Source organism: Malaya genurostris, chromosome 3 (assembly GCF_030247185.1).
Source record: "Malaya genurostris strain Urasoe2022 chromosome 3, Malgen_1.1, whole genome shotgun sequence".
Classification (NCBI taxonomy): Eukaryota; Metazoa; Arthropoda; class Insecta; order Diptera; family Culicidae; genus Malaya; species Malaya genurostris.
The window spans coordinates 9562031-9634119 of NC_080572.1; the positions used below are offsets into that span (position 1 = coordinate 9562031).

At 36.4% G+C, this 72089-nt stretch overlaps 4 protein-coding genes across 6 annotated transcripts; 2 read left to right on the forward strand and 2 right to left on the reverse strand.

The window, feature by feature from the left end:
* Positions 1-9705: 9705 nt before the first annotated feature.
* LOC131435869 (N-acetylgalactosaminyltransferase 6-like) lies at positions 9706-13774 on the forward strand. The gene is made up of 3 exons (XM_058604119.1): positions 9706-10042; positions 10143-10454; positions 11381-13774. The coding sequence occupies exon 3, from the start codon at positions 11434-11436 to the stop codon at positions 13261-13263; it is 1830 nt and encodes a 609-aa protein (XP_058460102.1). The 5' UTR covers positions 9706-10042; positions 10143-10454; positions 11381-11433; the 3' UTR covers positions 13264-13774.
* Positions 13761-14861, reverse strand: LOC131435870 (mpv17-like protein 2). Its single transcript, XM_058604120.1, has 2 exons — positions 14338-14861; positions 13761-14280 (listed from the first exon to the last, which is right to left on the reverse strand). Exons 1-2 carry the CDS (start codon positions 14594-14596, stop codon positions 13871-13873), a joined length of 669 nt encoding a protein of 222 aa, XP_058460103.1. The 5' UTR covers positions 14597-14861; the 3' UTR covers positions 13761-13870.
* A 3116-nt stretch (positions 14862-17977) lies between these two features.
* LOC131437450 (N-acetylgalactosaminyltransferase 6-like) lies at positions 17978-32093 on the reverse strand. 2 transcript variants are annotated; one of them, XM_058606816.1, is made up of 5 exons: positions 31860-32093; positions 21196-21581; positions 20765-21123; positions 19830-20710; positions 17978-19769 (listed from the first exon to the last, which is right to left on the reverse strand). In XM_058606816.1, the coding sequence occupies exons 1-5, from the start codon at positions 31908-31910 to the stop codon at positions 19590-19592; spliced, it is 1857 nt and encodes a 618-aa protein (XP_058462799.1). In that variant the 5' UTR covers positions 31911-32093; the 3' UTR covers positions 17978-19589. The 2 variants fall into 2 exon arrangements, with proteins under 2 accessions (XP_058462799.1, XP_058462800.1); XM_058606817.1 differs by lacking the exon at positions 31860-32093 and adding an exon at positions 21863-22874.
* Positions 32094-35426: 3333 nt separating this feature from the next.
* LOC131438208 (ATP-dependent (S)-NAD(P)H-hydrate dehydratase) lies at positions 35427-36714 on the forward strand. 2 transcript variants are annotated; one of them, XM_058608074.1, is made up of 2 exons: positions 35427-35806; positions 35990-36714. In XM_058608074.1, the coding sequence occupies exons 1-2, from the start codon at positions 35447-35449 to the stop codon at positions 36479-36481; spliced, it is 852 nt and encodes a 283-aa protein (XP_058464057.1). In that variant the 5' UTR covers positions 35427-35446; the 3' UTR covers positions 36482-36714. The 2 variants fall into 2 exon arrangements, with proteins under 2 accessions (XP_058464057.1, XP_058464056.1); XM_058608073.1 differs by having other exon boundaries at positions 35427-36714.
* Positions 36715-72089: the final 35375 nt, after the last annotated feature.

Here is a 72089-nt window from a genome sequence, read left to right on the forward strand (position 1 = left end):
GATATCGAGCTCGCGTAACGTTTCCAATCAATGTTTCGTGTGAAATCGTACGAAACATTGATTGTTTCCGATGGTCTTCCACGGTTGGTGATAGAAACTATGATCGGCAAGTGATCGCTACCGTGAGGATCACAGATTACCTTCCACTTGCAATCTAACTGTAGCGAAGTCGAGCAAAGGGATAAATCCAGCGCACTTGGTTGTGCTGGAGGTCTAGGGTTCCGTGTCATTTCTCCCGTGTTTAGAATTGTCAAATTGAAGTTGTCACACAGATCTTGGATTAACGAAGAACGATTATCATCATATAAGCAGCCCCATCCTGTACCATGCGAGTTAAAGTCCCCTAAAACCAGCCGCGGTGAAGGAAGAAGTTCTATGATGTCTGCAAGCCGACGATGCCCTATCGAGACTCTGGGAGGAATGTAGATAGAAGCTATACATAGATCTTTGCCTTTAATATTAATTTGGCAAGCAACAACTTCAATTCCCGGTGTCGAGGGGAGGTTAATACGATAAAATGAATAGCACTTTCTAATCCCTAAAAGTACCCCTCCATAAGAGTCTTCTCGGTCCAGGCGGATTATGTTAAAATTATGGAAGTCGAGGTTGATGTTAGAAGTAAGCCAAGTTTCACTCAAGGAGAATACATCGCAATTATGAGTATGTATTAAGTGTTTGAAAGAATCAAGTTTTGGGATGATACTTCTGCAATTCCACTGAAGCACAATGATCATATCTTCGATTCTCAGTGGTAAATTATCCATCAAAAGATACGATCGCTGCAAGGAGGGGCCATTGTTCAGTCAACTGTTTTAAAAATGTCCTTACTGTTGGCAGTAGAGCAGTTAGGAAGCTTTTCAGAGGATCAGTAATATTGAAGGCTGTTAATATCCAGTCCACGATATCAGAAAATTTCAATAATCCAGCGTTTGTTGGATTTTCTGGTTGTGCTTTGGGGTCATTCGGGTTTTTTGATGCCCCAGGAAGTGCTGGGTACTCCTTATCATCCCTAAGTTTTTTGAACCCAGGAGGTGTTTGCTTCGGTTTTGAGTCAGCACTTTTTGTTTCCGTTTGGTTCTTTTGTGACGAAGAGGACAGTCTGAGGCCTTTACGAGGAAGCTTGGGAGAAGCCAGATTTTGTCTTTTCCTGCTTCCTTCAACCTGTGTGTAGGAAGGTCCTTCGCCTGGGTCGTCAGAGGTATCCTCTTCAACTGGCAAGATTGCAAACGGGTTCTCAGGGGTCGATGGAGTGGTTCTTTTTAAGATTTCCGCATAAGAACGTTTGGAACGTTCTTTCACGGATCGCTTCAATTTCTCCGCACGCTGTATGTACGTAGGGCACACCGAAAGATCATGAGGATTCTCCCCGCAGTAGCAACACTTTTCCACTGCTCTTCTGCAGAGATCGTCCTCATGGGCCTCTCCGCATTTGCCGCATCGCAGTTTGTTGCAACAATAGGTTGCCGTATGACCTAACTGTTTGCAGCTTGTACAATGCATTACCCGCGGTACATACAGCCGAACAGGTAGACGAACTCCACTCACTACCAAGTAATTTGGAAGTGCAGATCCGGCAAAAGTCACGCGAAATGAGTCCGATTGGTAAAATTTACCATCTATCGATTTGGAGTGCAATTGCTTGCACTCCAAAATTTTCACTGGATGAAGGTCGGGGTTTTTGAAACGGCCTACCCCGTCCTTCATCAGATCTTCGATTGTCAGACTTTCGTCACGGACCACACCGTCGATCTCCACCACATGAGACGGGACGTACACGCGGTACTCCTTCGTGAACAACTCGCTGGTAGCAATCGCGTTTGCTTGCTTCAGGTCGGACACAACAACGCGTAACTTGTTTGGCGAAACCTTATCTATTGTTTTTATTGCCGAGTAATGTTTTTCCAGGTCCCGAGCAATATTTAAAACTCTGAGAGACTTTAATTTGGGCCGGAAGTATACCACCCACGGACCCCCCGAGCCATCGTCTTGGTAAACTTTTTGGCGGGCAGGCAATATCTTAGAGGGAGATGGAGGCATCGGAGAGGGAGATGGCATCGGAGAGGGAGATGGTATCGGAGGGGGAGATGGTATAGGAGGGGTAGATGGCATCTCGGAAGCAAACTCAGCCTCTAAATGTTCTTCGTTCATTCGTTCAGCTTCGCCCTCCTCCGAGACACCCCCACTGTCATCAATATTCATATTTAAAGTGCGGGAGTAAAGAAGTCTCCCGCACTTGAAATGAGAAAGAAAGAAATAAAATGAAAAGAAAATATATGAATAGTAAAAGTTGAAAGAAAAAGTTTGAGAAAATACTTAACAGTATGTCACGGTAAGCTGTTAGGTGAGTTGCTCCTTCACTCCTTCGTTGTGCTTCAGCGTGACCTTGACTCAGGTTTTGGCTGCTGCGATGCGGGTAGCAAACAATAGAAATAACTGCTGCCCGAGGATAGCACAATAGCGTCTACTGTTGATACCGATACAAAACCGGTGCACAGACAGAACTCACTTGCGGGGATGCTACTTTTTATCACTTTTATTTAATGCCTATACTACAGCCTCTGCTGTGATAGGCACCTTCGTCTTACCGATGTCGATTGTTAAAAAAACGCGTGTGCTCACTTCGAACATTCGGTTACGAATGATATTTGTAGATTCGTGGGTGTTTGTGTTCATTTTTCATCTTTTGTGCTAGTGCCGGTGATATTTAGACTGATTGTTGCAGTTTAATACAGGAACGGTAAACATAAACAAACAAGTTTGTTTTGCACCGTAGCAACTAGCATAACGCGTTGCCAGAAACGATCTCCTTCCACATTTTCAAACTATCGCAATGGAAGGGAGTAATTTGCTAGGCTTACTTGTTCAGGCTGTGAACCAAACATTGGCGGTTCGTTTGTATGGGACTTAGGGGTATTATTATTTGTATTTGGTATTATACCATGTTCACATTAGCGCGTATATCACTTGATATACCGAGATGATATGCACATCACGTGGGAGTGTTCACATATGATCGGAATGATATCGTTAGACAATCAAATTGACATATTGAATGTTTCCGTTATACTATGTTCACACTGGCCGAAAATAACATGTTTTAACGATAGTAATATAAAGTTAAAACTGCACTGTTCACACTAAGAAAAATGGTTGTACCTATCTGCGTTGCCAGGTAATTTTTCCAAAAATATGTAGTCGACGCAAAAATCTATCTGTATCATATCGGTATCAATATCTCTTCTACATAAGTAGTAGAAAAGGTGAGCGAAAAAAAAGATCCCACGACAACCTTTTCTCATGTCTATTCAAGCTAAAAATCAAAATCGGTACTTATCTGTGTGATCCGTTAATTATCGGTATTTTGGGAGAACATATCTGTATTGTGATATAGAGGTCAAAAATCTGTATAAATACCGATAAATCGGTATACCTAGCAACGTTGGTACCAGTTTTCAGTTTTGTTTTATTATGATTACATGGCTACTTTGATGGAAAACTGCTGTTGTTGAACAGCTTGTCAATTGACATAGTCGAAAAGTGAAGGAAAATGCTAGCAGGGTTGTGCTGTACTGACAATTATATCATGTTATTTCGGGAAAACATGTTTTAATGTGACGTTTATGAATATGAAATAACGCAAAAGTAAAACATGTTATTTCGCTTAAAACATAAAATCGGAGTTATAACATGTTTTAACTCATAGTGTGAACATAGTATTAGGAGAAAGATCAATAATCTTGCTTTTCTCTCCTACAATTCAATCAATAATTGAAGTCTTGCAATTAATGGTCTCCGAACGCCAGTATTCGTTGAAAAATTTGAAATTAGAATGATTGTTTATTGTCACTCTCAAAGTGACCTTCATAAATGAGTGCGTTCAATGTTATCATCCGTGTTGCTAGTTCGCAACTTTGACAACTCGACATGATATCGTACATGATACCCCGGATATCATGCCAAAATGGTGATACGCGTTGACATCGAATTGTATGGGATATCAAGTGATATCGCACATGATATCATCGGATATCAAGTATATCCGTATATCACTTGATATCAGCGCTAATGTGAACATACTATTACACGTGACAATATTATTGTCAATCCAAAGTATTATCAATACCGTCAATCCAATTGGCTTGGTAACTTGAGTCCGCGTTTTTCGAAAAAATCAAGCGTTTGGACGACGACACGACCAGACACTCCGAAGAAAAATTGAAATAAAAAGTGTCTGTGAGTGATTTACCGCCAATTACCAAAAATATAGCAGCCCCTTGAAAACTATAAAAATAACCTTCTCAAGCAACACTGGTTAAGTTGCTACGAACTATAGTAACCAAGGAGCCAGAATAAATAAACAAACTATTCGAGGCAGTTGTGGAACAGTTCTAATAATTCGAATTTCGTGCCCTCAGTTCCATTTCCTAACAGCAGATAAGGAAAGTGGAACGTTCAAACGGACATCATGCACTAATAAAGGTGAGTGCCTAAATCTTATTTTAGAGATAATAGTTTCTATTCTTCCTAGTTCGCCGTCTCCAGAAAAGCTCCTATATTTGGACATGAATGACCAACAAGGGCTGTATACTAGGAGATCATTTGCCATAATTTATTCCCAAGTATAACTTTTTCCAGAACCGATCCACAACCAGAAAAACATCTATTGGAACAAACCAATAAATGTTCCACATGAACATGGGAATGAAAGAGGTGGGTACGGTGAATAGTACTACTACTAATCCGAAAATTTCGAAGGATGGTAATTACCCACCTGAAATTTAGAGCGGAAACAATAGTAATATTAGAAATATAAATTATGATAAGATTATTTTTTTCTATCCAGGAATAATAAATGAAATCGTTTAAAAACTGTTATGTCGTATTGAAATAGTAAATAGTAGGTAGTCATCAGTGCGTAAAATTACTCACCTAGGCTTAACATATTTCGGTCAAGTTCCTCCCATAAAAGTTCTAAGTGGCTTAGCGATTCTGATGGTCATTCCATGAGTTTGAAAGTGTTACTTATCTTAAATCATGCAGCTGGTTTTTTTTTTCAAAATATGACTGCTGCAAAATATATCTTGCTGCAACACAACCTCAATCGGTAGCTATTCGCTGAAGTATCCGGAGAAGTCATCAGTTAACGTTCGTGTACGGTTCGGTTCACGAACGTTAACTTGTAACATTGTACAATGTATATCGAAACAATGAATAAAAGGGAATTGAAAGAAAACGTTTATTTCATGCAAATACATACATAAAACTATCTGGGGGAGAACGATTTATATAGTGACCAATCAGAACAAAACGATTTTGCAGGGCAGTATATTCGATCATTTCTAGATCAGTTGTTTTTTGTTTGTCCTTTTCCTACAAATAGACTTCATCAATATATCTTCATTAATCGTTAGTACTTGCAACTTACTGCACAAAAGAGATCTTCCACTAGATACATTTCAATTTTTCGATATGAAATACTCGTTTTGCCATTTGTTTTGTTTACATTAGTCTTCACTAAGCAGTCACCAAGGTTATGGTAACTGTTATTTAAAATCAATATTCTATCAACTTGTGTTGCCAGTTTCAAAATTGTTCCCACCAATTTCATTTTGACATTACCAGTTACTGAGGGGTAGCTAAATTTGCGATACAGTTTTGATAGACGAGTGGCAGGTCGTGTCGTCGGTTTGGAGCTTTAAATATAGCAACTGAATATTGTAAAATTGAGAGAAAAGGTCATTGTACATATTTAACTGTTTCCTCTCTGGAGAGAAAGTATTGTAGGATTGATGAGCAGTTTTGATTTTTTGACAATATTTTCGTCAATCCAATAGCAGCCCTTACACGATCATTAAAAGTGTCATTACTAAAAAGTAATGACACTTTTAATGATCGTGTAAGGTCTGCGAGCTCAGTAATGACACGAGTAATGATGGAATTCCGGATTTTCCATCATTACCAACATTATTTCTTCTTCTTATTTTTGTGGAAGTGCTAAATATCGTCAGTTGTATTAGATGAGAAAATTTGACAACCATGAAGTGAACATACTCTTCAGAACTGTACGTGAAAAAAATTCTAGAAATGACAAAACTCAACGTTTCAGTGGCAAATAAAATTTATTTTCAGCTAAACGAAAATAAAGAATGTTGCTAATATTCTTTAATTGCTTACAAAAAGTAATGATGTACAGTAATGCAGTAATGACGGGCGTTTGAGCAGAAGTGTCATTGCTTAGTAATGACACTTTTAATGATCGTGTAAGGGCCGCTAATGAATTCCACTACACGATCAAAAGTATTGTCAATACTCCTCGTATTAACAATAATATTGTCTCGCGTAAGGGCAGCTTATCAGAATCTCATCAACATAAGTACCAGGAAAATGTCACCATAGCTCGTTTTGGCGAGCAAAAAAAGGTCCCAAAGCAACCTTTTCTCCTGTCTATTCAAGCTAAAAACGAAAATCGGTATTTATCTGTACGATATGTGAATTATCGGTATTTTGGGAGTACATATCTGTATTGCGGTATAGAGGTCAAATATCTGTATGAATACCGAGAAATCGGTATACCTGGCAACGTTGACAATGACACAAACTAAAAAGTCACTTCCGGTAAAGTTCTCAACGTGCACGTTGACCAGCATCGGAGAGCTTATGCGTTGTAGCGTGTTTTAATATCTGTTTACCATAGTCGGTTTGCTTTAAAAGAACGTGCAGATGGGATGGTGACAAATCTGTAAGCTTAGTTTTTGTGGTTCCTACTCTGTGCTCTATCTTCTGAAAGAATACATTAGAATGCTGTTTTTAGAAAAGAACAGTGAAAGATTTGAATATTAGTAATTAGATTTCAAAACTGTGTCATTCTTTAGAAATCATAATACATATGTATAATCGAAATGAATTCATTGCATTCTAATTACCTCTATATCAGTATCAATAGAAACAATGACCTCTCCAGTTCCAAACGATATATTTAAGTCGTGTTGAGACGAGTCTGGATCAACAGGAGCCTCCAATTTTTTAATGTTATTTTACTCAACGAAAGCAATATTTTCTAATTACTGCGTAATGCATAAATAAGGAATTACCAAATACAAATTATAATACGGAATACTTGGACAAATTTTCAAGGACACATTTTGCATCGTGCGGTACACTGTCATGATACACTGTCAGAGTGACAATGTACTTTAACGAGTTTTCTATAAAACTAGCAACACTGAAGGGTAAGAACAAGTTCACCATAGTTACTGTTTATTATAGTGAAAAATAAATAAACAAACAGTTTTTATCTGATAATCAAGATCACAAGCGAAATGTAAGTTAAACAATAATCTAGAATGGTTAAACCACCATGAATAACAGATCGGCTGAAAAGTTCGTATCGTTTCTATGAGAGGGCGCCACTAGAATTAAATCCATACCATTTTCAGTTAGTACCAACCTTCAAAAGATACGCGTATAAATTTGACAGCTGTCTGATTATTAGTTTGTGAGATATTGCATTTTGAGTGAAGCTACTTTTGTTATTGTGAAAAAAAATGGAAAAAAAGGAATTTCGTGTGTTGATGAAACACTACTTTTTGATGAAAAAAAGTGCCGCCGATACCAAAAAATGGCTTGATGAGTGTTATCCAGACTCTGCACCGGGCGAAGCAACAATTCGTAAGTGGTTTGCAAAATTTCGTACTGGTCATATGAGTACCGAAGACGATGAACGCAGTGGACGTCCAAAAGAGGCTGTTACCGATGAAAACGTGAAAAAATCCACAAAATGATTTTTAATGACCGTAAAGTGAAGTTGATCGAGATAGCTGACACCTAAAGATATCAAAGGAACGTGTTGGACATATTATTCACGAATATTTGGATATGAGAAAGCTTTGTGCAAAATGGGTGCCGCGTGAGCTCACAATCGATCAAAAACAACAACGAATTGATGATTCTGAGCAGTGTTTGGAGCTGTTATATCGAATTAAACCGATTTTTTTCGTCGATGTATAACAATGGACGAAACATGGCTCCAACACTTCACTCCGGAGTCCAATCGACAGTCAGCTGAGTGGACTGCACGCGATAAACCGAACCCAAAGCGTGGAAAGACTCAACAATCGGCCGTTAAGGTTATGGCGTCTGTATTTTGGGATTCGCATGGTATAATTTCCATCGACTACCTTGAAAAGGGAAAAACCATCAACAGTGACTATTATATAGCGTTATTAGAGCGTTTGAAGGACGAAATTAAAAAAAAAAACGGTTTGTTTCATCAAGACAATGTACCGTGTCACAAGTCGATGAAAACCATGCTGAAATTGAACGAATTGGGCTTCGAATTGCTCCCTCATTCACCGTATTCTCCAGATTTGGCCCCCAGTGACTTTTTCCTGTGCTCAGACGTCAAGAGAATGCTCGCTGGTAAAAAATTTAGAAGCAATGAAGAGGTAATCGCTGAAACTGAGGCCTATTTTGAGGCAAAGGACAAATCGTACTACAAAAATGGTATCGGAAAGTTAGAAGATCGCTATAATCGCTGTATCGCCTCTGATGGCAATTATGTTGAATAATAAAAACGAATTTTTGCAAATAGATGTGTGTTTCTATTAAACGATACGAACTTTTCAGACGAACTGTTATACTACTAGCTGTATTGATATTTGTAGATTCGTGGATGTTTGTGTTCATTTTTCATCTTTTGTGCTAGTGCCAGTGATATTTAGACTGATTATTGCAGTTTAATACAGCAACGATAAACATAAACAAACAAGTTTGTTCTGCACCGTAGCAACTAGCATAAAGCGTTGCCAGAAACGATCCCCTTCCACATTTTCAAACTATCGCAATGAAAGGGAGTAATTTGCTAGGCTTACTTGTTCAGGCTGTGAACCAAACATTGGCGTTACTATCGTGAAATAAAATAATGAATGAAGACTTACTTTTTTTTTTCTCCATTCCTCAATCCAATTCCAAACAATTTGTAGAAAAACGGAATATTTTGAAGCCAACGAATCTATTTCTTTATCTCCGCAGGCGATCAACTTTATCAATTGTAATTTTGAATTTTTAAAAAGTGTTTTGCATGCTTCAGATGGTGCGCTTTCCACAATGTCAAAAGCATTGCAGTGCGCTTTCCACAATGTCAAGCAAAATGTGCTCGTTTAAAACAACGGTGTCTTCGTTTTCCATGTTTACGACTTGATTGCTTTTATAAGGAATAATTATGATATTTTCACAAAGTAGACTGTTATAAAAATCATAATTTGTGTTTGTGGAATGCATATGCCATTGATATGAATTTCATAAGTCATGCTTATGAAGTTCATATGTGTGCTTACTGAATGCATAAGTTTTCAATGAAATAAAAGTTTTGCTTATTCATAAGTCACAACTTATGAAATTATTAAGTTTTTTTTCTTCGGTGTTTGTTATACGATAGCACGGATAGCACTGACTAGAGCGCCAGAGTTGCCATTTTAAAATCTGTGTACGATCAGTGTTGCATATTTTCGATCATAATCAGTGAAAAACTTTTCGAAAATCTGCCATTTGTATGAAATAATCATAAAAATCTGTAGAAATCTGAGAATTTGGATAAAATCTGTGCTCTGTGACACAGAGTCTGTGTGGTAAAATAGGCAAAAATATCTATGGTTTTACAGAAAAATCTGTGAATATGGTAACTCTGTAGAGCGCCTTATTGTAGACAACGGGTTGAATTGAACTGGACGCGGTCGTTTGTGTAGGTACGATATTGGTGAAAGGTGAGCCAGAACATGATGACACTGCAAACGTCACACCATCAACCGGACAGTTTTCTGTAAATATCAGACATAAATTCTTATACCTCCAGCATCTGTACTTGAGGAAGCTTAAACGCAGTAAAGACAATTCGTCCACCTGACGTGGTTGCCTTGTGCTTTTACAAAAAGCACCGTTCTTCCTTTCACCAAGTGAATGATGCTTTCAGTGTCAGCTCTAAAGTAAACTTGTTTGCGAGAGTAATCGTTTCGTTCTGGATGCCACTATAAATTAGTTTCAATTGGTGAGTATGCGATCGTGACAATAATCGTAGCTTATTATGCGGGACGCATTTTGTTTTTACCTTATAAATAAATGTATTGATATGAATTTTAAATTTGCAGAATTCTCACCCTTTGTTTGGTTAACAGCTAGTGCTTTGAAACCCTATATTTTCATTGAAATGTCACATAACTGCTGAAAGACATCGTTGTACAGAAAGTGTAAAGATTGACAAATGAACCCTCGTAACTGTAGCAGAAAACAAGTGGGGAAGATGATGTATTTATGAGAGCAAAGGACATTTGATATAACCAATCCAGTATTAAATTTAAACTTGCTGATTTTTACTGCATAACGTGCCACCTCATCGAAGTCTGATAAAGTCAGCCATCCATTACGATAAATTGATAAGGAAGAGAGCGTTGGAGGTGTAGGTAAGTTGAAGTGAAGCTAATGTTAAAATGACACTGTACCTGCCTTATCTCCAATGGCTATTTCAGCATAGGCTTCATTATTTTGTGGGTACTCCAGCTTGAAGTGAATGGTATTGCGTTGATATCGCCAAATTTTCGACACTTGGGTGTTCCGTTACATGGCATGTAATAGCAATTATTGCCAGTATTCCTCTTCCCACGCGAATAACTTGTTCTTTTTAATAAATGAATTAGTCGAATACAGAACTTGATTGTTAGATTTGATTAAAGCAGAACGTCTAAGTCTCTCTGACAAGATAAATAATGTTTTAGATTTCGTGGAAGTGTTTTTGCTACATACTTGACATCTACATATTACAGCTCGCTAAACAACGACCCAGTGTTTATAACAATGCTTCAATTTTACTATAAAGTACAGCTTCATAAATATTTAAGTTATGTACTCTGTTCAGTTTTATAGTTAAATATATGCAATGAATTGTTCAAAAACACGGAAATTTGTAAACACTCAGATGGCATTGCAAATGCATAAATAAAAGCAAAGCCAAGTACAAATGCTACTGCGTTGATTTTTTTCGTGTTGGGGCACAGTTAGTACATGTTTATCAAAATATTCAGCACTTCTTTGTGTTTAGTGAAGAAAGAGTTTGTATACATTGTACAATGTGAAATAAACGTGCTGAAACATCCCTCTGATGGTGTGCATACTAATTCCAGAACTGTGCAAAGATTTTTTTGCCTATGAATAATCAAAAAGTTCTTAGAACAATCTTTACATATATTGAAAGTTCGTGGTTTATATGAGAAGTGCAAATTTACCAGAAACATTCGGATCGTCATTGTATTGAATCATCATTCACATCACGCATAATCCAGAATTATGTTCGATTGATTTGGTATATGCTAACCTATTTTAACCGTTACAGTCATCACCGTACCTTCATCTACTTGACGGAACCACACTAGTATTCCCAGCAAAATGCGCCGTAACTTGCGAGTATTATTGAAGTACGCCCTAGTCGGAGGTTTCATTCTTTTGTTTCTAACACTGATCATCCGCTCATTCAATCTGGTAGACAAGCAGAATGACCTTCTAGACAACAGTGCTGGTTCACAGGAAGCTTTGGTTCAGCATCAGAAACAAGGTTCTTTTTTTAATGGACCAAAAAAAAATGTTCATCAGAAGCGCATAGATTGGCACGATTATTCGTTGATTGACGCCGAACAGAAACGCATGGGTGTTGGCGAGCACGGCATTGCTGCGCATTTGGATAAAAAGGACGAAATAATGAAGGACAAGCTGTTTAAGAAAAATGGGTTCAATGCGGTTTTAAGTGATTTGATTTCCTTGAACCGTTCGTTGCCAGATATTAGACATAAGGGTTGTAAGAAGAAAAAATATTTGAGTGAATTACCGACGGTGAGCGTTGTGGTACCATTTTATAATGAGCACTGGAGTACTCTGTTAAGGACCGCTTCCAGTGTGCTTCTGAGGTCGCCTCCCGAACTAATCAGTGAAATTATTCTGGTAGACGATTGCAGTACTAAAGAGTTTCTAAAAGATCAACTAGATAGGTACGTAGCGGAAAATATGCCCAAAGTGAAGGTGGTACACTTACCTGAACGATCTGGATTGATCACAGCGAGATTGGCTGGCGCAAAGGTGGCGACCGCTGATGTGCTAATATTCCTGGATTCTCATACCGAGGCTAATGTGAACTGGTTGCCACCGTTACTAGAGCCCATCGCCGAGGATTACAAAACTTGTGTTTGTCCATTTATCGATGTAGTTGATTGGGACACTTTCGAGTATCGAGCACAGGATGAAGGAGCGCGTGGTGCTTTTGATTGGAAGTTTTTCTACAAGAGGTTACCTCTGCTGAAGAAAGATTTGGAGAATCCAACGGAACCATTCGAAAGCCCCGTAATGGCGGGAGGTTTGTTTGCTATTAGCACACGATTCTTCTGGGAGGTGGGAGGTTATGACGAAGGACTGGATATTTGGGGCGGTGAGCAGTATGAGTTAAGCTTTAAAATCTGGCAGTGTGGCGGCCGAATGTTTGACGCGCCATGCTCTCGTGTTGGACACATTTATCGAGGATATGCTCCGTTTGGCAATCCCAGGAAAAAGGATTTCCTTTCACGGAATTATAAACGAGTGGCAGAGGTTTGGATGGATGAGTATAAAGAGTTCTTGTATATGAGAGATCGTAAGAAATATGATAATACAGATGCTGGGGATCTCACTAAACAAAGAGCAATTCGCGATAAGCTACAATGTAAACCATTCAAGTGGTTCATGGAAAATGTGGCGTTTGATTTGATGGAAAAATATCCACCAGTGGAGCCACCCGATTTTGCCAACGGTGCCATTCAATCTGTTTCCAGCCCATCACTATGCGTTGACACACTGAGCCACGGGGAAAAGGAAACGATCGGTCTGTTTTCATGCGCTGCTGATAAAGTCCAACCTCAAGCCAATCAATTCTTCCAATTGTCATGGCATCGTGACTTGCGTATTAAGTTTGGCGAACTCTGTTGGGACGTTTCGGAGAGCGTACCAAATGCAAAGATTCTACTGTTCCACTGTCATGGTGGTCAGGGAAATCAGATGTGGCGATACGATATTGATAGCCAGATGGTAAAACAGGGTAGGAACAATCGATGTCTCGATATGGATGCGAGCAAGCGGGCCGTTTTCGTGAATCAATGCAACGTGGATAATCAAAATCAGAAGTGGAACTGGGGATATGTTAATGCGACAGCTATTAGAAATTGGGAAAGTTATGGTGCAAAACTAATTGACTGAAGAGGGCTATTTTTTTGCTCTAATTGCTAATATTCATTTAGAGGATTAGACTTGAAAAGCTTCACGTGATGTTGCAGAAGACAACATTGACCAAGATTGAAAGATCGACATGATTCATCTGTTATCAATAAAGAATGTGTGTGATAAATACAACATCTTTCGTGGTTTCAAATCACGATTTCGATATCAAAATAAAAAAAAGGTTCAAATAATTTCAACATAGATGCAACCTTGCCATGTAAATCATTCTTTATATAACTTGGCAGTTACTGGTTTAATATGATGTTCACGATACATATCTAGTCTGTAAGATTTTGTTGGTAAAAACTACAAGATAAAAGAGTCAACAGGAGTGCATTTAAATTATTCAGAATGGCCATTTCCCACAAACACCAACGATAGAAACTCATGTGATGAGTGAAAGAACGTAACATTAACGATAATCGAAGATTTCTAAATTATCAATGCAAATGTAGGAGAAAAATAATAAACGAATATTTTCAAAAGAAAACGTAACAAATAGTCGTGTATTTACTTGTGTCAATTGCAATATATACAACATACATACCTAAACAACTGTGAATTAAACGAATGAATTGTTTCGGTTTTATGTGTCTTTAGTTTGTGCAAACTTAAACAGAACAATATCATTGTGCTTGATATAGCAAAGAAATACATTGTATAGCATGGTAATTGCGTTAATGTACAAAACTCGATATTTTGGGTTGAGCCACAAAAAGTTAATAAATTGCATCGGTGGCCACACTATCCAGTCAGCAGCGTAGATTGTCCAATACTTTGCAGAACACTCGTCCGTGCATTTCCGTATGCTATTTCCTTCCAGTAGTCCAGCGGTATACAAATAACTAACAATAAAAATCGGTGACATAATAAACTGATCCAGACCAATCTTCAGAAATACTGTTTGAATATCCATTTTCGGAAGAATTCGATCCATCCACTGATACAGATAATGGTGCATGGGACCCTGAGAAATCCCTACCAGTGTCATACAACCTGTCACACATGGAATATTTAAGAAAAAGAGGCTGATTTGTCTTGTTTAAAACTTACCTATACGATGCCAGTCATATTTTCTTGGCTGAATATCGTCGCAGCGTAGCTCAATTTCCTGAGCGGCGATATCACCTAGCATCATAAGCAAACCGGAACTGATTGTGTTTGTCAGCAAGAGATACCGACCAAAGAGAAGCTTCCATATTCGTCTATCCTTCGGATCATGTTTTTTATTCTGCTGAGCAGAGGACAAGTGACCTCGACTAATTAAGCGAGGACTTAGCCGCAAAGAAACGAAACGAATTAAATTATGCATGTGAATAGATGGACCGAATTGCCGATATAAATTTGATCACCGATAATGTTAACAGTGAGCACAATTCGATCTTGCAATGAGCGCGTGACACATACTGATACGAAATGAACCCGATCGAGACACTAGCCGTTCACATGAATGAAGAATTTTGAATGGATTATATCGAGAAATGAGTTACGTCAGATAGGTAGGACAATAATTTCATTCTTAGTTTTGTTTTGACTACAAGTGCCAATGCGGCCAATGCCAATGCCAATGTTTATTAGCAGCTGACATCAATCCATTGACGGATACTGTAGATGGGGGTTAAAACTTGTAATGACTTTATCCTATGAACATTTGAAGTGAAGTTGAATGCAAGAACATCGCATATTGTGTGCAGGTTTAAGTGTCGCGTTTTTTTTCTTAAAACGGACAAAAAACCACCAGTCAACATTTACTTTGATGAGGATTCTAAAGAATTCAGTACTCACTGAGAGATAGTCATAACAGTAAACGAAACAAAAATGTGTTTTCCTTCGTCTGGTATTAATTGTTTTACTCTATTTGTAGTGAAAATTTGATTGTTGACGGTTGTCGTATTGGTCGTCACCCAGTTATGTGAAATGGAAATCGAAACAGCTGAGATCAATTTAGAAGAATTTTGCCTTCTTTGCAACGTCGCTTTATACGACGACTAGGAATTTCAAACACTCATCATCTTGTTATTCCGCAACCGTAAGTCTGATCCGAACAAAATCCAGAAATTCCATAAAGGATAGGCCTTTTCATTTGACTTTAGATTTGAGAAAATCGGTTTGTTTCGTTTTGTAGATTTGACCGCTATTTCCGAAACCAAATTCCTGGGACAGGTATATCCGATGTGAGTTTGTGTGGTCAACTTGCCAGATCTGAGAATTTACCTACTTAAAAAATTAGCTCATCTTCACATATTCTCTTTTAAAAGCATACTTTTGAATTTGCAATTTTTTAGTTGTAATTCCGGAACCGGAAGTTTGGTCCATATGAAACTATCATTTGAGCCTAAGTTTGTTGAAATCGGATCAGCTGGACTGATTCGAATGGTTTGTGTATCGCATAGCCTTTCTTTATGAGAAAGGCAAAATCGTGACAAATCTAATGTCATTTTCGTTTGAAAAAACTAAAACTGCCCCAGGGTAGTTTCAACAAACAAACACTTTTTACGACAGTGTGTTGGGTTCGCACTTAGCAACGACAATTAGGTTTTGCACGAAAATCCGCATACGCATGGCTGCCAGACGGCTGACTAAACGCTGCCAGCGGGCAAAATATGGCTGGCAGCCATTCTGGTGATCGACTGCCTCACCGCTGTGTTATGCCAAATTGGATTTGACAACCGTCACTGAATCAATTTTGGTAGCCGTCTGATGGCCATGGCTGTCCAGGTAACCAAAAGGCCGAGCGGGAATCACATAACCTGACAGAATTAGCCGAATGAACATCGTTTGACGGCTATCAGTGGTTTGTTTACATGTTCATTCCGCATTATTCCATTCAGTTTTATGCTATATCACTTCTGGTGGAGCTCTCAACGTGTGTGCACGTTGGTTCGCGGACAGTGCGTTAGTTAGTCGTTATATTAATCATTTCCTTCTCACATTGTGAACTATAACGGCTAACTACAGTTGTAGATGTAGAATGTAACAGTTCTATGATTCAATTCATATGGTGCTGGTCTTACAAGCCAGTTACCGTATGTGCGTGTTTCGACCGGGAAAGATTTTTAGAGTCAATAGGATCATAGCAATAAATGTGTTGAAACAGAGTGGTCAAATTTCACATGTGCAATGGAATATCAAGACTTTCACTTTTTGCAGCTGTGCCAGTAGTAGCACTGCTAATTGTGCCATATTCTCTGCAGTTACGCATAGAAACCTTCATTTGTCTGTGATTTGGCAAAACTTCGACCATTAAATTAGGGAAATTGTTGTGCTCTCATGAGTACAATCTACATTATTATAGTGTATCGTTAAAGAGCGCATATCTCTAATATTGTAGTACGTCAGTCACAAAGTGTCCAGACTGATGAAGAAAATTTTTGTAAATTTCGAAGTCATTCTTCAATTCCTTGAAGAGAAACACAATTGTAATTTGCAATATAAACAGCACCATTTTGATATCTTGGTTTCTTATTAGTCTAAAAAGAGTTTCGATCTCAGTGATGACCTCATTCGATGCAAATCTTTTTCCAGCAAGTTTATTTTTTAAACTTGAAACAGGAAATAGCCGCGGGAAGCTAATTTTGGCGAATATGGTCATGGACTTGTGACTGTAATATACGCCCTTTTGCGTATATACGATCGAAAAAGGTTAGAAAGTTAGAAAACTGGTAACATTGTTTATCTGAAGTATAATTAAACAGACGGCTGGACCGCCACTTGTTTTTGAATCCTCAATCTGGTTAGTTGTTTCTTCCTGTGCTCCGAAAGTTCCATAGAATCAACGGTTCGCTTTTCTCATTTGAGTTGAGTCCTTGAACTTATCTCTTTTATACCTGGAAGTAAGTATTATAAAGGAAATACTAAAGTGACATGGTGCATTTGATTAGCTGTGAGCACGGCATTCACTTCCCAAACAGTTTTTTCCCACGCAAGCGCTCATGCGAAATTATGAGTTCACTTCCTTATGATAACTCTACGATGTCAGTTATCTATTACAATTTCACTTTTCGATTTTCCATAAAGCTGAAATGAACTTTTGAGACGATTTCCGCAACAACAGCATTTAGTTAACTATAGCGTGGTTCATCATCGGTGTTTGAACGACCATATAAGCAAAGACATCATATTAACAAGATATCCAGCTCTCACATTTCCCGAACAAATCATTGGCAACATCCTTTTGCGCGGACATGACGCCCTTAGGGGAGTCCGCATCGAATGTCGTACATAGAAGTATGGGGAAAGAAATGTTAAATTCGTCAAATTTTTTCTATAACTAACTCACGAGTCCCCCGACGAAAGACCTATATAGATTAAAACCGGGGAAAAATAAAATTTCATGAAAAAAACAAACCTACTCTCTAATGAACCGAATGTCGTCTGAAGGATGTCTCTACTGAGCGCTAGAGTAGTTATTAGCATAAGCATTGGATACCACCCGTGTGTTGCTACTGAGTTATTTATCAGGACCAATTGACTGATTGCAAAAAGGTTTTTGAAGCAATATGTTTGGGAATAGCACGCTGTTTCACACTGTGCAAACTGCGTTGACCCCTGCATCCTGATCAATACCAATGCCGGCCACATCTACCGGGGAAGGGAAGGATTGTTCGTTCGATGCGTGTTGCTAACACATGGATATTGATCCATGTGTTAGCAACACGCATCGAACGAACAATCCTTCACTTCAGTCCCGAGACTAACAATGGAAACAACATTTTTTTGCAAAATTTTTTTTTATTCATCAACATAATCACCTTTTAGGGTGATACAATGGTTCCAACGTTTTTCCAATTTTTCAATACCATGTTTATAAAAAAATTTATCTTTCGCTTCAAAATAAGCTTTAGTTTCAGCGATGACCTCCTCATTTGAGCCAAATCTTTTTCCCTGGAGCATTTTTTTAAGATCAGCAAAGAGCCAGTAGTCACTGAGGACTAAATCTGGCGAGTATGGGGGGTGGGGAAGCAGATCAAAGCCCAATTCGTTCAATTTCGCCATTGTTTTCATCGACTTGTGGCAGGTTGTTTTTGTTCCATCGAAAGCAATCGCGGCACCCACTTGGAAAAAACCTTTTTCATGCTCAATTTTTCACGAAGGATAGTAAATACACTTCCATATGATATCTGTGTCATCTCAGCAATCTCACGGAGCTTCACTTTACGATCTTTCATTATAATTTTTGTCACTTCACTCACATTTTCCGGTGTAACGGCTTTCACAGGTCTACCCGAGCGTTCCGCGTCATTTGTGTCGGTACGACCACGTTTAAACTCGACGAACCACCGACAAATCGTTGCTTTTGATGGACAAGAGTCCGGATAACATTTTTCAATCCATTGTTTCGCTTGCACGGAAGAGGTTGTTTGGTAGTAAATTTCCCAATAGTAATATCATGTATTGATTGCTCTGGGTAGTCGGCTACCAAAAATGCGTTGAAACTTTATCTTGACAATTTTCACACTTCTGTAAGCCAGCAATAGCGAAATCGGAAATCAATCCGTATAAAATTCAAATGTAGCCTTTGGGAGCACCAGACTTTTAACTTGAATCAGAGTTCATTGTAGTGTTACGCACACAGCCATTTCATATATCGTCGAACTCAATCGAAAAATATATGAAACTCGTTCCTGCGGATTTCTGTTAAAAAGTCTGTAATTCTTTGATTGCGTTGTCTTAAGTAAACAATTATCCATATACATGCAAGATTTTATCTGGTTCTACTTGGTCCCTCACGTTTTTATTATTGGTTGATTTTAATACTTATGGAAGAAATCATACGAAATATTTATTTGACGTTTAAACTGTTATTGTGATGTTTTAACACAGAGAACAGACATCCAAGTATAGATTCCAATGTATGTAGAAAATTTAACGGCTGTTTGGTAAAGTGATCACCAAGTGGCAATTCGCCTATAGAGGCGCTTCGAGCAGCCTAGCTGTCGCTTATGGGCTCTTTCGTTCGAGCTTTCATACAATAGTAATACAAGCGTGCAAAGTCGTACGCAACGGTGATTTTAAACGGATTTTCACTTGTATGCTTTACACAGCTTTTTTGAAAAAGTTCGTACTAGCTTGGATGTCTGTTCTGTATGGTTTTAGGACACCCACATCTGATAATTTTTCAGATCAGTAATTTGCAAGTATGCAAATTTTCTATAATTATCTAATAAAAACCATAAATGCAATGTTTTGAGGACAAACATTTCTTAGTTTATGAGTCACACAGTTGAGTCATTCATCTAGTAATTATGCTATGTTGCTCTTGAAAATAAATCTGTAGTGCAGTTTAGTCGTAACTAGTATTATTTTTATTTTAACAACTTTGCTCCATAGTTTTCCCAGTTTCGTAGGTTGGTAGTATTGATGAAACCCCAGTCCCACCGCTGAGTTTGTTTTCTATGATCACATCTGGCTACTACAACCTTCTTACCAACTAGATCTAGACACTGATTACGGCTTGGCTTTCCGTGAATGATTAGTTTCTTTTCCTGTAAGTATACATAAACAGAATATAGAAATGTTTTGGAAACCGATATGATGATACATACAAAATCGTACTGCCACAGCTGATTCCCTTGCGACTCGTGGCAGTTAAACAGAATAACATCCGAATCATCATTGGAAGCATCCAGGCATTTTTCAACACTAGCTGCTCGAATGTCTCGATAATAGGTCAGTGTAAAAAATTGGTTATTTTGCGGATGTGTTTTGTTGTTGGCACAGCCGAAAACCCCAATTGGTTGCTTAGTCTTATGGTTCAGGGTATCCAAACAAACGTTCGTATTTGCTAGATTCTGAACTCGTCCGGATGCGAAAGGTAGAGGGTCACGTAACGGATATCGAACTAGCAAATCAGGTGCTACCTCCTCTAAAAACCACTTGAAAGGTTTGCATTTCAGTTTTTCTCGCAAAGCTTTCTGTTTGGTCAAATCACCAGCGTCAGTTTTGTCGAATTGGGGATTCCGCTCGTAAAGAAATTGCTTATAATCGTCCATCCAAACCTCGGCAACACGTTTGAAGTTTTTGGTGATGAAGTTCACTCCTCTTGGGTTAGGAAACGGTGAATATCCTCGATACACATGGCCAACACGCGAACAGGGTGCATCCACCAACCGACCACCGCATTGCCATATCTTGAAACTGAGCTCGTACTGTTCACCACCCCAAATGTCTAAACCTTCATCGTAACCTCCAAGTTCCCAGAAGAACTTTGCACTAACTGCAAACAGTCCACCAGCCATAACGGGACTTTCGAATGGTTTTGTAGGATCGCTTGAATCTCCCGGTCGTAGTGGAAGTCGCTTGTAATAGAACTTCCAGTCAAAACCACCACGTTTACCTTCATCTTGCGAGCGATACTCGAATGTATCGTGTACAATCACATCAATAAATGGACACACCACCGTACGGTAGTCCTCAGCAATTGGTTCTGAAAAGAAACAAATTGGTACGTCGTTACAATTTTGAAGTGAGCTGGACTTACCGAGTAAAGGAGGTAGCCAGTTGGTATTAACTTCTGTATGCGAATCAAGAACAATCAGGACATCTCCGTTAGCTGCTTTGGCGCCTGCCAATCTCGCAATGATCAAACCCGATCGCTCTGGTAAGTTGATTAATTTAACTACCGGAGCGAGTTGACTTTCTACAAAATCTTGCAGTGGCTTCCAGAGAAATTTCTTGGTGCTGTGATCATTGATCAATATTATTTCCCTTAACAAATTAGAAGGGGATCGATTCAACACGCTGTAAATTGTTCGTAGCAGTGTGCTCCAGTGTTCATTGTAGAAAATAATAATAACACTAACATTTGGCAGTTCCTGGAGGTAACGCTTTTTACGACACCTGAAAACTAGTGTTTGATGAAATGAGATATCTGATTTGTTTCTCTAAGACCCGGTTTGGTGGCACACTCACTGGGTATGTCGAATGTCTGGCACGGAACGATTGAGTGCGATGATATCACTTATCACAGCTGAGTATCCATTTTCTGAATACAGTTTTCTGTTTAATTTGATGTCTTCTTGTCTTTGCAGTGTCACTGGTTTTCCGTGTTCACCTGGGCCTTGTTGTTCAGCTTCTTTCTCGACATATGCATAGTCATGCCAGTCAATGCGTAAAAGTTCGACGTTTCGCCGACTGCCGTCGAAAAATGACCCATCACTTGCGAAGCGAAGGTACAGTGTATTCTTGAAGTTCGCAAGACTCTGGTACTTCTGAATGATAAGCACCACCGTGATGATCATACACGATAGCACAAACATCAGTTTGAGCACCCATGCGCTAATTGTGGCTTTGCGAGCCTAGAATCACACAAAAAAAGGTTAAAGCAAAACAGGAAACAATGAACTGTACAGAAGAAGATAAAATTAGCATAAAAATGGACCGCTTTGAATGCTTTATAACGTTAGTGGTCGATTGAGGTCGTTGAAAGTAACAGCATTGCGGTGTTCGATATCGTTAAGGTGATGATTATCGTTTTCATTTAAAATATTTGTTTCACGAATTTAGTAAGAAAAGTCATGTAATCATTAAAATAAGGCTACCAGGATCAGTGTCTTGCTTCAGCATCAGTTCATATTACCTCGAATAACAGAGTATTTTGTTGTGATTAGCTATGACCAAAATACAGTAATCATTTTAGACTAAGCTTTCGAAAAAGATATGGCAAATCTTTGTAATCAATCAATCAATTGAAACAGACATGATGCATCATTGTGCAACTCCATGGCTCACTTCGTAATGCACTTTTATAACAAAATTCTATCAGTTTTATCCATTCATGACGGTGACCTTGGCCTTCTACGATTGTCTGTCACTCCAATGTCAACAGTAGTGGAGATGATCACGAATAATTACAACTTACCGTTTAACGATCGCGTCATTCACTTTTTCTTGTAGGTACCGTCATGTGATACTACTTTGTACAATTGAGATTTAAAGAAAGCAAAACATTGAGTTATATATCTCACTGATAAAAGAAAAAAATCTGAATACAAGAAAAATATTACTGCATAAGGGTTCTGATTCAATTAACTAAAGCAGACCCAAATGACGGTAGATACATACGTGCTACTTATGATGATAGCCGGCCGGCAAAGGCTTTTTGTGATTCTTTTTTGTTTTAAGTTTTTCTTTTTGTTGATTCATGCTGGTTTATCCGGTTTGTTTGATTAGATTTCTTTCTTGTGTATACCGACAATCGTTATATTGATTGATAACCCTTCAAAGTAAGTTTAGTGAAATTGGCTCGGCATTGGATTTTTCAAATTCAGTTTATTTATTCTGATAAAAAACAACACGTTAGACTGATGTGCTCTACACTAAATTTCGCCGCATATGGCTCGACACTTAAACTGCAAGTGTTAATCACTTCAAATTTTATGTAAATGAAATCATGTTAAAACTTATTATTATTATACTTAAAATTCATCAATCATCTTTTTCGGGCTGCAGGGATTACATTCATACACATTTTTGGAAAGCTTTTCACGCTTCTCATGGAAAATCATCGAATTTCATATAACCGATTTCGTTGTACTTTTACGATTTGAAAGTACTAAATGAAATACAAATTATTTCGCAACGTTTCTAGTTCAGTTTATAAACAGAATAATGTTAGTTTTGTAAAGTTTTTTAAGTTTTCCACACAATAAGATAAATTTTGCAATGAACTGAAGAAAAAACGCTTCAGTTTGAATATGTGTAATAATTGTAAAAGATCACAAAAACACTCATTTTCTAGACACTCGAAAAATCTTCCGAATTTTTCTGCCATTTTTGCTCTGCAGATAGATAAAAGTTTTGTATCTGTATGTTTTTGGTTTTTGCAAATTTTTCAAAATTTCCATCGAAAATTTCCTAAAACCACCCGCGCGCATGGTACTTGGACGATGGCTTTAACCATCGTTGAGAAATCGAAGAGAGTTCCGTTTTGGACCTCTATTTTTAGGTATATGATCAAAGTAACGTTTTATAGCAGACCGTGCAACTGTGCGTACTTTGGAGTCATAAAAACCCTTCGATCGAGAAAAGTACGCCACCGCACGAAATTGACCATCTACAAAACGCTCATTAGACCGGTTGTTCTCTATGGCCACGAGACCTGGACTATGTTAGTAGAGGACTAACGCGCCCTTAGTGGTTTTTAAAGAAAGGTTCTGCGAACCATCTATGGCGGAGTGCAGATGGAGGAAGGAACGTGAACGTAATTATCATCAATCGAACAACAACGCCTTACGCGATACGAAGTAATATCCTTAACCAAAATAACTATATTTACATACGCCCTAGTTAACAGATCGGCTGAAAAGAACTAAATCCATACAATTTTCAGTTAGTACCAACCTTCAAAAAATACGTGTATAAATTTGACAGCTGTCTGATTATTATTTTGTGAGATATTACATTTTGAGTGAAGCTACTTTTGTTATTGTGAAAAAAATGGAAAAAAAGGAATTTCGTGTGTTGATGAAACACTACTTTTTGATGAAAAAAAGTGCCGCCGATACCAAAAAATGGCTTGATGAGTGTTATCCAGACTCTGCACCGGGCGAAGCAACAATTCGTAAGTGGTTTGCAAAATTTCGTACTGGTCATATGAGCACCGAAGACGAGGAACGCAGTGGACGTCCAAAAGAGGCTGTTACCGATGGAAACGTGAAAAAAAACACAAAATGATTTTCAATGACCGTAAAGTGAAGTTGATCGAGATAGCTGACACCCTAAAGATATCAAAGGAACGTGTTGGACATATTATTCACGAATATTTGGATATGAGAAAGCTTTGTGCAAAATGGATGCCGCGTGAGCTCACAATCGATCAAAAACAACAACGAATTGATGATTCTGAGCAGTGTTTGGAGCTGTTATATCGAAATAAAACCGATTTTTTTCGTCGATATATAACAATGGACGAAACATGGCTCCATCACTTCACTCCGGAGTCCAATCGACAGTCAGCTGAGTGGACTGCACGCGATGAACCGAACCCAAAGCGTGGAAAGACTCAACAATCGGCCGGTAAGGTTATGGCGTCTGTATTTTGGGATTCGCATGGTATAATTTTCATCGACTACCTTGAAAAGGGAAAAACCATCAACAGTGACTATTATATAGCGTTATTAGAGCGTTTGAAGGACGAAATTTCAAAAAAACGGCCTCATTTGAAGAAGAAAAAAGTTTTGTTTCATCAAGACAATGCACCGTGTCACAAGTCGATGAAAACCATGCTGAAATTGAACGAATTGGGCTTCGAATTGCTTCCTCATCCACCGTATTCTCCAGATTTGGCCCCCAGTGACTTTTTCCTGTTCTCAGACCTCAAGAGAATGCTCAGTGATAAAAAATTTAGAAGCAATGAAGAGGTAATCGCTGAAACTGAGGCCTATTTTGAGGCAAAGGACAAATCGTACTACAAAAATGGTATCGAAAAGTTGGAAGTTCGCTATAATCGCTGTATAGCCTCTGATGGCAATTATGTTCAATAATAAAAACAAATTTTGGCAAAAAAATGTGTGTTTCTATTAAACGATACGAACTTTTCAGCCGAACTGTTAAGCACGGTCACAAAAAAATATTTGCACGGTTATATACTTCACGCACGCGTCTTAACCTTAGCGTTTAACCTAAGAAAAAAATTGATCGAACGTTCCTCGAATAATCGACGGAGTTTAGTCTAGCCCGATTTTTAGTAGAAATATTATAAGATTGTAAATAAGAAAATTGTGAAATATCTCTAAGCAACGACCTCACCAGTATCCTGCTTCTACTATTTGCATTGCTGTCAACAACGCGAGATGACACACCACTACTGAGAAAATAAAATAAAATAAACACTCGCTTATGGCTTTGCAGCAGCTCAATTTTATATTTTCAGCTTGAATCACAATGTTGATTTGTAAATTTTCACACATTCCATATAAATCTGATAACACCGACAATGATATACAGATGGCGCTTTGATCGGTTGATGTCGTTTAATTTTTTGCGATAAATTTGCATCGGTTGACGTCGCTTAATTTTGGGCAGTAAATTAACTCTTAGCGTCGCTGAAATCAGGCCCGTACCCAGGATTTCGTTTCGGGAGGGGCCCAAAGATAAAAAAAAATGTTACTGAAGATTGCTTATATACTTAATTCTCGGTGTGCCTTTTACGGGTGTTTTTATCAGACACTTAAAACTTTTCCACTGAAACTGTTATTGTATTAAATTTCTTCACGTTTACTGTCTTGTTATTCTGCAAACCGTCTAAATAATTATATATTTGTTTTTTATTTCGGGAGGGGCCCGGGCCCCTCGGGCCCCCCCTCTGGGTACGTGACTGGCTGAAATATTTTTTATTTTCGTTTCAGCAATGTTAAAAAAATAACACTTTTCACTGAATAACACACACTTGCCATAGCCGCACTATCACTCAAAATAACTGTTTCGATTTATTACTTTACTATAAGTTGCCTGATACACATTGAAATTAGACTTTTTTTTCAGGGCAACATCCAGGCACCAAGTACGATACAGTGATACCAACTCACCTCTCGGTGTAGAAAAAGTGTAGTGCAATTAGCAAAAACGAACGGTTTCAGTGCAACTTCCGCTACACCGGTGTAGTGCAGGTTGAAAATAACAACGCCTTTGCGTTTACGTTTGTGTTTTGTTGGGAGTGTTCCATCATTTAGACCCTACCCCCTTAACTAACACGATCTGCCTATTAGATGAATTTAACAGCAAGTTTTATAAAAATTTGCACATCGTTTTGCCATCATTCATGAAATTGATAATTTTCACTTATCGCGCTGTAATATCGGAACCGAAACTCGGATCTGGATCAACTTTGATGACCTTTTATTTGCATCTTAGCTTGTGAAAATCGGTCAAGGAATTTCCGAGAAACTTGAGTGCGCATTTACTTATAGATTCGCACTTATTACCTTGTAATTCCGGAACCAGAAATTGGATAGAAATTAAATTGAATGGCAAGCTATGGGACTGACCTTTCATTTGAATGTAAGTTTGTGAAAATCTGTTCAGCCATCGCCAAAGCGAATGCATATTTGTGTTACATACATACATACACACACATACACACACACACACACACACACACACACACACACACACACACACACACACACACACACACACAGTTCGCTCAGTTCGTCGAGGTGAATCGAATGGTATATGCTTAAAAAGTCGGTTTAATGGCCTCGGTTTAAAAGTCGGTTTTCACAGTGATTGCATAGCCTTTCTATATGAGAAAGGCAAAAATAAAAAAATCAGCTATTATCAGCGAAAATAATCGTCGGTAATTATCGTTTACATCGTCGATCATGATAACGAAAATCGTTTGATTGATATTGGAGTAGCGTTATTACCAGCTCCCTGCTATGACCTCATGAAACTGTGGTTAGCATCATTCTGCAAATACCAAAACAATGAAGAAGAATGGCTAACAAAAAATTGGATTTTACAATCTACTTGTTTATTCAGTACCCTTTACCGCACTTCCCCGCAAATTATCGATCAGAATATCATTACTACGATAAGGAAATTAAGATCGCTCTGATTGCCCACCAAATGCCCCAGATGTTCACTCAGGCAAATTGAGTAGTGAAAATCATAAGGCAAATCTTATGATGCATCAAAAATCACCAAAATCGAAATTTCATAAGATAAATATGAAAAATATACCTCTGCAATGTACATCTTATCTATCACTATTATAGTTTTCATACGAACAACTTATGAACTTCACAATATATGAGAGAAGTTATGTTTATCATAGAATTTTCGCACAATGTTCCTAAAAATTTCGTATAAATTTCATAAGGCGTTTTATTGGAATTCCTGTTTTCGGGATTTCATAAGGCGATCTTATGATTCGCTTACGATATTCTTGTGGCTAAAAATCATACGAAATCATTATGAAATTCCATATATTTTTTGCCTGAGTGTTGGCTACGATCGCACTTGCTGGAGCGCCCTATCCTTGCCACCGGGCTGGTTATCACTTCTGATCAGTGTTGCGCAATTATCACCAAGTCAAATATTGCCGCTGAATATAATCTCATTTCTATCAATATCACTGCTGTTATATTTTTTAAATTCACACTTGATTAGGACATATTCAGCAGTGTTCTTGTTCTAGATGCATAATTTATGTCAGTTTTAAAATTTAAATCTGGATTTTATAACAAGAAAAACTGGCAGCCCCAGCAGTGTTTAACTAGTGTTTCAAATATAGAAAAAGTAGAACGGCATCGTATGCCAGTTTTAAATTTGGCAGAAGAACTGTTCGTTTAAATAAAACTAGAACGGTTTGCTGGGGATACGTTTGTTCCAGTTTCAGTTCTATTATAGATCTTCCATATAAAACTTCTAGCTGCTGAATTTGCTCTTATGAATGATCATTCTCACGATTATCACTCATGCAACGATTTTCACTTGCAGATGAAGCTATTCAGATGTCGGAAGTGCAATACGCAATAGCCATATGCAATGCAAATACAGCGAAAAAAATGAATAATGATTATGAAGACAACAAATTTTGTTCCAGATAGGGTTACCACCCTGGGCGCATCTCTCGCCCGACAGCAATCTTATTTGGGGAAAAAGATCCTGCATTTGGCTTCCCGGAATCTCAACTCATTCATAAATAGTGCGGTAACTCCTGATGCTAGAGATATTTTTAAGCACTAGTTTTACTTTTTTCTCACATTGCTTGGAGTTTATACGACGACGTTCATATCTAACTATGGATTTAATTACGGGAAACTCAACGATGAGAGGGATATGCGCATTGTTTTGTCTAGGTGATCTGTTTCTATGGTTAATAACAATGTTTTAATCAATGAGTGCTGCTTATTAGTGAACTATCGATTGGTGGGATCTAATTTTCCATGTGAACGAAAATTCAGTGAAAATCGCTGCAGGACTGACAATCGTGAGAATGAATTTGAATGATTATCGTTTCATTATCACTTGTGAGTTTATGGGACATCACTATACTGATATCAAACGGGATGAGATTTTGTCCACACTCTCTTCGAGTGATCGTAATCGTCGTTGATTTTGCTGATGGTGATAATTGATCGATGAAATCGGGCACGATTTTTTTTCAACGGTGATATTCGGTTTCGCATGCTTCGAATTTTATTTTAACCAACTTTGGTTGTTTGAGTTTCTCATGTAGAAAGGCTATGCTATCACTGTGAAAACCGACTCTTCAACGGAGGCCGTAGACATCTCAGAGATGCCTGAACCGATTTCCACAAATTCAGAATTAAATGGAAAATCTTATGGTCCCATAGATCGCTATTGAATTTTATCTTTATCCGATCTCCGGTTCCGAAATTACAAGGTAATATGTGCAAATCTATGAGTAAATGCGAACTTAACTTTTTCGGATTAGTTAGTAGATATATAAATCTACGTTGGGACTACTAGACTAGGTTTGCACTTCCTTTGTTTATTAAAGAAAAGCTCCAAAAACGAAACTCATTTCGATTTCTTAGCAACGATTAAATTAAAGCTCTCAGTGTCTTAAAAGATACTGTGCGATTTCGTCCAGATCGAAATTCCGGCTTCGGAATTATAGGGCGATGAGTGTCAAAACTTTTAAGCTGTCATACAAAAATATGCACAATCGGTACGCATCGGTTCGTCCTGGTACGCATCGAACCGTGCTAAAACACCTTCGCTCAGCACACAGCCTGCTTTGTTCAATTTTGTATAAAGTGCAGGATTGCCACATTTAAATCTATATTAACTTAACATAACTGTTTACAAATTGAAGGTTATGGTAGTTTATACTTAATAAAGTTTTTGATTTTATTCAAGTTTGAAAAATATCTTGGCAAAATCTTCTTGTGATGTTTTTGAAAATATAATTACACCACTAGGTGGATTAAAAACAGGTTTTCATATTATGGTTATTATGAGTGTTTTGTTTTAGACAGGTAGTTGAGTAGCTGAGTATTTTGTTCGAAAGATTTATGATATCTCTTAAATGTCATTCTACACACTATGTGATAACAGTTACAATACTGATAACGATATAGCAACTGCAGCCTTGAGGTGCCTATTTATTGAATCATGATATTGTTCGAGTTTCTTCAAATGGTTTTCTAACAATACTTGAAGTACTTAGAGGGGATAGTTAACTACAGGTGGGATTTCAAAATCATTTCGGGTAAGATACCTGCTTTTGCCAAATGATCAGATGCTTCAGGTCATAATTGTTAAATCATATTAAAAATCTTTTTGTTTCAACATACTTTGCAGCCGATTCATAGAACCATTGCATGGCTCGTGCTACGATCCTATTGACACTAAGAATCCTTCCAGGTTGTAAGACCAGTGCATTATTAATATAATTTCATCGTAAATGAGGTTATTTCATTGCAATACGGTAGAGAAACACAACTTTTTATGATTTTTGCAGAAGATATTAATATTGATTTATGAAAACACATTTCTCCGAACAACCACATTCTCAATTTTTTCTCTTTAGATCTTACAATGATAAAAAAATCATTTTCACGCTCAATTACTGATGACATAGCAATTTTGTCATAGTTTATTACTAGGTGCATTTGATGAGCTAATTGTAAAACTTTGGCTGACAGTTTCAGTCATAATTGCTAGTAACTAAATTTAGGACTACCGAGATTCTCAATAAGTAAACGTTTTTCTGAGACGATTACCGAGATTCAACAATACGATTCAAGTGTGCATATCTCTAGTATTTTCCTATTGTTATAAACTATTACCAATCTAAAAACCTTTCGGTTTAGTAAGGTGAGTAAACTTAAAAATTCTTATCTCATCTATATTCTATAAAATAAATAGAAATAAAGTTCAATACATAATAAGAGTATTAACAGATACTACAAAATTTAATAAAAACATTTTAGTAAATATTATTAGTCATTCTTATAACAACTACACATTCTTATAACTTGTACACGTGAAACAACTTGTACAGTACCTTGGAATAAGGAGTTGTTTCAATTAAGTGGGATCGATTCTCAGATCTTGTCGACCTCAAACATATGTAGAATTTAATGTATAGCCCCGGGAATCCGAAATATGAATATTCATCTCATGCTCGATTATTTTAGACAATCGGGATTAATTTGATCCGTCATTTGTAACTTTTTCCATTCAGATCTTTGTTCAGACTAACATTTATCGAAACTTAAAAGTGTCATCACAACCTGTCTTATGAGATAACCTCAACAGAGATATAATTTTTCTGATTTTAATATAATAACGCAAACGCATTAAGTTTAACCTCGTCTAAGTTTAATACGTCCATTAAGTGCTTTCGGCTTTTGTCATAAAAAAGCAGTTGCCTCATAAAGTATATGTTCATTTGGTGATGGACTATTCATCTCACTTGTTTTACCACGACCTTTACTGAATAGTTGACTAACTATTGCAACTAGCTGATTCAGAGTTTATTGTTAGAAATATCGCGTTATTTAAATTGCATGAGTTGAGATTTTCTGAACGATAGATTTGAAAGATAAACGATTCTTTGTTAAATTTCATCGATAAATTTGGCATATTTTGAAAGACTTCGAATAAGCAAAAACAACGAACTTGAAAGATAGCTTAAGAGGATTCTGAGCCTAATGTTAAACACAACAATTCTGATGGTATTAAATAACAACAAAACTAAGCGTACTTCTATTATTTTATTCAATAATAATACCGGATTTGATTTGATTTGATACCATATTTGTTTAATAACAATATCCTCAAGTTTAGCTTGGCTCGTTATAGCATGGGAATTTTACGGTTCGTTTGACTCCCTATGAAGTAATCGCCAATTTGTTACTATAAGGGTCTGTAGTGTTGATAATACTTCTATGTTAGATTAAAACTCAATTAGATTAAAACAATTAATCTATCACAATGTTTTTTGCAACAGTACAGATATACAAATATAATGTATACCGCATCACAATCAATCTGCCTTTTACCGATATTTTTAAATGACCTTCCGCAATATATCAAAAATCGACTAGTTCTTTCAGTGCGACGAAGGAAGCTATTATCACAAGCAGTACGAATACAACGATGAGTTCAATCACCTGCTGACTGGAGTGCGACCGACTAATCCCATCCGTTTATATTAGCTTAGAATTCATTATAGAAATTCATTGAAGATGGTCACAAAAGAAGTGGTTGATAAAAATGATATAACATAACACAAACCGTAAACGACGATCGACAGGACTAGCCTCTGTATCAACGTTCCTCATCACATTAAAGTGGACGGCTTGTACAGCCTACATCGTGCAGCGTCCCATTCACGCGTCTTTCAAATATTAATAGCGACAGTTTATTTTATTTTTTGTTTGTACAGAAATCGGGATCACGATGGAAACTGGTTATGAGAGTATATTGCCATAAACAAACCAAACTCGGTTTTCGGTGATAATAAAAAAGATGATAGATATTTTTTCAATGCGATTAAATTTAAGACAAATCAGAGAAGGAAAACCAAACTATGTTAACAATTTAGATATCTTTCCACAGCTTATCGCAGTTTGCGTAAACATACTCCTACACACCTTACGATAAGCGGAATGCTTAATTTGCCTAAACATTCTCGGAACTTTCATCGTTTTGTGATTTCAATAAAATTGTTCGATTCAACTCTAATTATTTCAGCAACAATGACAACATGCTTTATGTTATCTCTACGCCCACGTATGCACACTAACAGGTGATAAAATGTTACCGCAAACCGGAAAACTCGCGACGTGTAAACGTGTGACGAAGGCAGCACATGTGTGCCTGCGATGACCGTTTGATAAAGACTATCCAGTGCTTGCCAAATTCTGGCTAAGTGGACTCTAGAAGCTGCCATCACCGAAAGGGATCGTCCTTAGCTAATGAATGATTTATTGGTTATGTTTTCAGCTTTTTTCAACACGTTGTTTATAACGGTCTATGAGCAAATGACTGTTGAATTTCTCGATAGCCATTTATGGCTAACCCCTGATACAAACGAAATTTATAGCTCCACTACCGTTGTCGTATGAATTTTGATATGGCAAAAACACAAGCTGTTATGATACCACGGAATAGTTAATTGCGAGCGAGTGGCGCGGGATTCGTCATCGGTTTTTAAAAATTTTTGCTACGACATGTTTGTGGAAGATCCTCTTCGTTGCTCCGTTTTAATCAATAATGATGTGATTAGAGCTACAGCTTTCATAGCTTGAGCTACTACTGGACCTTAAAAAAAACTGGGTCAGCAACATAGAAAGATGACGTCTTGTTTTAAAAGAACAACAATCTGTGGCACATAGTCGGGAAGTAGAAAGAACGACAGGAAAAAACGAATATCAAGGTCTCAAACAAGAATTTTTCGCGTGATATGTTAACAGTTTCTTTTTATAGCTCATTGCTCATTGATTTGGACTTTCATAGCAACTTAGAGTTCTAAATCTGTGCACATTATAATTCCGCAGCTGGATTCTTGTAAAATTTCCTAGCAGTTTCAGTTTGCGAAAACCGTTACAACTATCCCTGGGAAATCTAAGTGAGTTCAGTTTTCTTTTTCACCTTTTCTGGTACTACTGGAATCGAAAACTAGGGGCCGATTCGTTGAACCATCAACTAGCAAGACTTGGAACAGTTTCTCAGAGTTTTTATATTTTGCAGTCCCTCAAATGACAGATTAGTATTTTAACACTTTTCAGTCAATAATTGCGAAGCCGGAAGTCGGTTTCCGATAAAGTTTCTTGGTAACTTTTTAGATCATATGATGTTTTTATTTGATCTTTATTTTGTGAAAATCGGTTCAACTGTTTCTGGGAAAATCGAAATAAGTTTTGTTTTCAAGGAGTTTTTTACCATTATTTCCGCTATTTCTGGTACAGGCCATACCGTTTCGTTTGGCCATGAACTAATAAGACTTACATATAGAAATAGTTATTATTACAGTTTTGCAGAGTTTATTCGTTCTTAGTATCGTCACCTAAAAGACGGTTGGAAACTTTTAACATTTTTTACCTTATAATTTTGAAATTGGAATTCGGTTCCTGATGAAATTAAATTGCAATCAATGAGATCATAAGGCCTTTCATTTGAATCTTAGTTAGCGAAATTTTTTAGAGCTATCTCCGGCGAAATAAGTTACATTTTGAAGATTTGAACCACTATTTCTGATACTGCTTGAAGCGGAAATCTCAATGAGTTTGTTTGATCGTCAACTAACAAGATCTGGAAATTAGAATATACTGCTAACAGAATTTGACGAATCTAATCTTGCATAGCCACACTTCCGAAATTAAATTTTGTGTACTCTCTGTAATTCCAGTATAAGAAATCGGATCTAAATGGAATTCAGGAACTTTCTGTGGGCTCTTTCATTTGAAACTAAGATTCTGAAAATCAGTGGACCCATCTCAGAGAAAAGTTAATTCACATATTCTATTTTGCTTAGCACGAATGACCCTGTAACTCCGGAATCGGGAGTAAGATCCGGATAGAATTAAGAAATTTCAATTTGAATTTAAGTTCGTTGAAATCGGTATATACGTTCATAAGTATGATTTGAGGTAATCGCTTATCAAATATATCAAAAATCAAGAGTTTCCATTGATTATAAAGCGACTCGTTGTTGCGGCACCACGAGGCTATTTTTGGTGGTCATTTAAAGCAGACCCTGTTAGCTTGGAACGAAATCAATCTTCAGTCACAGAGAACGGACATCCAAGCTAGTACAAACTTTTTCATAAAAGCTTTGTAAAGCATACAAGTAAAAGTCCGTTAAAAAATCACCGTTGCGCACGATTTGCACGAATGAATTACCATTGTATGAAAGCTCGAACGCAAGAGCCCATAAGGGATTACTGGGATGCTCGAAGCTCCAGGAGAATTGCTACATTGAGTATTATGACAGCTCCCTTACAACCACAAATGCTAATGATATTGGTTTGTTTTCATCAGGACACGCATGTAATAAACACGATTCATACAATCAATCAACTTCGGTCGACGAAAAGATTAATTTATTAATATTTTTAGCCGAATATTGCTCTCGTACCCGACGTTAAAATGTTCCGTGAACTTGACGTAGTGTTTTTTCATATGAATTGCTTACAATTAATGTTTATGTTCCGTGACCGTTCCATGTCGGTGATCGCATGATGTTACGTGTGAATCGCTTTTACATATTGTTTTGTTTTCATCAGGAAACGTATTGGCCACCCATTTTTAACTAGGGCCGCCGTTATTTTTCACCGTGCATAGAAACCTCAATGGTGATTGCTTTTTAAAACAACAGTTAAACTTCTTACACAAATTGAAGTCTCTACTTGGATGATAACATTCAACATATCATGTCAGACATTTGTCTCTCCTAATTCTATTTACAAGATTCGATGCGGACTCACCTGAGGGCACCATGCTCGCAAAAAAGGATGTTGCCAATGATTTGTTCGGGAAATGTGAGAGCTGGATATCTTGTTATTATGATGTCTTTGGTTATAGTAAAGCGAATTGGACTATAAACAAAAATAAGTGATGATATTACCTATCAACCGGTGTCATTTCAAGTGAATTGACGTTATCCAGAAAAATAGCTAAATTTGAACTTAATTCTGTTTAATTAAAAGGTAACAGGCATCTTTTAAAAATATGATCACATTTGACTGCGTGTTGATACATTCGTTGCCGGAAAAAAATGTGAGCATCTTTTTTGGTTCTGATTACCACGGATTATTAAAAATATTAACTCTCAGTAATCGGGAACAAAAATAATCAAAGAGATGCTCTCATTAAAAATGTTTGAAAAATTTTGCAAAGTTTACTGCCGCTAGATTGGTATCTTTGCTTTTGAAGTTTTGACTACGTTGGAAATAATCTTATGCTGATTATTCTTCATTGGGTGTAACGCTTTATTGTTGAATCGAAGTGTTCAACATGTGTCAAATATAACGATCCATTTCAAATTACCCGCAATTCGATTGCCACTTTTAAATCCAAGAAGCGATGTTGCACGAAAGTTCTACTCGCGTGCAATATTCGATGTTTTCAGTCATCTCTCATCAGCTGTTATATCTTTGACAGCAGTATCACCCATCCACCCCACAAAATAAGCTACCTTTTCATCGCAAGTGATTGTCAACACACTTGCAGCACGATAATGCTGTTGTCCAATCTGTCAAAATATTCGAGTTTTCTGCTCCTTTATTCTAGTTCCCTGAGTAGTCAAAAATCAAGAGATTTAATAAAAATATTGAATATTTACAAGTTTTCGAGAGCTGGCGCACATCGATTGTTCATTCGCCAGATCACAATGTCCGAAAACAAACCGCCACTGTTAGAGCGAGCTCGGAATATAGTGCCTGGTCTCGAACCGGGTAGACATAAAGGACAAGCAGGCCGTATTGGAGTTGTAGGTGGATCAATGGAATACACCGGAGCGCCATACTTTGCCGCCATCAGTGCACTAAAGGTGGGAGCAGATCTCGTTCACGTTTTCTGTCCTCAGGCTGCTGCACAGGTAATCAAATCGTATAGTCCGGAGTTGATTGTGCATCCTTTGTTGGACAGTAACAATGCTATTATTCAAATTGAACCATGGCTGGAACGGTTGCATGTACTAGTGATCGGACCAGGTTTGGGGCGTGATCGTTTAGTCTTGCAAACGGTTTCCGAATTGATAAAAATCTGCCGACAATTGCAGAAGCCGTTGATCATTGATGCAGATGGGCTTTACCTGATCACTCACGACATTAGTCTAGTAAAGGATTACTATGGTGTCATCCTAACTCCGAATGCTATCGAATTTTGTCGCTTGTTTGGAGATGATCGAGATAAAATTATGCAGATGATGGAGAAACTTGGACGAGGAGTTACTGTGATCGAAAAGGGCCTAAATGACCGTATTTATGATTCGCTTACGTTAGAAAAATACGAATGTCCTCAAGGAGGTTCAGGACGCCGTTGTGGAGGACAAGGAGATTTGCTTTCAGGAGCTCTAGCGACTTTCTACTTCTGGGCGTTAGAATCAAGGGAGATCAGCCCCGCCGTGGTAGCTTGTACAGCCGCAAGTTTTCTTACGAAGAATTGTAACAGTTATGCGTATAAGGCTAAGGGACGTAGTATGACTTGTAGCGATATGATCGAGCAGATCCATAGTGTTTTCGAGGATTATTTCGAACACAAGAAAGAATAGGAATAGTTGAGGGTTATTGAATCGTTCGGGATATTTTCATGTTTAAGAAGTATGTAGATGGTGATGATATTTAGTTTTATCAGGAATGAAACGAATAACATATTTAATACAGGGTAAAACGAACAATGATTCGGCCTAGTAATCTGATTACGAGGAATGTAATATGTGACGGTTTCAGGATATCTATGTGTGCATTCAAACCGACTTTAAAATATATTTAAATGAAAAATCAATCAATTGATTTTTATTTCTGTTATTAGTTAAGATAATACTAAGAGCCTACACCCTAGTCCTAGTATGATAATCGCACACTAATCATTCTGAAATGCATTTGAAACAACTATAATGAAGAATACAAATAGAAACAAGAACTTCTTACAGAACCAGTCGAGCTTTCGAGTAAGACGCACGCGTTTTGGTGTTTCTCTTGTATCATAGTTTGTATTAGAGTGGTAGTTCTTCCTTCGGTGTTGACTCGCACTGTGTTGGTGCACGAGTCGCTAGTGTGGAGGAGCGATTACGATTGGAGACTGTAGTAGCGAATGCGTGGCATTGTAGTGGTTGTGTGTTGGTGATTTCAGCACCGACAACGACGCTGATCTTAGGTGCAGGGTTGCCACATATGCAGATTAATCTGCATTTTACAGATTTTTCAGATAAATTTGTGACCAAGATTCTGTATATGCAGATTTGCAGATTTTTGGCAAAAAATACAGATTTGTACAGATTTTTGATAGCGTGGATTAAAAATTGCTTATACTTTCAAAAATTGCTTCTGATAAGATGAAAAGATGGCCATAACGTAAGGTAGCAAAGAAGAAAGATTACCAATTGATCAATCAGATTAAGTTTAACTTTCAGATTGGATTTTGAAAGTTTTTCGTCAAATCATTATTTCGAAAGGCTCCAAAGCAAAAAGCGTTTTTTCAACTACAAAATCATAAAATTCAGACTAAGAAAAGTTTTGGTTTTTTTAAATTTGGGTTCTAAAGACTTTTTCATTCCGTTGTGCTTCGATTTCTTATCACTTCTATATACAGATTTTCAATACAGGTTTTTGAGCTCCCGATACAGATTTACAGATTTTTCTTCTGAAAAATGCAGATTTAAATGTGGCAACCCTGCTTAGGTGGTGAAACGCGAGAGTAGACGTAGTGAACAGATAAGTATCTTCTTTTCTCGTGATCAATTGTTTTTTTTTCTATCCTAATCACTAGTGACAGTGTTTTCGTCCTCCGTAATGGGTGACGACGACGACATGGATCACTACGTGACACAACCCAACCTATCTCCAGAGTTTTCTGGTGCGAAACCAAAAAATAAAAAAGTAACTATTCCCTCCTTGCCGAAAGCCGAGAACACAACTGATGGTCCATTAAAACTGACGCAAATTTCTTTTAAACAACGAGACAGTGTAAATTCACAACCTATTACCCGACTGCGACAATATAACGACCGTTCGGGCGATACATGGGTAGTATTCTTCCGACCCAAAGAGAAACCTTTGCGAGTATCGCAAATTAGTAAAAATTTGACCACTAATTTCTCAAGCGTTACCGAAATTTCTAAGGTAAATGCCAATAAACTTCGCATTGTTCTGTCAGACAGAAAACAAGCGAACGCTATTGTTAATGATCCACGCTTCAACGTTGAGTATCGAGTGTACATTCCTGCCAATGTAGTTGAATGCGATGGAGTTATAACTGAAGAGTCAATGACTTTAGATGAACTAAAAGATGGATTTGGCATTTTCAAGTCTCCTAATGTCCCCAAAGTCAAGATTCTAGAAGTCAAACAATTGAACTCGGTTTCAGGCTCGGGGGACTCAAAAGTTTTGATACCCTCGAACTCTTTCCGTATAACATTCGAAGGCTCTGCCCTCCCTAACTATGTCCAACTAGATAAATTACGACTTCCCGTTCGTATGTATATACCGAAAGTGATGAGTTGCAGTAACTGCAAACAGCTTGGACACACGAGTACCTACTGCTGTAATAAAGTTAGGTGCTCCAAGTGTGGGGAATCACACAAGGATGACACATGTACAAAGCGGTTAGAAAAGTGTCTCCTCTGTGGGGGTAGCCCTCATTCGACCCAAGATTGTCCCACGTACAAATTACGATCGGACAAACTCAAGAAATCTACAAAAGAAAGATCTAAACGTACTTATGCCGAAATACTGAAAGCGTCCGCTGCCGATCCCATTAGCTTATCAAACCGATTTTCCGACTTGTCTGAAAATGATGAATGTAGCTCGGAAGGAGACACAGAATATGTACCAATTCCTGGAGTCGAAAGGAAAAGAAGAACGAACTCTTCACTCAAGTATCCACGAAAAAAAGGGACAATACGCTCTAAACTACAGGTCGAGAAATCAGAAGGGAACAAATCAATTCCACCTGGTTTTAAAATAAACTGGGCTGGACCATCAAAAATGCAAAATAATAAGAATAAACAGCAGTTAGAAACCAAGAAAACCTCAGGATTGATTTCTTTCAAAACAATTGTAGAATGGGTATTCAATATTTTCCAAATTCCGGATCAACTTAAGAGTATCATCCTTACTTGGCTCCCAACAATTAGTGAATTAGTTAAGCAACTAACCACCAAATGGCCCCTCTTGTCTTCAATAATTTTTTTTTTTTTAATAACTATTTATTGGAATATGAGTTAAAATTAAATTATTAAGATTTAAATTGGGTGTTCAGCCACAAGTGGTGACTTTTCAGCCCTGTTATATATATATGATTTGGTTATTACCATGAAGACATCATTTGCTTCCGCAATTCTGAGATTTTTGTGTAGGGAAAATTCTAAACCTACTTGTATTGTGTAATATCTCTTCAATAATTGATTTTAATGAATAATACACCAAACCGTAAGAAGAAAGCCCTTGTTCTACAATGGAACTGCAGGAGCATTATTCCAAAACTGGATATTTTTAAGCAACTTGTATACAACACAGAATGCGATATTTTTGCAATTTCAGAAACATGGCTTCGGCCGGAAATTTATTTTCATATTCATGATTTTAACATCATTAGACTGGACAGAGATGACCATTATGGAGGTGTACTGCTGGGCATACGGAAATGTTATTCATTTTACAAGATCAATCTTCCAGTTTACCCAGGTATTGAAGTAGTAGCTTGTCAAATTCAAATTCATGGAAGAGACCTATGCGTTGCCTCCGTTTATATTCCCCCTAGAGCACCAGTAAACTTTCAGCAACTTGTAGACATAACACAGGCTCTTTCTGCGCCCCGATTGTTATTAGGAGACTTCAACTCACACGGTGTCGCATGGGGGGAGTCATATGATGACAATCGAGCTCCGCTCATTTACGACCTATGTGATGAATTCAATATGACAATTCTCAATACGAAAGAACCCACAAGAGTTCCAGCTCCCTCTGCAAGGGAAAGCAGATTGGATTTGTCCTTATGCACTAACTCCATGTTGCTCGATTGCACATGGAACGTTATTCAGGATCCCCATGGTAGTGACCATTTGCCAATTGCAATCTCTATTTCCAATGGGCCATGCGCAGAAGCACCAGTAGATATACAATATGACCTTACGAAAAATATAGATTGGCAGAAATATGGAAATTTAGTAGTGAAAGCATTAGACTCAAAGAAACAGCTATCACCGCTGGAAGAACACAATTTTCTTGTTAGCTCATTCTACAAATGTGCCATCGAAGCACAAACGAAGCACTTCTCTGGAGATACCATTCGCACTATACCTCCTAATCGATGGTGGGACAAAGAGTGTTCAAACCTGTATAAAAATAAATCAAATGCCTTCTATGCCTGGCGTAGAACAGGCAAACGAGAAAAATACAATGAATATACCGCACTTGATCGTCAACTAAAAAGTCTTATTAAAACTAAAAAGAAAAACTATTGGAGCAAATTCGTCAGAGAGTTATCCAATGAAACTTCTATGAATACTTTATGGAAAACCGCCAGGAATATGCGTAATCGACACAGATCTAACGAAGATGTCGAATATTCAGATCGCTGGATCTATGACTTTGCAAAAAAAGTATGTCCCGATTCGGTACCTCCAAAAGAAATCAATCGAGATACATCAAATGAACCACAATTTTCGTTCACGATGGCCGAATTCTCATTAGCACTGCTATCATGCAATAATAATACTCCCGGTTGTGATAAAATAAAGTTCGCCTTGCTGAAAAACTTGCCCAGTTCAGCGAAAAAACGACTGCTAACCCTATATAACAATTTTGTAGAGCATAACATAGTTCCGCAAGAATGGAGAGAAATTAGAGTCATCGCCATCCTAAAGCCTGGTAAACCAGTTTCGAATCATCACTCGTACAGGCCAATTTCTATGTTATCTTGCATAAGGAAGTTATTAGAGAAAATGATCCTCCGTCGACCAGATAATTGGGTAGAGTCCAAACAAATACTGTCCGAAACTCAGTTTGGATTTAGACGCGGTAAAGGAGCAAATGATTGCTTGGCTTTACTTGCTACGGAAATGGAAATAGCTTTTGCTAAGCGCCAACAAATGACATCGGTCTTCCTAGACATCAAAGGAGCGTTTGATTCAGTTTCCATCGAGATTCTTGCAGGAAAACTGCATATAAAAGGACTTTCAGTTAAGCTAAATAACTTTTTAAGTAACCTGATGCGAGAAAAATATATGAACTTCACTTATAGAAATAAGTCAACTTCACAGATTAGCTACTCTGGTCTACCCCAAGGATCTTGCCTCAGCCCGCTTTTGTACAATATTTATGTCAGCAATATTGATGATTGTCTGACAAATAATTGTACACTAAGACAACTCGCAGACGATAGCGTAGTGTCGATAATAGGCAAAAATGGCACCGATATGCAAAAACCATTACAAGACACCCTTGACAATCTGGGAAATTGGGCCAATGAACTGGGTATCGAATTTTCTCCGGAAAAAACAGAAATGGTTGTGTTTTCGAAAAAACACCAACCAGCAAAATTTCAGTTAACCCTAAGTAATAGACCAATTACCCACTTAATGTTTTTCAAGTACCTTGGGATTATTTTCGACTCTAAAGGAACATGGGGAAAACAAGTTGGTCACTTAAAAAAGAAGTGTCAGCAACGAGTGAATTTCCTTCGCTCAATCACCGGTACATGGTGGGGAGCTCATCCACTCGATTTAATCAAATTGTACAAAACAACTATCTTATCTGTGATTGAGTACGGAAGTTTTTGCTTCAGATCGGCAGCTCAAACACATATACTGCAGCTTGAAAGGATTCAGTACCGGTGCTTACGCATAGCACTTGGATGCATGAACTCAACCCACACAATGAGTCTAGAAATATTAGCAGGAGTGCTTCCTATCTCGGAACGGTTCTACGAGCTTGCACTTCGCTTACTCATTCGAAGTGAAACCATGAATCCTCTAATAATCAACAATCACGAAACACTGCGGAATTTAGAAGTACAGTCCAAACGTATGCCACCATACTATGAATACTTAACTTTGTCAAGTCCGACAACACAAAAAGTATGTGAAAACATACCGAACTATTTAAACAACCCCAACATAACATTTGATTTATCCATGAGAAAAATCGTACAAGATATTCCCGATCACCTGCGTCCAAGGCTTATACCAAATTTTTTTTTGGCCAGCTACAACCATATCGACCCAAGCAAACAATTCTTCACAGACGGATCCAGTATTAACGGGAGTACTGGTTTTGGAGTATTCAACGAGAGCCGTTGCGTTTTTAATAAACTCGAAGATCCCTGTAGCGTGTATACTGCTGAGTTGGCAGCAATTTACTGTGCCTTAGGGTTAGTGAAGGCCTTGCCTTCTTCGAAATATTTCATTTTTTCGGACAGTCTTAGTGCTATTGAAGCCCTTCTATCAATGAAACCAGCTAAGTATCCCTCGCATTTCCTAGCGGAAATACGAAGGATTCTTTGTGTTTTGATAGACAAATCATTTCAAGTGACATTTGTGTGGGTACCCGCACATTGTTCAATACCGGGTAACGAAGAAGCCGATAAACTCGCTAAAAAGGGTGCCATAGAAGGAGAAATATTTGAGAGACCCATTACGTACAACGAATACCTTAATATTCCTCGGGAAAAAGCTTTAGCTGCATGGCAATTAAGATGGACAAAGAGTGATAAAGGTAGATTATTACACTCTATAATCCCAAGAGTTTCACTTAAGCCATGGTTTAAGCAATATAGCTTGACAAGGGACTTCATTAGAGTCATGTCCCGTTTAATGGCAAATCACTATACCTGCAATGCTCATCATTCTCGTATAGGATTAGCCGAGAGTGCCCTTTGCCATTGTGGTGCAAATTATCAAGATATTGACCATATTGTCTGGACATGTACAAAACTCGATACAGAACAACAGAAAGCCAGAGAAAAATTGAACAATCTCCTTCAAACCCTGAAAAGACCTCCTAATATGCCAATCCGAGACGCACTCGCAACTTTTGACACTCAAATTCTTTTTCCCATTTACTGTTTCCTCAAATCATCCCACATAGTCATCTAGAAACATTAATATGATGTGAATTTTCAGAATCTGTTAAGTATTCAACCGGTAACACGAAAATGAGTCTGTTTGCTCTGAGGTTCAAATCGAACGGTGGAGAAAATCATAGACGAGTCAGCATCCACAGCACAGGATCATCAAAAAAGTCGAAGACACCACATTCGACGAAATACACTCCGTCACGATAACACGGCTCATTAACGCTAGTCGGCTGCCGAGCCCAAACAATAGAATTATATTTAGGAATAAAAAAAAAAAGAACTTCTTAGAAAGCAATGTTTTGAAAGTAAAAATCCTTCCAGGCCGGGACTACGCCCAATGCATTAAATCTCCAACCCGGCAAGCGCCAACAAGTCATACCTTATTACAGATTTAATATTTTTCTATCGTTTTTTCGATTTAATAGTGTCTCTTTGCCGCTTGTACACACCTAGGGATGTCGTAATATAGATCGATTAATCGAGTAATCGATTATTAACCCAGATAATCGAGTAATATTTAATCGAATAGCTAAAAACTTGTATTCGATTATTGAGCTAATCGAATAATTAAAAAAATCCCATAGTAATAATCGAATGAATAATCGAGTAATCGATTAATAACCGAGATAATCGAATAAATTCTAACCGATTAGTTTCAAAATTATACTCGATTATGGAATAATCGAGTAATTAGAAATTTCCGACATCCCTATACACACCATCAACTTGATAAGCTTCGTGACGTCAGTGCAGTACAGTGAAATGTGAATAGAATTATTTAATTTCGTTCGTTCGCTTGAAGTCGAAACCAACCCAGGTCCGATCTCAGCTGCTGTCAAATCCGTACATTCGGCAGCAGTTAGGGTCGAAATTGGGTTGGGTTTAACTTTAGGCGAAAATTCCTTGTTGTCTTAACTTATTCACCATGATTGGTTAGTTCAATTTACAAAATTAACAAAAAAAAGTTAGATTTTAATTTTTGTTTATATTATCCCAAGTGCTCAGAAGATCAGATTAAACGAATTACTAGATTTAAATAACTTACAAAGTGCATGAATAGCTTTCTAAGCACCACTTTTATCCTTACTCCATACTCCAAACTTACGCGTTGCGACTGAACGAAGTTCGAAGCAGCTCCAGAAATGTTTTTTTGAGCTTTGAAGTAGCGAGAATGTTCCTTCGGTGCGTGTTATATGCTTTCAAGTTTCAAGTTTTTAAGCAAAGAAAAAGCTCATGCGGAACATGTTTTGAACTTTCAAGTTGTTGAAAACATCTCATGTTTTTTAAGCAGAAAGTTGATTTTTTTCGGGTACTGTGATCACTTTTGTTTACTTGGGATATATTATAATGTTGATCTCAAGGTTATCAACTTTTTTCTTGAGGGGAGGTTATCCCAGATTTTGTAAAACATTCATCAAAATTTGTGAATTTTTTGTAGAAATGACATAAGAATTTCCAGTTTCCATTGACATTTTTTGAATTATTGCTGAATATGTTGACATTTTTGTCATGCCGAAATTCAAAATTGCGGCTGCAAAATGGCGACTTCCGTCGACCTTGTGTTTTTTCCCGAATTTCAGGCACAGGTCTTGATACAATGATCCGATCAACTCCATTACAAGATTACTTGAAAGGATGTAGTTTTTCGTTTGTATTATACCTAAAATAAGCTCAAAAATAAAATTTTAAGTTTTAAAACGAGATCAAAATAAACTAGTCAAAGAAATTTTAAGAAATAGTGATCATCGCTTTATTCCACTTCATCACAAGAGGCTACAGATATGAAGTTTGCAGACGATGTTTCGTGTGCAGAGGTTAACGGAAGTCGCCATTTTGAATTTCGGTATCAAACAAATATCAATGTTTTCAGTAATAATAAACAAATTCGACAATCAAAACGGGAAATGTTCGGGTCATTTCATTGTCCTATAAAGAAATTTTAAATTTCGATAATTTTTTTTTTTATCTGAAGGAACCTCTCCTTACCTACGTGCCTAAGTCTAATAATTATAGCAGAGAGTGTTCATAATAGTAACGCTTCTAGAAATTATACTCATTATTCTTTCTGTTGTTTCTTTTCCAATCTTTTTCACGAGCTTCTAGAAATTCAATCTCTTCATTTTATTTTTAATCATGTTTTTCTTTATTCTAAATTTTTTATTTTCCGAATCCAGCTTCTCTAATTGTTGACATATTTGGATACAGACCAAAAATGAATTTCGCATTATATTCAACTAGCTGACATTGTCAAAACTGGATGTAGAGCAACACCTTCTCTAGCAAACTCATCAGTTTATTTATTTTTTGTGATACTGTTTCATGGTTTTGGTAGATACAACGAAAATTGAAAAAAAAAAACACATTTATTGAAATATTGCGGCTGATGATAACAATCAAACATGCAAAGAAGAAATATCAAACTCAGGTGGGACGCTTTATAGTACTTTCCCCTGCTCATTAGATGTGAATAGCAATCGAAATTCTGAGCGATTTCTTTGTGGTATTCGCTGCATCAAAAGTCAAAGAGAGTATTGATGCAAATATTTAATCATATCATCTTCTCCTTCAAAAAATGTAAAACATCTATTTAGTAGTAGGTGCATTTTTTGGTGTTTAAATTTACAATTTATTTCAAACGTGTACTACTTTTCGACGAACAATATCACCGAAGAAAATAAACTTGATAATTTCATAAGTTGTGACTTATCAACCAGCACAATTTTGATTTCATTAAAGACTTATGCATTAAGTAAGCACACATATGAACTTTATAAGCATGACTTATGAAATTCATATCAATGACATATGCATTCCTTAAAACACAATTTATGACTTGTGAAAATGTCATTCCTTATAAAAACAGTCAAACCATAAAAATGGAAAGGAAGACACCGTTGTTTTGCTTCAAAACTTTGTGCAAAGCGCACCATCTGAAGCGTTCAAAATATTTTTTTATAATTCGAAATTACAATTGACAGAGTTGATCGCCTGCCGAGATGAAGAAATAAATACATTAAAAATCTCGTTCTTCCAGAAATTGTTTGGAATTGGATTGTGGATTGAAAGATAAAAATGTAAGTCTCTATTCATGATTTTATTTCATGATAGTAACACCTTGTTTATGCCTGACACAGCAATTAGAAAATATTGCGTTTGTGGAGGAAGATAACATCCAGAAATCGGAAGCTTTTGTTAATCCGGACTCATTTTCACATGACTTGAATATATCCGGTGGAACTGGAAATGAATTTTTTTTTTGTAGGTAGGTACTTTGTACTAATAAATAATGTAAACAAATAAACAATGAAAAGAATGAATTCTGCGTCATGAAAATTTTAAGTGATTTATATATATATAGATATATATATATATATATATATATATATATATATATATATATATATATATATATATATATATATATATATATATATATATATATATATATATATATATATATATATATATATATATATATATATATATATATATATATATATATATATATATATATATATATATTCACCTTGGAAATCAGTACAAATCGTCATGAAAACCATAAGATAGTAGCGATGAATTTCATAAGTTGGGTTATGCAATATGTAAATAACTTATTACATTCATTACTTATCTACATTTCTACACTAATCATAAGTCTACCTAACGAACTTCATAAGTATGATTTATGGAATCCATAAGTAGGTCAATGAAAATTTTGTTCTGAAGATCATAAGATTGACTTATGATTTCCATATGGGAAACTTGTAGCGAAATATCATAAGCGTTTCTTATGGATTTCAATAGCTTTTTTGCGTCCGTGTAGGTATTCTATTAAATCACCTTATCCGTAAGGATGGTGTGCATTTCTCTGTGAAGCGTATTCTATTAAGGGGTTAGACACAAATTTGAGGGAAAAGAGATATAAGCAGGTGTTTCTTTCTAACGGTTTTTAGCATATTTTATTTGGAACAGCGAAAAACGATTTGTTGGTCGCACTACACAGAAAGAAATAATGAAATTTACATGACATTTAAATCAATAGTAATATGGAATAGGCAGGAGTTGAATCGAAATTTTGATTGAAAACTTTCATCGGTGCAAAACTAAATCGGATTGCATTGAATTTTCAATGAATGTAACCGTATATTTCAATTAACGCTTAGTTTGCGATTAAATTATATTGAACCCTACAGAATTGTAAAGTAACTTTATGTTTAATTACCCGCTCCAAATATGTGCATGAAAATAGATGTAAATTTTCAAAATATTTTTATCTGTGTAATGAAGAACAGAAAATTGAATTATGAAAAGATATCGAAAATTGTTGGCGTTATAGCCCTTTCCCGAAGCGAGATTGTTTTTGCTCCACACTGTCGAATCGCTCCACTCCATCAAAAGTTAGAAAAAATAATATTTGAAGAAAAATTCATTTTTTTTCTTGAAAAATCATATTGACAACAACATTTCTGAGATATTACGTTCACCGCGTTTAAAGTGTCGCTAGCCAAAACCTTATGGATGAATCCAACGCTTACTTGACAACTTGTCCACCGAATGGCGCTAATGAGTTCACAATTTGACGATAGAACATTTATTATGTGATATCTCTATACCCTGATGATATAGAATGTTGGTGTTCTCGAAAAGAATGTTCCGGAGCTCAAAACAGATCAAATAGTGTAAACAATATCTGAAAATTCTCCAATTGGTGGCGCTAGTGTGCAATTCAAGGTTGGAAATTTATGTTCACTCATTCAAATGATTTCTTCGAGAAGTTGTTCTAGGGTTTCAATACCTATTAAATGATTGACTAAACCGTTTGTATTGTATTTACAAGGTAGTCTTCAGTAACTGAAAATCAGAATTGTTCACGAGAGTGACGTTATCGATCAGTTTTTCAATAAATTGGTGGAGGATACAGTAATCAAGAACTGTTTTCCTAGAAGGCGTTAGTAAGCTACTAGAGTATTTACATGAATATGATATCGACATCTGAAATCTGAGGAACTTGAGAGAGTGAAACTCGAACTTTATATTAAAGTTTTGATTATTTGTATTGCTAGATATAATGATAAGTACATAAAACGTGACATGTATGGTTTTGTTTTAAATTTTATTTTATAGCGACCGTAAAATTCATCAACATTTCTTGAAAACTCTTATAAATTGAGTATAGTATAGAATCGTACTGTCTTCGGAGAGTTTGTTGTGTTTGTGGAGACTAAAAGCGATATTTTAATTAAAATTACTTGACAACTGTCTCACCAGAACCGCATTGAAGTTGAATATAAGTTGAATTACGCGTAAAGGTTTTGATTATTTGAAAAGGTGGTGGTCTTGAACCAGTTTCTGTGCAAAACATATATTAATGCGCAAAAGATGAATGTGTTTAAAAGTAATCACTCTACCAGGTGCAGCTTGTGTACCGTAATGTTTATAGTATCTATCAGAATACTCGTTTCATTTACACGAAAGTTGTTCGGAAGATCCTTTACTGCATAATGGATGTTGTTTTAGTACAAAATTTGTCCTCTTCGCATAGCATATGCGCTTGTGCTCAATACAACGTAGATTGTAACATATCTTAAATGTGTGATAATTCAGGAGCTATATATTGTGAACTGATTCGCGCAGTTCTTGAAAATGGTGCTGTCGTTTGGGCTCCATATTGTTAACTCGACATCCAACGCGTCGAAGCTATTCAGAATCAACTTTTCCGGTTCACTCTATGCAGTCTCCTTTGGAGGGATCCCTACAATTTATCCAGCCATCAGAAGCGTTATAAATTGATCGATTTGCACTTTTTATCCGTTCGCCTAAATGTCTCTTAGGCCGTTTGCGTAGCCGATTTTGTTACAATCTCGAGCTGATTATCCTGACTTGTTAAAAAAACTGAATTTAGACATTCACTCACGAGTTTAATCAGATTTCAAATGTCGATATTCATCCTAATACTCCAGTAGCTTACAGGCGCTTTCTAGTAAAACAGTTTTCAATTTGTTAATCCTTCACCAATTGATTTTTAGTTACAGAAGACCACCTTGTACATACAATACGAGCTGTTTAGTCAATCATTTAAACACTATTTGATCTGTTTTGAACTCTGGAACATTCTTCTCGAAAACACGAACATTCTATATTAACAAATTGTAAAGATATTATAGAATCAATTTCTCATTGGCAAAATTTTGATCCCACTAACGCCACTGGGTGGATGAGTTTCTAACTGATATGATTTTCATAATGTAGACCGCTACATTCTGAACATTTTTGTAGAAGACAAAATCGCTCTAAATCTTTTAGTTTACACACTAGAGCATAATTTTGATATTGAAATTTGTACCATAGCAAGCACACTAATTCCATCTGATGGAGTGATTCCGAAATATACTTTTAACTTGTTAATAAACTTTGAGTCTCTCGAAAAGTTGTTTGAAGATACCAGATGCTAGAATATTTGCGATATTTCATGTTGAAACTGTGTTTTCTATTGTAAACTTATGAATTATTTCATGCTCTTTTCAAAGCGCCTTTGGCGGAGCAGTTCTTAACTAATTGTCTGTCAAACTACACTCCCGTTATCGCGGATTCGCTTTTCACGCCCCCGGTGAACCGCGTTATACGAGACCCCTCTGTATTCAGCTTGGGTCGGGAAGAGATGGCAGATTTTATCGTTTATGGCGTTTATTGACATGTTTTCCATATTTTCCATACTTGGAACAGCGTGTTGTGTGACCATATATGACGGGAAAGTGAAAAAAATACTAGCAAAAAGGATGACACTTGACAGGATGGATTACCTTCGTTAGACGTTCGTGCTTGCACCATTCCATCAACCAAAATCCAATGAAACCATCGTTAGAACCTCTGACGCTTGTTCATTCCTATCCACGTTGCGAAGCTTACGCATGCAGTTGACGTTGATTTGGTTGTTGGATGATATATAAGCATCGTTGGCATTAATATCACGCTGGCAGTTTATCAATGTATCGTAAAATGGTGATGAAAAGGACGTAGCACATGCATCTATATCACTCTGACAGAAAATAATTTTTTATATCATATTCAAATCCCAATTACACTTTTATATGAATGCAACGATCGGTAAAATTTTGAGCTTTTATCTGTTTGTCTTCATGGCCATACAAATAATCGTTTGTTCTAATAGCAGTATGAGTTCTGTATAAGTTACCGCAACGAATATATACTTATTTAATACTTGATTGATTCTCTCACATATCACTGGTTTGAGAGAACCAATTGGATTGAAGTTTAAATAACTGTAGTATTAACATTAGAGACCGCCCCTGTGTTTGGACTAAAATTGATTGGCATGCGAGAATCGAGGAATGCGCTTAGCTCAGATCAGACGATTTTCGTGCAAATCGTATTCGAAGTTGGCAGCACCCTCTCAGATTTGAATGTCATAAAAAGTTATTGCTTTGTCTTTGTTATAAAAAGTTACTGCTTTTTCAGTATTTCTATTCAGAAATTCGACTGATTTTTGGAAAATTACTAGTACTGTAACCATTTGATAAAAAGTAATGAGGTAGAAACAGGTGCGGCAAACATAACTCTTTTGTGTTAGTGAAATGAACTTTGCTTCATTAGCATTAGCATTAGAGACCGCCCGTGTGTTGCTACTCCGTTATTGATCTGGACCAATTGAGATTGCAAAATGATTTTTTGAAGTAACATGTTTGGGAATAACACATTGTTTCACACTGTGCAAACTGTATTGAACCATGCATGCTGATCAATACCGACGCCGGCCACGTCCGAATGCAGATCTACTTGGGAGGGAAAGGATTGTTAGTTCGATGCATGTTGCTACTAAGAACCGAGGAATCCTCTGCATTCCCACATGCATCACAGGAGAGGATACTTTGTTAGTAAATGTTTTAATAATGTTATGTGTTTATTGCTCTGGGTAGCCGGCTACCAAGAATGTTTTAAAGTATTATCGTTTTATGTGTTACTTTGTGCTGGCAATATAATGCACAAAACAGTCAATCTCCGAAATTGACAAAACTCCGGACAGCCGGCTGTCGAGTATGCAGTCACTCGTTTATGCATCTACATTTCGCGTTTTTTTTGGTCATGCAAAAAAAACACATGCGGATTGATAAAAAAAGGTATCATCTCACTGCTAGGTGGATTAAGCACGTTTTCATAAATGAAACTACGTGATACAAAATAAACGAGCGAATAGGATTTAGACAAAATAGTTGATTCATTGCATTGAAATATTCTAAACAGTTATTATAAAATCATTTTAAATCACCAAACAAAGGTCAACAGATTTCACACGCGTCTTGATTCTTTATTATTTCCGTTTTATTATTTTAATTATTTATTAAAATTATTAATTAGTTATATTAGTTGATCTGGGCAGCCGGCTACCGAGAAAAATATTAATTTACTTTTCTTTACGTTTCGTCTTAGACTCGTCAGTGCAGAGCAGTTCAAATTGAACTGCTTAATGCAAACTTAAACAGTTCAACTTGAACCGCTAAGCAGACGTAAAGTTAATGCTACTTGCAAAACACTTATTAATTGGCACCGAAGTGCCATGTCTTTGCTGACGTGCCGAACGAAAACGTTATTTTCGGCTAATACTGGCCTAAGCTTAGGTTTACCCCTAAATGACCATACCTGAATCGGCCAGTATTAGCCGAAAATAACGTTTTCGTTCGGCACGTCAGCAAAGACATGGCACTTCGGTGCCAATTAATAAGTGTTTTGCAAGTAGCATTAACTTTACGTCTGCTTAGCGGTTCAAGTTGAACTGTTTAAGTTTGCATTAAGCAGTTCAATTTGAACTGCTCTGCACTGACGAGTCTAAGACGAAACGTAAAGAAAAGTAAAAACGGTTATGTGCCCTAAGCACAAACTTAGGTTTACCCCTAAATGATTAATTTACTGTTTGAAATATTAATATCAAGTGTTTTTTACTATGTATTCAATATACCCATATATGTTATCTCTGTTATTAACTTTGTAATATAAAGTTAATGCGCAATGGTTGATTTTTATCATTCATTGTATAATCCTGAAAGACAATCAATAACATGGAAGAAGAAATCATTCACAATAAAACTTTTCTCCGAAGCTAGACGGAAATTGATAGGTTGTTTAAAGAGATGATTTAGTAAAATAGAGTAATCAGAAGTAAAACATTGAAAATATCTGATAACTGAAAGGAAAAAGAAACTCCTGCAATTGTCGCCTTTTACGACATGGAAGCAGGAACCCAGTGGATCTATTCTTGGTTCATTTTTTTCCGCCGGATTCCACACGGCATCTAGGCTGGTACTGTCCGGAGAGAGCTAATAGGTACTATCAATCTCCTAGTGGACCCCAGCCCCTTTAGTGAAATGAACTTTGCTTCAGTAAGCTAAGTAAAGTTAAAAGTCACCTGCCTGCTTTCGTTACACCCTTCAAATTAGTTGGCATTGAATCAAAGCATGTTTTTTTTCATGCATGTCGTCATACCGAACTATTTGCAATGTTTTTATTGGCCTACACCTGTTTATATCACGATGGATAAAGGGGGCTAAAGTAGTTTGGCCCTTTTCAAAAGACAGTTTAAATCAATTTTAGAAAAACAAAGTATAAATATGATTTTTTGAGACAAAGTCTATATGATGGTGAAGTTTCATTAAAATCTAAAGAGTCTTCTGGGATTGTCATGGCATACTTTTCTTGGACTACTTCGACAAAAAATAAGCCATAAACAGTGAGTTTTACTGTGCAGTATTAGAGTGACTGAAGGCCGGCATCGTTATGGAACGGCGTCTTATGAAGCGAAAAGAACACCGTTTTTACAAGAAAACGTGCAGACACTCAGGAGCATCGCAATAATAATTAAAATCAATAATATAGGACTCCAATTGCTTCCCCATCCACCTGATTCGACCCTCGAGCTATTATCTGCATCAGGAATTCAAAAGATGGTTCGATAATAAGAACAACTCAGCTTGCGCAAGGAAATTTGCTCATTGAATGAGAGAGAAAAGTTCGAAAATCGCTCTAATATATATATATATATATATATATATATATATATATATATATATATATATATATATATATATATATATATATATATATATATATATATATATATGTATATATATATATATATATATATATATATATATATATATATATATATATATATATATATATATATATATATATATATATATATATATATATATATATATATATATATATATATATATATATATATATATATATATATATATATATATATATATATATATATATATATATATATATATATATATATATATACACGGAACGACCGAAATTAGCTCTGCGCCTAATTCGTATTACTGTTTTTGAATTAGTTGATTTTAACAACAAAATTTCCAAAATAACTATAAAATTAGTTAAAATTGAGAATTTACTTTGCTGAAAAAACTCTTATTTTTAGAGAATGTGTTTAGTTGGCGAATATTCTGGACACAAACCAGCAATATTTCAATCCAGTACGAAATTCTCATTGACAACAAATTTTGTTATTAAAATCAGAAAATTTGTTTCTATTTATCTATCACCATTATTACTGAAGGACAGGACAAAGAAAACAAAAATGAAATTGGTTTTATTAACAAGTTCATTAGCTAAAAACTCATGAGAAGTGTCAAAGCAAAACAATCCATTAAAAAGCTAAAAAGGAGAGTCTTATTGAAACTGCTTGAAAATTGTTTTGATGTTTTTCGCATGTGTTCGATATATCTTTATTTAAATTTCTAAACCGATATGTAAGAATGTCGTAAACTGTTAGAGTAAATCGTATTTATTCAGAATTTGTGCGCACTTGAAGCGATTGTGCATAATAATGTTTTTATGCGGAACAGTGAAGTGAATTTCGAATGTTTCACTCTAATTGTGATGAAGTCAAACCTTCCGAGCTGCGCCGTCCGGTGTACTTCTTGTATTCGGTTTTTGTTTTCCGAGTGCTAAAAGTTTTCAGTGAGAATGAAGAAAACAGTGATTTAGAAGAAAAAAATTCAAAAAGATGTTTATGTTTCGTTTATGTCTTTTTCTTAAATACAACATCGTATTTATACCTGCCAATATACACACCAAAAAAATCCTATTATTACAGATGACACAATTGACAACTCTGACGCAATTACATGTGACACATTCCAAATTAAGCTTCAATTTTAAGTCATAAGCGACATATTGATAACATTCTTTTATTTTCAATTTAAAATAATGTCACAGAAATTATTTTTGTAAAAAATTTCTCAATTCTACTCGTTCGAACGAAACTTTAAAGCAAAAGATTTAGTTTTCAGTGTAAGACAACTTAAAATTACACGACGCGAAATAAATATAACATGCGAGGCATCTACGAAAACTAAAATTCAAAAGCGTTTATAACTTGAGTTGAGTGTATCGTAATCGAAGTGAGTTCTATGAAGTTAATTTGTGAGTTTTGCGGGTTGTCCGCTGAAAATGTTGATTTTTTTTATTAAACCTATTCGGTTGCATAGAACCGAAACGAAATTCGAGTGCCCTTTCGATAAATGTGGAGTAATTTTTAAATCGTTGAAAGCGTTTGTACCACATTTTTTAAAGAGGTGAGCATAACAATCAATTTTAGAAATAATGATAATCTAGTAAGTTATATTTTACAGATTGGAACGGAAATTGATGGAATATCAATCGATTGTTCTGGGCCTGTGCTTGTGGCCGTAGGTAAGATTTATGTTGGTTCAAATACAAATACAAATTAACGAATCATTTTTTCAGTTAGAGTCTACGTTCGCATATAATTTTGATTTTATATATCTTTTTCAGATTGTGGCAATGAAAGGCGAATTTTCTGCGTATTTGCTGAACAAGTACGATTAAGTGAAAGAATTGAAAGTTTCATAACAGCGATATCCGACCTTCTATCAGTACACTACGTGCATAATTTTATGTACATGCGTCAAATTTCAAAGTTTCTGGAATTTGTTCAGCAATATTTTTTTTAATCATTTCATCAACTGGATCGAAATCGAACGCCACTCGGAAAAACAATCAACAAAGAGTAGTTAAAAATGTCATCAAATCCATTTCCGAATTTTGTGCACCACTGAAACAAATAAATCTTAATAATAAATAAAATGACAGTAAATAAATAAAAGGTCTTGCTGTTACCGTATTTATATTCTCCGAAATTCCTACGGGTAAATTACAATCTTGTTACCATCATAACTAATTTCAGGCCTTTTACAAACCATAGCGACAAAAATCATATTGGTAAATGAAATTTAACATTCAATTTGAAAAATGCATCGCAGTTCAATTTTACAAGCGGAAACAAACGAAACGTAATTCTATATGTTGTTCGATGTAAACTTGTGATTCCGCGTTTCATGTTCTCTTGTAAAAATAAAAACGAACTTAATGATCTGTCATTTGTTTCGCTTGCATATGTCGGTCTTAAATGATGTAAAAATACAAGACTTTTTCTAAGTGTGTAGAAAAGACAACCGCGTCTGAAATTTTTTCGGCAGTAGTGGCTAGTAGTCATTACGGTGTTACCGTTTCGGTGACAGGGCGCCATATAGCTGCAGATTGCAGAAGCCAATTCAACCATTCATATTGGTTGAAAACAACATTTTATTTCTTTAATTCAACTAAAAACACCGTTATATATATATATATATATATATATATATATATATATATATATATATATATATATATATATATATATATATATATATATATATATATATAATCTAAATTAGCAAAAGTAAGATTATTTTAGTTGTCTCAAAAAATAACTAACTAAAATCAGCAAATCAACTAAATTTTTCGCGAAAATGCTGATTTCGGTCGTTCCGTGTATATATATATTTGGAAGAGAACTACATTAAAACAAAATTACTGAAGAAACTACTTTTATTTGCATTCTCGAAGAGATAGCTTTTAACTCTAGCTAATATATAGCTATGTGTTAGGGAAATTCACAGTATTATTAAAAATTGATTGATTGGCAATGAAAAAAAAACTTAGCCGTAGTTTTGATAAGTTGTATTTTATTGAACATTGAACATCCAGTCGGTTGATCAAGAGATCTCCAATACCTCAATTCTGATTCGTAATTTCGCGCAATATTTGAACCAGTCACGTACCCAGAGGTGGGGTCCGAGGGGCCCTGGCCCCTCCCGAAATCAGAAACATAAACAAAAAAAAAATTGAGAAAAATAATGGGGCTGTTGATCCTGTAGATTACACCGTGAGATAGAGGTTTTGAGAGTTACGTGATAGTCAAAACTTCACTGCCAATAAAGCACGCAGCGGCAGGCCATACGAAGCAAAACAGTGTCAAAACCACATAAAATGGAGGATGAAACCGAATGAAACATAAAATAGTAGTTTAGTTTTCGAAGCTAAATACGTTATAAAGTTTTTTGAGGGCTATCTGAGTCAACGCCTGAGGAAAGGTTCGGGCTAGAAAAACTTTCTGACCCTATGTGCGGGGTTGGGAATCGATCCCAGCCGGGTTGCGTGAAAGGTATCGACTCATGCATCACGCTATACCCGTCCTCAATGTGGAAAAATGTTCCATTTGGCGAAGCGTTTTACTCGATATTATCGTGAGATCGGAAGCGTCACGTTAAGTTAAAGAAGCCAGAAAGCATTGCATATGATAATTTTCTTAAATTGTGGGTTCCAAATTATATGAGTTATTTTGTGGAAATTATGAATGTTAAAAACCGTTATGAGGGTTAGATTCTTGCGGTAAACGAGTTACACTAAAGTCTCTTTTTACACGGTTTCTTTTCGCACGGTTTTATTTATAGACGGCTTTTTTTACACGGATTCCGGAATTAACACGGTTTCTATTTTCGTGGTTTTCGCAATTAACACGGTTTCTGATGAGAATTTAAAAAGCACTGTCATTTGTTTTTTGAGAAATATGTTTAAAAACGGAAACAGGTTGTCTGTAAGAAAACGATTATGAGAGCTAATTCAAAGATTGAAAGTTACCTAAAATCATTCACTCAACAACTCACGAGATCATTGACTGTCGTTCCATAAAATGATTAATCAGTCTTCAGATCTTCAATCCCGTAAATTACACGACAACGTATCTTTCGCTCAGTTGTGGTGTATAATGTCAGCATCGTCATTGATATCATCGAGAATTTCGTAGCGTCGAAGAAATAGTCGGATTTACTCATCTCTTTAACTCTTCATCATATCGAACAGTACAGTATTTTATATTCATTTGAACGATATAACTCTATCAGTATTATGATTTACGCCGATGAAATGAGTTGCTTCAGTATGACACATAGTAATACCTTTTCTAATTTGATCCATATTCACCCAATACCCACTTAGTTTAGTTGAAAATGACGATTAAGATCGTCAGTGCTTACTGTTTACTGAAAACTTATTCTCAAGTTTTTGTTTGAAGATGTCATTTTCATAGTTTCAGTGCAAGGTTTCCCGTAGTGTGCAAGTTGTTCACAAAACTGACATGTAACCAGTTGATTTTCATACGTAATCAGAGTTTTACATGGATGTACCCCGTCTAGATCACAAATGATGTAAGATGGAATTGCTTTACGTAGTTGCATACGTACCACTCGCACGCTATTCCGGATACCCGAAAAAAAATCCATTATACTTCCCTTTCGATGGAAAGAACTTCACCGTACTGCGACATACTTTCCCGAACAAACTGATCGCTGGTCTGTGGGGGAAGGTCATGCACGCGTACTTCTATGGCATTGTCCACCAAGTACACAGGGATTTTATATTTAACATTATCACTGTGCACCCCGTTATTATTCGAAGCAAATGCAATTGCATCTCTTTCACGTTTGAACATAATGTACACACAGTTAGACGCCTTTTTGAATTTAATCTCATTTACATCATTAACGTTTAGATGCATTCGTTCCTTAAGCAAGATTTCAATTTCGGTGGCTGCTGATCTAACTGTGCAGCGCTTGAAATCAATACATATTGGATTTGGTCTTGTAGGCTCGGTTAAATCGTATTGGCCCATTTCGTACACTCTATTGTTCACTGCACTGTATTGTCTTTGTTTCTATCGTCTCGACCGTAAGTAATTTTCGACTGTGTCAGATGAAATGCGAGCACGAACTGAGCAGCACTTCTTTAGTCGAACGTTCTAAATTGTACGTATTATCGTTCTTTTGAAAACCGAATTTATTAAACAGAAAGCATGAGCCATTTAGATTAATTTGCTTATCGTACAACGTGTTTCCTGAATGTTCTAATATCAATTTGTCATCCAATGTGCTTTATCAAGTATGACTAGAACCTTCTCGTAACCTCAGGCTGGTTCTTAGATTTACGTTTTTATTGTGGAAAAAACAGTTACACTTTATGAAAAACACAAAAAAAAAAAACAAATAATCAAATCTACGGTTTTTGGAATTATTACGTTAAGTTTTCCACGCGATTTTTTGCACGGTTCCCGCAATTAACACGGTTTTATTTTACACGGATTTTTTTTAACACGATACGTAACCCCTGTGAAAAAGGAAGTGCGCGAGCATGCTTTAGTTACGCAAGATTCTACCGATGATAAAGATAACCTGCCGTTGGATACCTCACATACTTATTTAGGGTTAGAAAGACAAACGCAAGCTCACTTCGAGTACATGTTTGGCTAAAACCATTATTATACGCCAGATGAAATCAGCACGAGTGTTTTAAAGCGGCATGAGTGCCTCGTAAGGTCACAATGTCGGTGTTTCTGGTATCGTGATAGTATACTTTTGAAGGACTACCTCAAATTAGAAAAACGATTAGCGTACATCAATGAAGCGATTGAATACCGAAATCGTTGTGAAATGGCCTTCATGAAGCACATGAGCATCGTTACCATGGTTAAAATCAACGGTTTAGGTTTGAATTACTTGGTCATCGCCCTCGTTCACCTGATTTGGCTTCCTCGTACTATTATCTGTGCTCAAACGTTAATTTATCTCTGAGAAATTTATGTGAGTTTCGTTTTGGAATTTCAGACCACTACTTCCGGAACCCGAATCCGAAACCAGTATAACCAAAGTAAATTTGTATGACCATCTACTAATATGACCATCTACTAATATGACCTATAAATTTAGAAGATGTTTTACGTTCTTCACGAACGTAAAACTACTACTCTATGGAGTGAATTGTCGTCATTTAAAATTGGAATGTAAATGATCTCAGAATATATGGCATCATCAAAAGCCCTGTGGATTGTGTTACAGAAATGATATGACAGTAAACGTAAAGAAATATAATACAATAACCTCTCTCTGGCACAATCACACATTTTATTTGAATACTCCATAATGACAGTTCCAGTGGAAAAGTTCAAAGTGTGTATTAAAAACGCCGGTAAAAAGAACACCGAGCATTAAGTACAGAAGTAATATATCCAAATGCATGAAATCAAATTGCCATTCCATTCAAAGATGCTTCCAGTATGACGTTACAAATGAATATCAACTTGTATAGGAAAAATCGGTATCGGTAGCAAGAAGTTTTCAAATTAATATGATTTCGTGTGTAAGAGCGCAATTATACGAATATTCATTAAGCTAAAAAACATTATCACAAATAGGCTAGGTCAGTGATTCCCAACCTTTGGATACATAACAGTTTTCCGCGGACCCCCACGTTTAAAATAAATCTCTTGCCCTGGAAATATATTTACACTCTATTTAGAAAATTAAATAGTATCAACTGAAAATGATACACAAGTTTGAGAAAATGCCAATTTGATTATTAGGTTTTCTTGAAACCATAATTACTGTTAAAAACAATTTCTGTCAGAAAAAAAGTTCATGAAAATGTTTTCGCGACAAAACCACCAGTACAGAATAGCTGGGTTATGTTGTATGATTTCTGCGAACCTTCAAACAGCTTATTTGATCATAAGACCAGCTCTGTGTTTTTGGTTACGACTCGTATGAAGTAAATAGCAATTGTGGTAAAAACAATTCAGAAATTTCAACTGAATGGCGATCTAGCAGGGTTGCAGCAATAAAATGAACCAAGCATGAGTGGTATGGTATTCATATATCACATTTCGAAGTACCATCTGTTGAAAAGTATTCAGCGTACAGAACACACAATAATCTGGTTTGTGGGAAGTAGCTCTGCAAAAAGAGCATTTTTTCAACTATCAATGCTAGAATGCATTCCACTCGTTTTCCGTAGAAAACTTAAAGGATATGAAACTGCAAACAGAGAATCACACTGCTGCATTATACCAGCCACAGTTGCGTGGCTAACCAGAGCACTGGTGTGGTAGAAGGAGATATGCCAACAGTTTCTGCATATTTCGGAAACAATAGAACGTTACCATCTAGCGTTGATTCACCACCCTCAGTTTACTTGGTGCAGTAAACTAGATAACTAGACCAAACAATGTGATATTGCTCGCAGATGGGTTGGACGGCACCGTTAGGTTGCGATAGGTTGGTATGTACGAGTATAGCAGTGCAGAGGATGAAGCTGATGGTGGTCGATATTTGTTTGTTACACAGTCAGGTTTTCACTGGAAATATGTATATTGATGATATCTAACGAAAGATTCGAATGCAATTTGACAACTTTTTGAATGGAGATACAATGGGAACCATAGAACTATAAACTAGACGAATAAACTTTGTAAAAATCGGCTCAAGGTATACCGTATAGTAGAAAATCCACCTGTAATTTTTCTAGGGGGAAATTTATTCCTAAGAGCTCGGTTCAGATTTCATGGCCAGGTGATTCGCTTATAAGATGTTTGCTATGTTAGTCAAAGTTTTGAAGTAAGAGAACAAACCAGTTCCAGTATAGGCGTTATTTATTGTGACAGTTTCTGATTTGATTTTTAGAAACCATATTGCTACATGAGAGCTTAGTGATTTGAGGTTAGATTGTTACAACTGGTAATCAATTCTTTATTCAATCTAACACGGTTATATTCTAGCGCTGTTTTTCATGTGACTTTTATTTTTATCAAAGTTAAGATAACATTTGCTTCCACAGTTCAATGCTTGGTTGGCCAATACCTACGAGATAGTAAGAAATGATTAACTTATTTACAGACTTTACAAAATCGTGACAATACAACACTTTATTGATTATTGTGATAATGTAGGCAGTGCGGTAAAATTTCATTTTCAATCGAATAAAATAAGATGAAAATGAAATTTTTGGCCGCTGACAGTCAGCATATCCCTACTAATTCATTTGACTTTTGCTGCCATTTTCAAGGGAAGCTCCCGGAATTCATCGTCAGTTGAATAATCGTATCTAGTCATTTGAAGTTTTGCTTGCTCAGTTTCGAGTGTCAAGTAGTCTACCTGCTTCAATGCCTTCGCTCTTGGTAGTAAGCAAATTCGAACGAATAGAATTATAAATGGAGTAAAGTATTAAAAATGAAAACTGAAGGAGGAAACAATTAATTTATGTGTATTCTGTGATTGATATTTCAGCTATCTGGTTTGTCTTTCATCTATTTTCTTGAACCAATTCGAATGTTTACATGAACCTCATTTGAAGGCCGCTCTCACACTATTGAAAGAGATATTTTGTCATTTCAAGAGATCAACTGACGGTGGTTAAACTGAGCCTCGATTGAAGAGAAACGAGTGATGAATTGAATGCTGCCCGTTCGGGCCGTCAGCAAACATTGTGTGTGTCAGAGAGTGAAGTTTACTGCAGTGGAGAGATCGTCAATGTGTTCCACATTCAGTTTCAATTGAATTGAATGAAGTTTTACTGCACTGATGTAGGTATAATAATATTAATATTCTACAGAATCTTCTGCTTTGTGAGTGTCTGCACACAAAAATGCTTGTGTCAGTACCGAAATGAGATTGTTATTAATCTACACGCAGAGAAAAATATTGTAAATGTAACTAAATCTGGGTTTCACGTAACGATTTATTTTGTTGAAATAGTGACAAAAGAAAAATTGGTTTAATATAGCAAATATTGTTGCTTGAAACAACAAAACTAGGTACACCCAAATCACTGTTCACGTAAACTTTTTTTACGTTACCTCTTTTTACGACAAAAATCCCAAATAACGTAATCTTTTTTACGTTGAAAATTCCAAATAACGTAAACTTTTTTTACGAACCTACTTCGTAAAAAGAGATTTTTGCATACAATGAAAACCGTTTCCGGCTCATTTGATGGTTTGATGAGTAGATGTCGGAAAACGATGTTTGAGGTGGTTTTGAATTCCAAGATGGCGACTTCCGGTTTATTGATATTCATTGAAAACCCTTACAATATGGGTGTTTTCGGAACGGAATTGATAAGTAGATGTCGGAAAATGATGTTTGAGGTGGTTCTGAAAACCAAGATGGCGACTTCCGGTGCATTGATATTCCTTGAAAACCCTTACAATATGGGTATTTTCGGAACGGGTTTGATGAGTAGATGTCGGAAAACGATGTTTGAGGTGGTTCTGAATTCCAAGATGGCGACTTCCGGTTTATTGATATTCCGTGAAAAACCTTACAATATGGGTATTTTCGGATCGGGATTGATGAGTAGATGTCGGAAAACGATGTTTTAGATGGTTCTGAATTCCATGATGACGACTTCCGGTTTATTGATGTTCCTTGAAAACCCCTACAATATGGGTATTTTCGGAGCTGGTTTAGTGCATATTGCGTAGAAAATAATGTTTGAATACAATAAGGTCTCTTTTACCACGGTTTTTTTCGCATGGTTTTTTATACACGGCTGTTTTTACACGGATTCCGGAATTAACGCGGTTTTTATTTACACGGTTTTCGCAATTACCACGGTTTCTGATGAGATTTAAAAAAGCACTGTCATTTGTTTTTTTAGAAAAATTTTAAAAAAGGAAACAGGTTGTCTGTAAGAAAACTGTAAGACCATAGTGTATTAGTGGATTGCTGATCGTATCCTATATGGTATTAGTATTTTCGAAATGGGAAGAGTCGATTACAACAAACTATGTTGTGCCTCTAAAAATCACGTGATATACTCTGGGTCCAAATGTTCCACTCTGTACTCCAGCTGCTTGTCAAAAGTGAGCCTGTGTGCGCCACAACCTGTGCAACTTCATGAAAATGGAAGTGTCAATAGTAACTTGACGAATAAAAAATTTATTGTAATCCGTCCAATGTTTTATGTAATGTAAAATTATATTGGCTATATTTTGCAAACATTATTTAATTTAATTTTCAATTTATTGAGTAACTAAGGTTGAACCGGAAGTCGCCATCTTGGAATTCAGAACCACCTCAAACATCATTTTCCGACATCTACTCATCAAACCCGATCCGAAAATACCCATATTGTAAGGGTTTTCAAGGAATATCAAGAAACCGGAAGTCGCCATCTTGGAATTCAGAGCCATCTCAAACGTATTTTTCGACATCTACTCATCAAACCCGTTCCAAAATACCCATATTATAAAGGTTTTTCAATAATATCAATGAACCGGAAGTCGCCATCTTGAAAATTGATCCTGCTTATAATATTCGTTCCATAACTATCCAATATATTATACATATCTAATAACACATATACATAAGGAAAACTTTTTTTACGTTCAAAATTCCAAATAACGTAAACTTTTTGTACGTCATAATTCGATTTACGTAGTCCCGATTATTACGTAAATGGAGGTTTGGGTGTATTTGATTTTGATCAGTGGATTAGTTTGTTTCTATAAATATGTTGATAATATCAGCAAATATTTTACTTGTGCGTTCCTGTCAATTTCTTGACAAACAATTTCATAGTAAATTCAACTTGCAAAATCAGTTTAAAATGAACTAATTTTGGATAAAGGTAATATTTATAGTGTTTTGAATTTATAAACTTGGCAGTTGAAATAAATGATAAGATATCAACTTGAAATGATTAGTATTTCAACTTACGCTTTTGTTTGTAAAAATGATTCATTTTGTTTTGTTTTTACGAGTAAAATGATTTCTTTCAAAATAATTTGAAGGCTTGTTTTTGGTACATTTTTCTTCCAATTACATTTATATTCCATACATTTATAATATTTATCTACATACCACAATCAATCCAATATTACTTTTTATAGTATCCAATGATTCGGTACCCTTTCCCGGTCCGGTGGAGACAGAGATAACCTGCATCAAATATATGTTGTTAAGAAAACGTGCTATTGCAGTTTCTAATATTATTAACTATCAATACTTACGCTTGGATTGATGAAAATCCCGATGAAAAATATATAAGCAGATAAAATTTTACTTTTGAAACGCGTAAAAAACTTTTCTGTTCATTCACGATTGAAAAAACCGCTCTGGTTTATAAGAAATAGGACTGATACGGTTCTTTTGAACAATAAACTTTGTTGTATCATTACACAAATAAGACAACAGATAAAATGAATAAATTGTGTTCTTAACATAAAGATAGAGCAGAATTGAATCAACATCGATATTACCAGTAAAATCAACTTTGGTTTTTGTTGATACGCAAAAATTTGGATGAATTATTTCAACAACAAAATCAGCTGGAACAATTTTTTTTTTCGTTTGGCAAGACCAAAATATTTATTCACATTTAACAGAGATCTTTGTTGATGTTGAAGGGAAAAAATGGTTTAAAACAATCTAGCTTGAAATTAACATGAATCAGATTTAAAAATCTACTAACTGATTTGTTATTTTAAACCAGCTCCATTTCTCTGCGTGTAAGAGTGGAATCGGGTGATATTTTATGAAATTGGCCCCGCTCTAACCTTAGAGACAGCGTGTTTAAGAAGAAAATTATTTTTCACACTGCATACCAGTTCCATCAAATTCTCCTTGTTCCTTCTGGGTCCTATGGGAACTATGCAAAATGTTTAGTACGACCGGTGAAATTATATTTTCGCGTCCGTGGTTTAATGTTTATGTGGGATTTAGTATGGGGAAATCAACTTTCTACAAATCGTCTGTAGGTCATGCTATAGAGTCTAGAAATCAGGTATGTGTTATTTTCGTAGGAAATTTAACGAAGAAGAAAAGCTTCGAAGACCGCAAAACGATTCGACGTTGGTGAAAAACGTAATTATAGTAAACCGACGCTAAACCCAAACAATGTCCAATTATTTTATATATCTAGCCTCACCGCTGCTATCGTACACGGAAAATAAAAACTACCTATTATTTGACTTCTTTTTTCTTAATTTTGAGTTCTTTTGAATCTTTTCATTCATTCGCTTCTTCAATTGTTGTCAAAATACAAAGAGCAAAACCACCCAGCACCGAGAGTGTCGTTCAATAAGCTAAAATGAAGTAAACCGTATCAACCTGAAATTGAGTTAATACGACTCAACTGTTGAGTAAATAAAACTCATCTTTAAGTATTTTTTGCACGTGTCTCATGGAAACCACTTTACGTCTAGGTACCACTTTACCTAAAATTGGGTTAATGAACAGAGCTGAGCTGAAGTAGATCGCCCGTAGTTGCACTTCGTGATTGACCGAATGAGTGGATATGTACAATGAATCAAGAAAATAAAGCTTGGGAGAAGCAAATCATTTTCACTGTACATACCCACTCACTCCTAACTTTTTATTAAATGATCAATAACGACGCTGGCTACGACCAAAGGCTATGCTACTGAGGAAAAGAAAGGAATGTTAGTCCAATACTCGTTGTTTCTAGAGACTGGTTCGGTTTTCTTTTACTGAGGTATAACTAAAGTGCCTATAATCAGAGAGGCGACTTCTCACCCGTAATGTTGGCAACAATTTAAAACGTTTAATCCGAAATGTTTGTAGTGTCGTTAGCTTTACATTACAGGTCCTCGGCTTTGGGGACATATGCCTTGCCTCCTCTTCCATATATTAATTTTTCGTGTTTAATTTTTACGATAAACAAACGTAATATTTACAACATATCGGTCAATTGTACCATTAAAGGGGGCACTCTATGAGAAATCGATCTTTCATTTATTGACCTTAATAACAATATGATTTTTAAATATAATATTCCTTTAAAAAAGTCAATAAATATACAACAAGTACGTTTTCACCAATGTGAGAAACCTTCTATTTTAGAACGATTGCTGCTTAATAACGAGCTAATCATGATATAGCTGCTATGTTCAACAGAATCGTTTTGTCGCAAACCCCTCGTTGCGACGCCCTTACATCCAACACCGTGATATTGTCAACCGGATTCCCCTCTTATGGTGAGCCGCTGGGCGTTAAAACGTCATTTGATATCGGGTAAGACATTTTGTAAAAATTTGCTGGTCATTGCTAAAAGAGGTGTCGAAAATTCTGTATGAATATATTGAACTTATATTGCGATAGTATTAAGCTGTTAATCAGTAATTTGTATTCTACGTGAGCTCCGTTACATGAAATAGTTATTTTGGATCATTATATCTAGTTATATTTGATGTTGCTGAAAGGTAAAATAATAAGTGAATTCATTAACTTAACCTAACCTTAAACTAATTTACTTATAGCGTGGCTGATAGCATTAATATTAAATAGGAAAAGGGACACTAAAACGTAAGTTCTTTTACTTTAATTAATTATATCTGATAAACTATATGCAATATTACTGAAGGAACTATATACTATGTACAGTGATTATGTTTGATTAATGCTTAAATATGTATACAAAGATTTGCTATAGAAATTCGTGTTGTATTGGCAGGAATTTTTTAACGTTCCTTAACGTTTGCTCAACACAATGGCATAAAATGGAATACACGTTCAAAAAACCGGAAAACTGTCTTTTTTTCTAGTTGCATTCGCAACACGTTTAGTATGGAAATCTCCTGGTTGGTTAGTTTGATGAACAAACAACGGCCAGTAATTAAACAGGTGTGCAAATTTGTAACGCAAACAGGGATCGATGTTCGGCTTGTTGGGTAGTAGAAGCATGCAGTCTACATTCTGGATTTCCACGCTATTGCACCCCACGTTGGTTGATTGTCACACTTGAAAGGCGACTCATTCATTCAACTGGGTCTGAGTATTCGTGTTACTCGACTATGGCTTTGTTGTGACATGGTTTTAATTATTGGGATTTTAATACGCTTATTGGGATTTAAATATTTCCATGCATGTATTAGTTTCATCCATTGCTATTACAATTGCAATGCTATTATAATTTTATTTATCGAGGTCTTAAATTGTTTGTTTGGCGAACTTTCCTTTTCACTAAAATATGGTACACTCAGTGGTGTATCTAGGGGGGAGGGCGAAGGAGGAATCATTGGGACCTATATTTTGCTCACCAAAATCGCGAACCCTCCATAGATGGAGTTGAGGAAACTTTTTTTGCTCTATAAACGATGGGGACGGCAAATCAAGTCTTGCCCTTGGCGCAAATTTTCCTAGGTACGCCCCTGAACACAATAAGTTGTTATGCATGAACTTTCTGAAATCTAGAATCTCAAAAGCACAAACAAAGTATAACATTCTTAGCTCATCCCTCGTTTCACATTTATGACTTCGTTTTATTATCAGCAATGGTGCGTTCTATCCGTTTGTATCCGTCCGGCACTGTAAGCCAAAATTGTGCCCTGAGGCATATTTTCTTTTTGCTTCCAAAGTGTCTGTACATATGTATGTGACTTGACATCATTTCACTTTCGTAAGGAAGCAGTTGGGAACGAGGAAAGAAGTGAATATTTTTCGTTTAGTATCCAAATATTTGTGAAAGCAATGCTCTGTTGGATGTCATACTACACGACTGTCAGGTTATTCTATACAGTGAGAAGTATATTTTCGGCGGTGAATCATCATCGTGGTTCGAAAAGAGATTGGCAAATCTTTGAGCGAAAGGGATGTGTGGTACCACTTGAGTTCTCAGCTGCTAAGATTTGTTACCCGACATTCGAATAATTCAAATTCGGCTACAATAAAGTGATTTCTATAAGCGTTCTTTTTCTTGAATATTTAGAATTATTAATAGATTTTGTTCATTTCAAGGCTCTTATAGTCTTGTAATTATGGTTAGTAAAGTATTTTTTGTAAAATTGTTGTTTAACATAGGATAAGTTTATTAACCACTAAAAACTTAACCCGATAAATCTTGTAACTTGTTAACGTTTGCATAATTGCGGGGTACTGTAGAAATGTATCGGTTCGACATTAAAAAGAGGCCTTTTGTGCCCTCCCCGGAACGACCAGACGTTGGGATTTTGGGCAAGTTCCCTTCAAGAACCGCCAAAGCCATTGTTGCACCCATTTACAGACGTAGTTTTTCAAACGTTAACAAAAAACTCAACAGAATGTACCGGAAAAACCGCAACTGCACTAAAAATTTAACCGTTAGTAATTACAACCCTGAACAGCAGTCCTCATCAGTCCCAAAGGATATTCGTCACCGCAGAACCACAGTGTCCGGTTTAAAATTTAGAGGGAGAGAGAAGATGTACGAAAGGTAGAGGAAGATTGATAAAGAAGATAAATTAGACAGTTGATAAAAGATAGTCGAGGCGAACGTTTTGAAAAGTTAAAAGTTTCTAGTGAAGCGTGTCGAACACGAAGATAGCCATTAGCCATTAGCATTTCACTTGCAAAAAAGTTACTTACAAAGTTACTTTAGTTGGCAGTATACGTCTGAAATGAATATAAAGAAGAGGTCGAGAACACACTCATTCATGCTACATGACATGACAGAAATTCATGCTACTGAGCAGAGATGTCTATCTCCTCTGTGTGAAGATGAGCAAGCAAAATTTCTCCCCTCGCACTGAGAACTTCAACGAGAGCTCTTCTCTTTCACATTTATACACCACTGTTGTATAAAGTGTGCACGCATCATGAGTGCGTTTGTTTATTTCCTTTTACCTCCTCCACTGAATCGCACCTAAGTGCTAGAGCATTAGCTAATAAACTCTCTGAGGTGGATGCAGATACTTACACAGATGTGTACACGCCGGTGAGCACTCTGCTGTATGGTTTGCGTAGAAGAAGCGTGGACACGCAAAATTAGCAAAAGAAAACAATTTATCGTAAAATTTTCGGTTTTCCTCGCAAATGTTTCATAGCAAGGCCAGAAGCGTTTGCTCACCATCACGCGTCAGTGGTCACTTGGGTGTATTTAGACGAGAGCGCGTGAGAGCGAGTCATGCGAAGAGAATGTGTTTCACTCGCGCCAGCTGCTTTAACCACAAGCACACACTCAAATGCTGTCTATTCGACACTGAGAAAAAGTGCGCTTTCCTCTTTGTGCGATGCTTCGTTTTATGCATTCTCGGTGTGGACAAGCAACTGACGCCAGCGTGTATCACTCTGGTGAAATGCCATCTCTGCTACTGACTCACGAAAAAACTGTCAACTTCAACAATCATGCAACAGAAACAGATGTACAAACCATTGTGTTAAATGTAACAGACACGTTCGCAGAAAATCTGTTTCAAAACAAGAGTTTATAGAGGAAAGGTGGGCAATAGTGCGCGTTACATATTAGTGCGCATCACATTGTGAGCTCCTGTTAATGTTTACTACTATTTACTAACAATAAATATTAATATTTGACACAATTAACCTTATTCGACTACATTTCACATTAATGTTATACCAATACGACAGACGTAAATATAAAATCTGTCATTAGAAAATATGCTTTACATTTATTTCTAATAGAATCACTTTTTTATTGGTTTAGTAACAGCTTTTCGACCCAAACGAAGTTATCATCGAGTATTCCGAGTATTACGGAAAATTCGTGTATTCGAGTACTGATAACTGAAAGAAAAAAGTAACTCAGGTAATTGTTGCCTTTTACAACATGTAAGCAGGAACCCAGTGGATCTATTCTTGGTTTTTCCGCCGCATTCCACACGACATTTATGCTGGTCCTGTCCGAAAAAAGATAATAGGTACTATCAGTGTCCTAGTGGACCCCAGTCCCTGTCCAATTGTTGGTATTGTACGTAATCAAAAACTCAAAAATGAAAAACTAGACTCACTTATATTTCTCATAGAAGACAAATCAATATCGAATAATATTTATTCGGATTCGTTTTAAAGTGATGATGCAAGAAACGCTACAACTATGTCAGGATCTGTGCCCGAAATCATTTTGTTAGTGAACGCCTTTTGATAGTCATTTTTTAGATATACTTGGGTGTGGAATTCATAAAAACTATCGAAAATAATCCGTAAAAAGAAGTAATGTATACAATAAATATCATCTATTTCCTAAGAAAAAGGTTTCAAAAATACAAAATTTGTCATCAGATTCATTAGCATAGTACGTTTTCTGATTCCTTTACTGAAAAGTATAAAATAGTTCTTCCTTTTCCGGAACGAGAAAAATGAAAAACATTTTATTAAATGTTTTGAAAATGCGGATGTTTAACTTCTTCCAAAAGATATGCTCTGATGGGAGACCGCAAACTCACAAGACAGCCGAGTCTCTCGATTACTTATTGCGATTGGAAAAGATTCCGACTGTTTTTTTTTTGTTCAACTTTCTCCACCAGCATTTCCCACTGGAATTCGGTCAGCAAAAACGAGAAGAAAATGCAAAGTAGACATATTTTCCTCTGGAGAAATTCCGGAACGGACCGTTGCGCAAAAGTTGGTATGATTGAAAAAGCCGAAGCTTCCGATCCTCCCGAGAAGTTTCATTTGATGGCTAATACATTCTTTTGGTATCGTTTTAAGTTCACTGTTCCGAGAATTGTGGTGACAAAAAACTTTAAGCTCTCAAATCCTGTGAGTGTGAAGATTTCTCTTTTCGAAGTAGACAAGGGGCCAATGAATGCTGTCATTTCGTAGAAGATGAATGAAGGTCGACCGTGTCCCTAATGACGAGGGTTGTGAGTTCGGAAAAACTATTCACTTCAGCTGACGGTGTCAGAAAGCTTTGCTAATCAATGGGTTCATTAGGGTTTACGAAAAGGACGGACAGATATCACATCCACGGTGGCAGCGTCTAGATTCCAAATGTGCTTTGATCTGAGGGTTGCAAGTTAATTATTGCTGACAGGCGAGGATTTGCGGGAATATCTATAATGCTCAAGATCAAAGTACGGATGTGGCTTGGATGTATCTTATTCAAATTTATTTTGTTAAGTGTTTTGGTTGGTCTTATATTTATAGATTTATGTTAAATTCGAAATGATGATATCTGATAGATTGGTTAGTAAAATGTTTTTTTTTGTTTTTGTGTGTAGGTTGAAACTTATAAAACCAGGGCAACTTATTTCCTAGATCTCGACTTAATAAAGAAAGGAAGTTTTTTAAGAAATTACTTCATGTTTCGGCTACGTTCAATTTCGTAGTGAAGAAACACTATTGTAATTTTCTCACATACGCAGCATACTCACAATACTCGGCTATACTGATGATGACTGTAAATAACAATCAAAATACGTATATGTATTGTTACTTTTGTAATATTTAGTGTCGTGAAGTGACGTGATAGTGAAATAGTAGAATACAACTGTGACTAAAGTGAGGAATATCGATAAACCGAAAGTGCCATATTGGATTTCGGATGAAACTCAAATTATTTCTTCTAATATATAATCACAGACTAACAGACAGGACAGTATGAGTAAATTCTTATACAAATAATTTTTCGTGATGCACTAGTTCCACCTATATTGTACTACGCGAACTATTTACTATCGGTACACCCCTTGTGTTATGTGAAAGTTTTTTTACTAGTTGGTTTCCCCTCGTTTGTCAACACCGATCAGCTGCTTGCAGGGATGCCTGATTTCATCATAATATTTGAAAATGAGTCGTCACAATAAATTATTGGATTACGTTGATAATATATTTATCTTTTTTAGCGATGTTGGAAGGTAACCATTTATTTTTCTCAACGTTGCTCATCTAGATTATTTTTTATTGTGTTGGTAATTTTCACCCGAAATTAAGTGGCGGCAGACCAGAAGCAAGTAAACATTGTAACAAAACGGGTTTGATTTTGTATTGCGTTGGAGGATGAGAAGTAGGCACACTTATGTATATAGTTTTGCAATATGTATTAAATCTGTATCCTGCATGATATTCGCATGGACGTATACAAATCAATACATTATAGGTAATTCTGTATGAATGGCAACTCTGTTGGTAAAT

Excerpts from the sequence above, each read along its gene's own strand:
- LOC131435869 (XM_058604119.1), top strand. The coding sequence starts at position 11,434 with ATGCGCCGTAACTTGCGAGTATTATTGAAGTACGCCCTAGTCGGAGGT.
- LOC131435870 (XM_058604120.1), bottom strand. The coding sequence starts at position 14,596 with ATGCATAATTTAATTCGTTTCGTTTCTTTGCGGCTAAGTCCTCGCTTA. Across the intron at positions 14,281-14,337 it reads ATATGACTGGCATCGTATAG|GTTGTATGACACTGGTAGGG; the intron begins GTAAGTTTTAAA and ends CATGTGTGACAG.
- LOC131437450 (XM_058606816.1), bottom strand. The coding sequence starts at position 31,910 with ATGAAAGTTCCGAGAATGTTTAGGCAAATTAAGCATTCCGCTTATCGT. Across the intron at positions 21,582-31,859 it reads AGCATTCCGCTTATCGTAAG|GCTCGCAAAGCCACAATTAG; the intron begins GTGTGTAGGAGT and ends GTGTGATTCTAG. Across the intron at positions 20,711-20,764 it reads CTGGCTACCTCCTTTACTCG|AACCAATTGCTGAGGACTAC; the intron begins GTAAGTCCAGCT and ends GTTTCTTTTCAG.
- LOC131438208 (XM_058608073.1), top strand. The coding sequence starts at position 35,447 with ATGCTGTTGTCCAATCTGTCAAAATATTCGAGTTTTCTGCTCCTTTAT.